Source organism: Rhea pennata, chromosome 3, assembly GCF_028389875.1.
Source record: "Rhea pennata isolate bPtePen1 chromosome 3, bPtePen1.pri, whole genome shotgun sequence".
NCBI classification, from domain to species: Eukaryota; Metazoa; Chordata; class Aves; order Rheiformes; family Rheidae; genus Rhea; species Rhea pennata.
Window position 1 is genome coordinate 60,356,811 of NC_084665.1, and position 72,089 is coordinate 60,428,899.

Sequence of the window (72,089 nt, forward strand, 5' to 3'; positions counted from 1 at the left end):
CACTGTGCAAATAGCTCACTTTCCATTGTTTTGATTTTTAGGGTCTGAGGAATGGGCTTCTTCGAAAAGACCAGAAGATCTTTATGATTTGAAAGTATAGTAAATCCATTCTTCTCCAATTACTCAGCAGGCACATTTCTCCTAACATTTCCACCTGCTATTTCATAACATGCTGGATAGATGTGAGGAGCATCTTTGTCTCTAACATAGTCTCTTAGCTCTGTGTTAATGTGCTCAGCAGCACACAGATTGTAGTTTCCCTAAACTTTTCAGGAAACTTCAAAGTCAAAAAGGTCAGGCAAAACTTATCTAGCACTGAATCTTGTAGGTTTGATCAGCATTTGTAGTAGAACTTTGTAGGAGACTGATCCCATGACCTTTCAGAAATCTATGAAATATTTTGAAACATCACTGGCATAATAACTCCATGCATAACATATGAACATAAAGTGAGAAAACCATGAATGCTTGTGTGAGCTAAAATCAGTTTTTCACAGCTCAGATAATCCATAAACCTTCCTCTTGAGTGTTTTAAGAACTTTCCACCTCTTCAGGAAAAATAAGTCTCAAAATGTAAGAAATTGAATTCCTTCTCTTTTTATCTTCCTATTTTTACACCTAAGTGCTCTGCCAAAACATTTTTGCACTAAGAGATACAATCCTGAACTCTCTCACAGTCTCTGCCCACATCATACCCCTGCCTACGCTTCCATCTCGTTTCTCTTCACAGTCAAGACAGTAGATCAAACGAGCAATCTCTTTATCTGAATTTGAGAAAATACCAGCTTTTTCACTGGACATCACTGAGGTATTTGTTTACGTGATTGTATATCCTATATATGCATTGTATGTGTTTTATCTACACTGCATGTCCTTCATGTATGCTTTTTGCCTTATCTCTGAAATCACCAGCGTTTTCATAGCAGAGTTCAGTGACTCAGAAATATGACCTCCTTCTTATACAGCCAGTCAACCACCATTCCTACTTGCCTCATAATTATTTGTGTCTCTATCACTCCTTTAAAATAAAAGAGAAAAAGTGAGAGAGAAGACAGATCAAAAAGGTAAACAGCATGAGCTAGCCCCTCTACATAAGGGCCACCAATCCCTTAACTCACAGGTATCTACTCAGAAGGTCTATTTGTGAAAAGTCGTCTTACCAGTTTCATTATAACCTTCAGAAGAGGGCAGCTGACATCTATTTCTTCATAAAAATAGAGGGAGATGTGCAGTTCTTCTCAATCTGTTTTCAAGTGAAGTAATCTTAATTAGTCCACGAAGATCTCCATTCCCATCCACAGCGGGATTCACACAGATTGCAGACCACTGAATACCCCCAGGATCTGAAGACCTCCAGAGCATAAGGGAGATGGGGTAGCAATGGGAAGAAGGAACAGAGTCAACACAGTTACTTCTGCTATGTGTCAGAATCATAGAATCAGTAAGGTTGGAAGGGACCTCCGGAGATCATCTAGTCCAACCACCCTGCTCACTCAAGCAGGGTCACCTAGCACATGGTAGACAGCATTGCATCCAGGTGGCCCTTGAATATCTCCAGAGAAGGAGACTCCACAACCTCTCTGGGCAACCTGGTCTAGGGCTCTGTCACTCTCACAGTAAAGAAGTTTTTCCTCATACTCAGGTGGAACCTCCTGTGTTTCAGTTTCTGCCCATTGCCTCTTGTCCTGTCACATGGGACAACTGAAAAGAGTTTGTCCCTGTCCCCCTGACACCCTCCCTTCAGGTACTTATACGTACTGGTAAGATCCCCTCTCATTCTTCCCCAGGCCAAAGAGGCCCAGCTCTCGCAGCCGTTCCTCATAGGGCAGATGCTCCTGCCCTCTGATCATCTTCGTCGCCCTGCGCTGGACTCTCTCCAGTAGCTCCTTGTCTCTCTTGTCCTGGGGAACCCAGAACTGGACACAATACTTGAGATGAGGCCTCACCAGGGCTGTGTAGAGGGGCAGGATCACCTCCCTCGATCTGCTGGCAACACTTCCTAATGCAGCCCAGGAGACCATTGGCCTTCTTGGCCACAAGGGCACATTGCTGGCTCATGGTCAACTTGTCATCCACCAGCACTCCCAGGTCCTTCTCTGCAGAGCTGCTCTCCAGCAGGTCAGCCCCCAGCTTGTACTGGTGCCTGGGGTTATTTTTCCCTAGGTGCAGGACTCTGCACTTGCCCTTGTTGAACCTCATGAGATTCCTCTCTGCCCAGCTCTCCAGCCTGTCCAGGTCTCTCTGAACTCAAGAAGCAGAATTCACGTGAGATTCAGAAAGCTAGAGAGAGCAAACAAACTTTATCACAGCCCTGCCCTGAGATGGTAACTGGAAATGAGCCAAAATGGAAGATTTAGCCCTGCGCGCAACCCCTCTGCTTTGCAGGATGTCTCTGGAAAAGGCCAAAGGATATTAACAGTATTCGTTAATCTTAAAACAATGAAGTGTTCTATAGCTATTACATTCTGCATTAAGCCTTAACCTCTTTAATCTTTCTCTCTTGTGCTTGCTCACTTTCCAGCTGTTTGTTGCATGTTATTAAGACTTCACTTAACTAAAGTTGTAAGCTCCTTGAGACAGAACCTGTCTGTTGGCTGCTGGCTTGCAGAAAATGATGAATGGTAGAGTAGTGATGCTCAGATACCATCCATAATCTTTAGACAATACTTGACAACAAAAGTTCAGACCAATCTCAGCAAAATTAAATGGCTGTTATTAATTTCACCTTAGAATGAACAGCGTGGGAGTAGTGGGAAGGGATAGGAATACTTCTTTTTTTAACAAAAATGAAAGAAATAAAGAAGGCATATCTGAAAAAAAAGAAAAAAAAGGCAAGCAAGAGTCAGACCAAGGATTATCTTGTCCTGACCTGATACATATATGTATATGTATATGTGTATGTGTATGCATATGTGTGTATATATGCATGTTTTGCATTCTTCTTTCATTTGTTTTAACAGTAACTCTCTATTCAGAACCAAAAATAGAAGTATAAGAATAGACACTTAATTTGATCTATTTCAGCATCAGACTTTTTCAGCATCAGATCAGGTTTTCTGCTGTAAGGAAAGCTGTTTGGTGCTTTTTAGACTCAAACAAAATGCAAAAGCTCCTTCCATATCTGAACTGAATGGAACAAGCCCTCTGCCTGGTTGTGCAAACATCAATTCCTATCTGACAGTCATTCCTTATTACATTGTGAGGTACCTCTGAACTGTTCCTTGGCTTCTGACAGAACTCATTTATAAAATAGTGCTACTAGGATTGATGTTTTAATTGTCTTGTTATGCCAGGCAACTTGTTGCATTGTGAATGATTTCCTGAATGTTTCTTCCCTATCCAGTCTCAGTTCTACAAATTTTAAAAGAATTTATAGAATATGGACCTATTCTGGGTAGTATTTAGTTGTCCCATCTCTCAGCAAGGGAACCATGAGTCTTAAAGCTCATGACTAAGTACATAACAGAGAAACAATTTCCCAGAGATTAAGAAACAGCAGAGCTGAAACCCTGGGCTAATTCAAAGCTTATGCTCTGGGGAGCCATTAAAGAGGTCCTAGTCAACAGCACCACAGATTGTAAAGCACAGTCTCCAAATGTATCCTCTTCTGGCCTACTGTGGCACTGCAGTCCCCTTTCAATACCAGCAGGACTCAGAGTATTTGAAATGAACCCTTGTATCCTGCGGCACATAGCAACTAAGATGTACCTCTTTATTGCATTGTAAGTGAAGTCCCCTTGTAGAGAAATATTGATTGAAGAAAAAACTCATAAAGATCAATGGCTTGTGTTCCAGCTGTGTTTTATGTTACAGTAACAGCTCTTTGGAGAGTTGGTGCTGAGTTAGTGCAGAGTAATATCAGTAACCCTCCTCCCCCCACACACACATGCACACCTCCTGCTCTTGGATCATCCCATCCCAAATTCTTCACCTTTCTCACCATTTGGACATTGACTGATGGGCAGAAACTAGCTACTGTGGTGTCAGGAGATAGTGTGAGAAAAAAGAGAATATGGAAAATAAATTTGCTCCAAAGAACAAATGCTCTAGGTCCAAGTACCAGAATGTGCTGAAAGAGGTAGTGGCAGTCTGTCACATGCCTTTCCACATCCAAAGTTCAGGGGTTAGTAGCTAAAATACCATTGGTTCATCTTTTCACAGTGGATGTACAGCTAGGGCAGGTGTCCGGCAGTAGTGGGAACCCAAAACTCCATTACCCTGAGCATGCCATACATGCTAAAAAGAGCATCTCCACTATACCTATGGCAGCTGTTTTAACAGTAGCAGGAATGTCCTCCATTATAAGCGTATTGGTACAGTTACTACAGCTAGTAATAAAACGTTTGCAAAGAGATTTAATTTGTATGTCCCACTATTACACATTGTCTGTAAAAAAAAAAGCACACAGCCTTTTCTACTCAGGGAACAATAGGATTTCTTTTCTTTCAGCAAGAAACAATTTTCTTTTCAAAATCTTAGTCTCTCTTCCCAAGCACCTCTGTCAGCCTTAGTCCCGGCTCATTCCCACCCCACCCTTTTATCTTTCTTTCAGGTCTTCTTTTCCATGCTGGCTCCTGTTCAGGCCAGTTTCAGCTGCCTCCAAATCATGCTAACCATCCTCAGCCACCTCTACTTGCTATCTATCGCTTGGCAAAAGCAGTCCCAATGGGAGCTCCCCACCACCGCCTTATCTGCTATGCAGTATCGGCATGCCATACATCTGCACTGCACTACTCCCATCAGCTTCTCTGATAGGTTAGCTATATTTTTGAGGATCATAAATTTCAAACCAAGGCACTTCATTTTCACAAACATTGTACATGCAACCTCACCACCTAATTTGGGTCTATAGACTCCACAAGGTGGCCAGGCGCAAAAGAGTTAAACCAAACCTCAATATACCTTGTGAAGCAAGCCTAAACCCCATAAAGGATCCTACAGTCTTAAATGAGTGACCCTCCAGAGCAAGGGTGATGGAAGGACTCTGGTCTGCTGTATTCATTCTGTAGAGATGATTATGGTTCTGGCACTAAATGCATTCACACAAAACACAATTTAAACACGTTTTTTAAAATGTATTAAGGATTTATAGACTATAGCTTGAGAGAGCCCCAGAACTGGGAAAAAGCAGGACTATCTTTATTGTAAAGACATTGCTACCTAGTAAGAAAATGCTTTTGTATTCATATAAAGTATTTATTAGGTGTGAGGTTTTATAAATTGTTTAGTCCTCTAGCCTTTAAAAAAAAATAAAACAGCTTACTTTGAATAGATTACCAAGTATCCTGTGGAATATTTCACATAAAAGGAAACAGAAGATGTATAAATGTAAACAGGCTAATTGTATGCAGATATAAATTATGCATGTTGGTCTTATGAAAAAGCATCCCTGATTTGCAGGGGTCTTACTCAGCAGCTTTGTGTCTTGTCTAAGGGGATATTTAGTTTGGCTGTGATGTGCAGAATTTAAAACAAAACTTTGAATTCTGCAGAAGAAAAATATAGCCCAACTGTGATAAGACCACACTATTGGGAGCAAGAAGTGTTTTTTATTTTATTTTATTTTATTTTATTTTATTTTATTGACTGTTCTGCTCATTAGCCCTGTTAACATGTGTGTATGCCTGTCCATGGATACTGTGCCAAGTAAAAGATTGTGTTAAGACTTAATGTTTGCAAAGGGATTAGGGTTATTTTGATGTTTCTTAACAGGGATATGTAAAATATTCTCAAAGTCACAAACCTTTTCATGGTTGAAGCATTTCTGATTAGTCCCAGACATAAGTGGCCTGGCCTGCAAAGGTGCTGAGCTGCTGCTTCTCCCACTAGCCACCCCAAGGACTGCATGGGGCTGGTGCCTGTGAGGAATCAGGCTAATGGGGACAAATTCTGTCAGTGGTTGAAACAGGTCCGTACCTAGACAAAACTGTGTCATTCTGTATCTTTCTTCCCTCGAGCCCTACAGGGTCCCAGTTCTCCAAGTTATGGTAGCAGTGTATTAGAAATAGGGCTGTGTGTAGGGCTGTGTATGTGAGTGTGTGTGTATATATACACATAAAATATATATGTGTGTATGGATCTCACCTATGCCCCTTATCTTTCCAGCATGGATTAGTGCAATGACGCTGAAAGTGAAGGCACAGGCAAGATGGTTCATGGAAATGAGTCTGCAGAAATGGAAAGTAACACACCTGAAGTGGAACCAAAGCTCAGGGAGTTCACTGCACTCAGGTCAGGGTGATCTGGTAATCTCCATCCTGGATTTCTAAAAGAACTGACACATGTAATCTAAAAGCCTGGAGTTATGATTTTTCATGAATCAATAGAGCCAGGGCTGATACTGTATGATTAGAAAACAGTTGAGTATGGACAGAAGAAACATAGTGATCCAGGCAAAGACAGCCCCATCCATTAGCCTGGTGCTGCTTGGGATATATCTACTAAATAAAATATATAAGGGTCCTTCAGTGTTAAGTGGCAGTACAAAAGCATGAGAACAAGGTCTGAACATAGGTAAAGAAATTCTTTCTTTTGGAAAAAATGTCACAAAGCAAAATGTACTCTTCATTACCACTTCTCACAAAATAGATGCACACTAAACAGTTCAGTAATAAAGCACCAGCAGCTTCTGACAGTGTGTGGTGGTACATGGCTCCATTAAGAGGAGCTACTCCACCTAGATATTGCAGCCATGCAGACATATGATGTTGCCATTTCAGAAAGCTGGAAAATGGAGAGAGCTATTTCCGACTCGTCTATTGCTTCTTCTGCTACACTGTGCGATGGGGTAAGCGGCACAGCTTGCATATTCACCTGCCATGATAAATTACATCAATTTTGGTCCCTGAAGACGCAACTACTGGTGCAGAGAGCTGCTAAACACTACCAGTTGCTTTATTACACTACAGCCTTAAGACAGCAAAAAGCCACACTGTGCAACTGAAACATAACCCTATAGCCTGGGGCAGACTGGACACAAATGTAAGAGGGAAAGTGAGATATTTCATTCACTCATACATTGTAAATATGTCCTCATCTTAATGCCTCCTTTTCTAAGGATCTGTACTGTATTAGCTCATATTAAAATAAGGCTTAAAGATAGCCGTTCCCATCTCTGATCATGTCAGTTTTTCTGTCTCCAGCAATGGCCAGTATCAGCTGCTTTAAGTGAGAATTAAACAAGCCTACAGCTCGCAGCTATTCAGTAACAGGCCCTTAGGGGAAGTTTCTTCCCAAGCCTCATTAAATTTTGGCTTCATTCTTAAATTCCTTCTAAACTTCTCAGATTATCTTCTGGCCTCCTTATCTGGTGTCTGCACTGTGGATTGTGCTTTCCAGCAAGGGTTTTCCTTGGCCAGTCCCAGCTCTTTTTACACCCACACTCACAGACAGCTCTGGAAGAGAGCAGGGGCTGTGCTTTTTGCTTGCTCAGACTGACTGGTGGGGACAGAGTCACCAAAATGCTGCTCCACTTTAAACACAAGCAAAAAATGATTTCCATTATCTATTTTCTACTGACTACTGTTGCCATTTTTCTTTTTCTTTGGATTGATATTTCTTCCTGTGCTCTTTTTCTTATTATGGGAGCATTTTCTATGCCCTTCTCAGACCCTATCTAAAGCACTCAGCTGTGCAACAAATAGAGTGAGTGCATGTCACCAAGTATCAGTTTACCATACATTTCACAGCAGAGTGCACCTGGGCATTCAAGAGACAGGAATGGCACTCACGTATAGGGTGGACCATAAATTGTTAGTGAATTAAGGCCCTAAGGGTTGCTTAAATATTGCAGCAATCATCTTGTCAGGCAAAGCCCCACATTCTACTAAGATTAATCTGACATTCATCAGGAATGGCACAATAGAAGGTTATTTAATTTGGATCACGCTGGATTGGAAAACTGGCAGGAGAACAGAAATGACCCAAATTGGAAACATTCTGCAGAGAGTGAGCCAGTCAAGAAAAGCATACAGAGAGGAAAAGAAGTGTGCATGTATTTACTGGAGACAGATTCATTAATTATAATATATACATACACCTATAAACAAAAATGTGTACACACAAACTTACGTAATGGTGGAACTTTAAAAAACATTCAGTACTGATCTAACTTCGCTCTGTGTCAACTATTTGGGATTCTACTTCTGACTTATACCAGAGTGGAGTTGGACTGATATAGAGTGCTTTTGAAACACTTTTCCCAACATGTTTTCTCCTCATTTTTTTCCTCCTTCTCTCACACTCCTGAAAAGAAAAACAACCTCAAACCCTTTACATATAACCTAGAGTAAACACTGACCATTAGGTGAATTACTCTCAACACAAAAGTGCTCTCCTGATAGCAGGTTCTTAATCATTGAACATGTAAGTAGTGCAAGAAATGTGCCATCTCCTCTTCTGGCAACTTCACTTTTAAATCCTTTATACAGCTTTCCTAACCATTACAGAGTTTTTCCATATTGCTGTAGTCTTCCTATATGTTCAAAACAATGACAAATCTGGTAATAGCTGGATGTACATTAATGTCCTTCAAGCCTGGGAAAATAAAAAATAAAAACACATTCCCCTGGATCCCTGCCCTTTTTTTACTGAATAAGTTACTTAGCTTATTAAACTTGTCAAATAGAAAACATAAATAAAATGATGGTTTATCTTACTGATTATTTAGCCACTGCGCACTGGCATGGGTAAGTGTATGATTGAGACATTCATCACTGCTCATGAGATGTCTGTACTCTGCTTTCACTTTTTGCTTTACCATTACCAGGAAATGCAATAAATGGACATCCCAAAGAAGCTGTAGTTCTTTACAGAAAGAAAATTGTAAATAAAATGTAAAATATTAATTGTGCAGCAGTCAAATACACATATTTACAAAGGGTTTCAAATTCCCTAACAGTTATCTCCTGTATTCGTAAGCTAGCAAACAGTGAAGATAAATTAAGGCTTTGAATATGAGTGCTGGGTACAATCAATGTGAGTCAGAGGCACATTACCAAACTGAAGAAATTTTTTCTGTGTGTTATGTCAGATCATGAATCAGATTTGTGTAAACTGAAATTCTTGAATACAAAACCATTTGATAATTCAAAACCAGCCACATCAGTATATAATTATGTTACATATCAAATAGAGATACAGTGGAGCAAGCTATCACATTGAGAGACCTTTGCTGCTTTCAGGACATCTACAGATCCAGGTTTATATGGCACATTACTGCCAATTCATCTCTACCCATCTGAGTAAATCGGCTGGCAGAGAGGGGTAGATTACCACTAATGGCTCTATTATGGAAAGAAGCTGCAACCATTAGCTATTTTACATACGGACAAAAGAGAATTTAATTGATGGCCCATCGCCCAGCAGACAGAGAGAAATTATGGTTTTCACCTTAATGCCAGGCATTAAAAATTCACAGGGCTGTGGAAGAAAAGAGACGTTCATCCAGTCTCACTCTGCTTATGGGGCATTTTAAGCAAAACCGAGGAGAGAAAAGCAGCACAAGGGTAGCTGTTCTGCTCTGAGAAAGCTTGAGTCCTCTGGGATAAAAATCACAAGTTGCAGCAGCTGTTAAAAAGCCAAGACCATGACCCTCTTTTGTCCCTTAACTACAATTTTCTTTTTCCCAAATAATATTCAAGCATTCAGCAAAACTTATCTTGTGGTGTTTATATTTGCAAATAAGGAAATAATAGGACATTTTCAGAGATACGGTACATCATATTAATTCTACAGTATATTTTAAGTGTTTAAATAGAAATGTTTATTGTTAAACTTATATCTTCAATTTATTTCATTTAATATACATGATACATTTGTGTGTTTTAGTGTGTCTTCAGTTAGTCATTTAGACAAGTGCATAAAACCATTATTACTACATGTTCCAGGTCCATACCAGCTTTATCTTCCATGATGTTCCCCTCAGAATATCAGTTTTATCTTATAACTCTCTCCCTGGAAGACCTGTATAGATTTTGCTATCTCCAGGTTGTCTCAGTTCTCACTTCATGACCTATGAAATGGTGAAACTTGAAGTTGCAGGGAACTCCAACCACTCTGTGAATTGTCTCAGATTTTGACCCTGGGGCATCTCTCCCACTTCTTACCTTTTATTAGTCCATTGGGGGAAATTTCCCTAAAGAGGTAAGGGCTGTCTGATCTGGTAATCCAGATCATTAATTGCTACGGCCTTGTAAGATTACCTACTACTCCCAGACTCCCAGGCTGAAAGGACCACAAGTTATTAATACATTTTGTGATTATTATGGTAGTGACTGAAGACTACCGCAGAATAGCAAACTATACACTCTGAAAGGTAGAGCGTATCCAGATGGAAAACAGAGTTGCTGAGTTGGAGAAAGGGACAAACATACAAGATGTGTGCAGCAGCAAGAAGTTTTTACATCCCAGGTTGATGTAAGAAGATAACGTTAATCTGTCATGTCTGTAATTTATATTTTATATGAGCAGAGAGGGAATTGTAAGAATATATGAGCCTTGTCTCTTTTATGCCCAGATAGCTAGAGTCAGGCTGGAATTCTCCAGCCAGGTTAGTCTGCATGCAAAAACCTCGTTGTCAGGCTAGAACAAAGAGCGGAGGGCTTTTGGAACTGGAGATGCAAGAATCAAAATGAGATTTAAAGTGATATGGGAAGACACTACTTGTTGTTGTAGAAATTGGACAAGATAAATAAGGAAGGGAAAGTGTCTATCTGCAATGCTGGATACAGTTCTGGATGGATTTTTTGAAACAAGCACAGCATGCATATGATAAGACACTAAAATATCCTTGGAGATATCCTTGGAAGGCCTGGGGGGAAGTCGTGGGTGAATTGAGAAGCAATTCAAAGTAACTTTAAAGGCACTGCTTGTGGACATTTCAGGAAAGTGAGGGGAAATAGCAGGGAAGAGAAAAGGAGGCTAGCAAAAAGCTTTTCCAATTTGTTCCCTGTTTTTGTTTGTTTGTTTGTTTGTTTGTTTGTTGTTTTTTCTTGTTTTGTACCTTTTGCCATGGTAGTGGGTTCTGGAAGCAGAGGTTGCATTTTCTAGTCTGGATTGAATTGCTTTTCCACAGCAGTAACAGTCCAAAAGCAAGCTGAAGGAGCTGCCAGCCAACACAGTACCCACCCCGTTCCTGGCTCCTCCAAGAGCTGGCATTACCTCTAGCACCATTTAGGTTGCAGTGCTGTCCCAGCATAGACTGTGGCAAAAACAGTGCCTGGAGTCTTTGTGGTGCTACTTGGGGGGGGCTCAGTGCCCTCCATGCTCCACTCTTCACACTAGTTTGCAAACAGATACTCCAGGGATAGGTTTATAGGATGTTTCTGCAGTGTCTGGTGCTATGAAACTTCCAGTGTCAGAAACCAAAGTTTCCTCAGTGGCTCTTAATCACTCTAATTCCTTGCTAGTGTGAAAGGAATTAGATCAAGGTGAAGATTTCACCAGAGAAGTAACAAAAGTTGTGTTTATTCCTTTTAACTACACAGATATTTCTAGCCTCGATTAGCTACAGTAGAGACTAAGATCATGGGTGATGTAGATATTTTGTTTGGTGGAACTGATCTTTCTACACAAGTTCATGTAGCACATTCAAACCAGGGAATAATAGGTGAGTAGACATTTCTACGACAGGATCAAACACCTATCAGTCATTTAGACTTTTGGTAAAGAGGGTCTTATCCACAGTGAATCCAGGAAGAAGTAGGTACAAAAATAAGGGGAATTTGTTATTTTCTAAAGAAGCAAGGGACAGATGAAAAGTGAATGTGTGTTCATTTTAAGAACACTGAAGTCTCTAGAGATTTTTAACATGCCTGCATCGGAAACAGGAAGGCTGGAGAGAACAGCCAGCAGTAACAAGGAGCAATAACCATGTGGTGTTCTCCTTCTCCTCTTTCTTTCTTCCCCCAGATGAGATGTCTGATCAAAGACTTTTGTAGAAATGCTAATGAAGCCACATTTTGTTATTTCCATGGAATCCAGCACCCAAGGGAGGGAGAGATCGGCAAGATGGGTAGGTCTGTGCATGCAAGATGATATAGAAGCAGCAGCTTGCTGTGAAGGAAGCACTGGGAGAGTCTCTGCCACAAGTCATAATGCAATATACCTTGTTTTTTTCAATCTCTCAAATTTTAAGCTTCAAGACTTTTGCTTTGCACATTTGGTCAAGGCAATATTCCTTCAGGAGCTAGAGATTTTCTATGATCCATAGACTTCTTATTTTTTAGGGATATGTGAAAGGATAGCCAAGAAAGGCCTACATCTGGTGAGTTTTGTTCACTGTGCAAGAAACTGATCTTCCCTGGAAATCACAGAATCACAGAATGGTCAAGGTCGGAAGGAACCTGTGGAGATCAGCTAGTCCAACCATCCTGCTCAAGCAGGGTCACCTACAGCACATTGCATAGTATCGCATCCAGGCGAGTTTGAATATCTCCAGAGAAGGAGGCTCCACAACCTCTCTGGGCAACCTGTTCCAGTGCTCCGTCACTCTCACGGTAAAGAAGTTTCAGGTGGAACCTTCTGTGTTTCAGTGTGTGCCCGTTTGTTTCTTGTCCTGCCACTTGGCACCACTGAAAAGAGTCCTTCCCCATCCTCGACACCCTCCCTTCAGGTACTTATGCACATTGGTAAGATCCCCCCTCAGTTTTCTCTTCTCGAGGCTAAACAGGTCCAGCTCTTGCAGCTGTTCCTCATAGGGCAGATGCTCCAGTCCTCTGATCATCTTCATATCCCTACACTAGACTCTTTCCAGTAGAGACCTTTATAAGATAAAGGTCAGGGACCTTTATAAGATAAGTAATAGGGAAGCAAACATGATACAGCTCAGTTTTGTTTTCTTTTGTAGGCCAATTCTGAAAGAACTTTAACTCAACCGTTTAATTAGAAATATTTCTTCTTTTTTTCCCCCTGCTCTTTCTCTTTGTACTTCTGCCTACTTTGAAAGTCTTAATTGTGCAGAGACAAGCTATCTCATTCAGCTGAGTCAGACACACCTCTAAAATCTGAGCTGGTCAAATCAGATGGGGAAAATGTAAACAGGCTCAATCATGCATGAAAACTTTCTCACAGAACGTAAATATGAAATATAATTTGAGAGTTCTAGAAGTGCAAAAACTTGTATAATTTGCATGGCAAAATCAGGGTTAATAAAAGAGGAGCCGAAGCAGAAAGATAGCTTCCATAGAAATGAGGAGCAGAGCGTGAAGGTTTTTTCATTGAACAAGGATTAATCAAGCATCTATGACAGTTTAAAAAGACATGGTATGCAAGGAAGTGTTAGTATCTTTTCATCTGTAAGGAAAAGATGATCCGCAAAATCACTAAGGCAGCTTCCCTGGCCCTGTGTGCACAGCTGCTGATGATTTCATAGGAAAACAAAAGCATGGCAGAAAAAGTAGGACCAACTTTTATAGATCTATATTTGGGATATGTTTTCCTTGGTCTTGGCTGTAAGAATCCAGTGGATGGCTATACTAGATTACCTTCTACCAGATTACTTTTTAACTGTACCCAGAACCTATAAAGCTGATTAGTGCAATGTAGTATTCAACTTTTAATGCTGGTCCTTGCTTAACAGAAAGCAAGCCTTCGCTAAATACAATTCATTCATTTTTTATGTTTCTTTTGGCTGTGGAACATGTGTAATTGTAATGAGAGTTAAGCCTGATAGCTGTAGTATTAAGTGGTATGGTGAAGTTCCAAAACTTTTTTTGTATGCAGCTAATATGCTTCCTATTTATATTAGCAGTCCTAAGCCTTCATTCCTGTAAGCATATGTTCTGTAATTTCTTTTTAATCAGCATTTGAGTTGCAAACAATCTGCCCAAATTATCAGTGACTATTCAGATATTGGGAGAGGATATAAAGATCTCTTTCACTTGTCCTCATTTTGTTTTGGGTACTTTCATCTTAAAGATGTAGGACAAATGCCTATGTCTTAACAAAAGCTCAATTTTTATACAACCTATGTTTAAAGACCATTGCAGCTTTTCATATATCTTTTCATTTTAAAAATAGGTAGGCAGGAAAACTTCTATGCTTTAGCATTAGGTTAGGAATTCTGGCATTAATTCTAGTTAAGTGTGACAAAACCTCAGACTAACAATGTGTTTTAACATTTTGTGAATGATCTACAAGAAACACCAGTAAACATGGCAGAATCTTCTTCACACTGAGAAAAAGGGTTTTTAATTATATATGTTTTGCTAAATATTATGGTGCGAGTTGATAACTGCAGTACTTCTGATTTTCAAGAGAAAAAGTAAACATGAGTAGGGAAATAGACACTTCCAAGATCTCCTCCCTGTGTCAAAGGGAGCAATATTAGATGAGCTTAAGGATAATTTGCTTCACTTTTACACAGATGCTAAGTAACTAATTGAAGGCTACAGCACAATGGTGCATGCTGATCATTAGAGAAATGAAGGGATTTTGAAACAAGCTATGACAATGAAAAGCTTCTTAACAACAACCAAAAAAGCCCAACTCTGGAGGCATCTGGACAAGGAATAATTCACAGCAAGTCCTAGGAGACTATGTGAACAAGAGACTGATGTCCGAGTGTTGTAGGATTGCATTCCCTTGCCTTCACATTTTTCTGTTGAAGCTCTTTTTCCAGTGTTGTACTCAGGAACTTACCCTTGCCTTTTTTGAAGAAACATACTCTTTTCATTTGAAGTGTGTTTATTTTTAACAAATTAATTCAATAGTCCTGACAAAATGGCATGCTTGCTAGGTTCCCCAGAGTTAAGCAGTCCGCATAAAGTAGTGTTGGAGACAAAGATTTTTACTTTTTTGAGATCCAGGCAAATTCGGGGTCCAGGTCTGTGAGAAGGAATTTGAGAGTTTGTACTATCACTGTCAGGATGTAGGGATAAATATACCCTGTGAGAAGTTCCCTGGTGTCCTTGGCAAAGGAGGCCTGTAGTTGTGGGAGAATCTGTGTTGTCAGGAGCTACATATTCTTGTGCAGATGGCCTAGTTAAAAACGAATACTTAAAAATAATGGTGGCAGATTGAATTTTCCTCCATCTCTCTTTCGGCCTTTTAGCACATCACTGACTTTTTAAAGGTGATCATTTTATAAGGGAGATTGATCCACTTCTGAAGTCAGATTTCTGCAAACAGAGATCATTGACAGTCAGCATATTTGTTTTCCAGAAGCCCCTAAGATGTACACAGCCATGGAACAAAAACTTTGAACTGCTGTAATTTCCTTCAGTGAAGGAGATCTAAGAAGTTAATCAGAAAGAAGTCTTTTGCATTATTTATAAATTGAAATTGCATCTCTGATTCCAGTTCTGAGGCAGTTGGCTCAGCCATGGTCAGTCCAGCATGTTGCAGCTGTGTGGAGGAAATGAAAGCATCCCCAAAGCAAAGCATGTGAAATGGTTGTGCAAGTTTCATCCTAACTCCCTGACTTCTTGACTCCTCAATACCAAAGGTAATTGATACGACCGGTGCTATAATATTTGCAAGTGAGCCATATCCCACAAAATGTTGGCAGGAATTTTTCTTTGAGAATGCCTTTTAGCATTGTATTCTCACAATAATCATGCACTGTTTGTTGAAAATGATTCTTCTTTTTACAGTTCATTAAACCAATGGGGCTATTGAATGAAAAGCCTTTAATCACTAGCTAGCTCTATGTACTTCAAAGAAACCTGTAATATACAATTTGAAAGCATATTATGCGATGTTGTATAATTCAGCACAGGACACACTTATGAAATTTTAATCTAAAATCAATATCGTCTTAAACAACCTTCATGCTGATATTTTTAAGTACTTTTCATTGCAGCTCTTGTTGTAACGCTTAAAAGATAGGACAAAATATTCATTTGATTTTGGAGGAAATATCATATGAATTTATCTTCTGTGGGAAGGAATAAACAATTGAATCAGAGGAGGAGTAAGCAACTGAACTATTTTACCTAAACAGCTGTAATCAACTGATATCACTAAAGATCAAGCTAAAATGCTAGAAAGAGAAAAAAGCATAGTCTCATGCTGGACAACAGTTACACAAAATATCTGTTAAACGTATGTAAGGATTCTTCAGTTTAACCTACATGACCTTGATATCAAGCCAGAAACAGTTGACCCTACTTCTCTGCCCTTAGTAGTGAAAAGATAAATAAACAGGAACACAGAACACTTCAGTCATTGTCATTTCACATACCTTAAAACATTTCCATTCTCCAAGAATATTGAAATTCTGATCCTACCACTACCTATCTGTGTACCACTAAAGGCTCATGTAGTTTTACGCATATCAGGAATGCTGCTCACGACTGTAAATTTTCACCTATGCTTAAACATGCAGAAAATTAGAAGTGAGTGATTTCAGAAGACAGCAGTAAGAGACTTGACATAATAAGCATATAATTGATAAGAGACAGCAGTAAGAGAAGTCCTTGTCCTATGTTTTTTGACTAAGAACATAGGTAATTTCAAGTCTTCTTGAGCGCAGCATTCACGGCCAAAGATAGAAAAGTTAACTCATACAAGTGAAATGGTGCATCTGTCTCTCTTACAGAAGGAATATAATATATTAGCTAACGTATTACTTGAGAATATTCTGCCTTTGACAAGGCAACTTTAAAACTTTTTGAGTTTCCTATTCCTTACAGTGATTTTATCAATAATTATTAGAGTTGTGGTCAGCGTCACGGAGTCTAATTGGATGCCTATAGCTAGTGGTGTCCCCCAGGGGTCAGTATTGAGTCCAGTCTTGTTCAGCTTACTCACGTTACTCAACGACCTGGATGAGGGGACAGAGTGCCTCCCCAGCAAGTTTGCTGATGATACCAAGCTGGGAGGAGTGGCTGATAGAGCTGAGGGCTGTGCTGCCATTCAGAGAGACCTGGACAGGCTGGAGAGTTGGGCAGAGAGGAACCTCATGAGATTCAACAAAAGCCAGTGCAGGGTCCTGCACCTAGGGTGGAATAACCCCATGCAACAGTACAGGCTGGGGGCTGACCTGCTAGAGAGCAGCCCTGCAGAGAAGGATCTGGGAGTGCTGCTGGATGACAAGTTGACCATGAGCCAGCAATGTGCCCAATGGTCTCCTGGGCTGCATTAGGAAGAGTGTTGCCAGCAGGGGGAGGGAGGTGATCCTGCCCCTCTACTCAGCCCTGGAGAGGCCTCATCTCAAGTACTGTGCCCAGTTCTGGGCTCCCCAGGACAAGAGAGACATGGAGCTACTGGAGAGAGTCCAGCGCAGGGCGACGAAGATGATCAGAGGGTTGCAGCACCTGCCCTATGAGGAACGGCTGCGAGAGCTGGGCCTCTTCAGCCTGGGGAAGGGAAGGCTGAGAGGGGATCTTATCAGTGCATATAAGTACCTGAAGGGAGGGTGTCAAGGGGACAAGGACAAACTCTTTTCAGTTGTCCCATGTGACAGGACAAGAGGCAATGGGCAGAAACTGAAGCACAGGAAGTTCGGCCTGAATATGAGGAAAAACGTCTTTACTGTGAGAGTGACAGAGCCCTAGACCAGGTTGCCCAGAGAGGTTGTGGAGTCTCCTTCTCTGGAGATCTTCAAGGCCCGACTGGATGTGTTCCTGTGCAACGAGCTGTAGGTGACCCTGCTTGAGCAGGGAGGTTGGACTAGCTGATCTCCAGAGGTCCCTTCCAACCTCGACTATTCTGTGATTCTGTGATTCTGAATATTTGTTATTTTACCCACCTATTTCTTTCACCTTTATTTTTATTGCTAGAATTCTAGAGCTGTAATCCACATTTCTTGCAACTTCTTTTTTCCCTCAGAAGACTCAAAAGCAGGAGAAGGATCAATGTTGTTATGTCAGCAAAAACTAAAAAGGAAATCAAAACTGGCTGATTGAAAGATTTCCACATATCTAATCATGTTGTCCAAAAGAGTTAATTTTCTTCAGCCTACTGAAAAAAAGTATCTTTTCCTTTGATGGCTGACACCTTTTGTAGAGAAAGCTTATCAATGTATATCAAATATTTGAATGTTTATTCTGTGCACAAATCCTAAAACATTTATACAGAACATATTTTATTTGTAAACTATGATACATTGAATGTTTCCCAGGTTAACCAATATCAGGTGAAGTCAAGCCAAAATATTTTCTGCCCACACTGATGAAATGGCAAAGGAATTTTGTTTCCCCTTCTTAAATTAAACACTCTGATTCAACAGCTCTACCTAAAAACCCTTGTGAGAAAACATTTCTTTGTTTAAGATTTAAAACCCACAGAGCTTTTAAGAGCAAATAAAGATTGTGCCAGATGCTGTACACATCACATATGCACTGTGCAGCACTGATTCCTGCTCAGCCATACCTCAGTACAAATAAATAGTATGTGTAGATGAAGCTTCCAAAGAGTTCTCCAGCAAAATCAGGAAACGCCTGATTTTATATTCCTGATATTCCTTATATTTCCTTATATTTAAGCATATCGCTTAAAAAAATAAACTCAGGCTCAGAAGGAGAACGTTTTCTAACCTTCTTCCTTTAGAAGAAGCAGAAGGGGCAAAAATCCAGTTTTCCATCCCACTGCAAGTCACCTTTAAAACTGCATGCTTTTCCACAACCTCAACTCCTGTTCATTTAATTAAGAATGACAGATGCTCAACATCTGGAGAAAATAAGGTCTGATTTAGTGGCCACATTGCACTTGTGGAAACTTCAGACTGCAGGTTTGGAGTTACAGAAAGCTTGAAGTAGATATCTAAGCCAGTTGAACTGCTGAAATGAATTATATGAAGTTATGCCTAAAGGAATAACACAATAAGAAGCTTTGATTTGCACTAAATGGCATATTTCCATAGTGGTATGCAACCAGTGAGTCTAGTCATTCCTCTGTATCAGCCTACTTTATTATCCTTCCTTTGTGTTATATTTGTTAATTTTACTACCTTTATGTTCCTAACTGACCTTTTACTATTACTCATTTGGTACATCTCACCGTGGTATTTTCTGCATAATTCAGTGGTTAAAAAAAAGAAAAATGTACAAAAATGTACATTTTGAAAGAGTATGTGAAATAAAGAAGCAGCATACTGACCATGTACGGGTTTATCTTCAGCTATACCAGACATTTGGTGCAAGCTCAGGAAACACTTAAGTGAGCTGGATCCAGTGAGGACTGTAACATAGCCATAAAAGCACTGCGGCTGCAGGCTTCCTTTGCCTTTATTTATTAAAATAACCTGCTATAGGCTATCCTAACACAAGCTTGCAACCCAGTCTTCTCTGGGGATGATTCGTAAAGCCTAGTATGGGCTCACATATAAATGAAGCAGAATGACTAATGTAATGTTTATGTGCCTGTATGGCATTTGGGAAAATCACAAACACTGAAGAGATCATAGATACTACAAATACTACAACATTGTTTAGGAACACAGCTCTGGACCTGAGGGGTAATGAACCAATTAAAAATTCGTTGCAGGCTGATTTAAAGCCAGAAATAAGGGTTTAGCTGCATTTTAAAGTCATCCCTATATTATCCATGGTGTCCCCTCCTTACTCACAGGAGTCTTCTCCTTCTAAGGTGATAGAAGCTGGTTGTAATGTGGGATCCTTCATTGTAAGGGCACTTCCAAATTCTCTGATATGGGAAGATTTTGTCAGTATATGTAACTGATGTACTTCACCATTTAACAGAACAGTAACCAAAGTGCCATGATGCCTTCAGCGGTTATTCTGCCTGGGAAATAAAAAGTATTAGTCATTCTAGCAAACTTGTTCACCAAATTAGCTGTAGATGTGTTTAGTTTTTATATAATAAAATATATTGAACAAATATTACAGACGACATTTAACCACAGGGCACTGTCTGCAGCAGGTCACTGACAATAGTTTATGTGTGACTTTCCAATGTCTAGTAATATAAGAATATGCATTTTAAAAAAGAGAGAACTAACTTTACTGAGAAAAAATTTTTTGCCTTGTATAAAACTAAATCAGAAACTAAGCCTTTTATGAAGATTATTCAAAATCCATTCCCTCCCCTAGACTTTTTTGTGTTACCGTAAAGTACTTTTTGTATATCTTGCTCCATCTTGATCTAGAAATGAGATTATGGAAGTAGCCATAATAGCTTCTAGTATTTCCCTGCTAAGTACTAGTCCAGGTTTCTGGATCATGGAGTATTTTTTTGAACCAGTTGTTCTACTGCACATATATATTTTCTTCTTTTCAGAGGGAATTCAGGACCACTGCCTGTTCCAGAAAAAGTGTTTCATATTCCCCCAACTGAATCAGGAGTACACAGATTGTGAGGAGAAGATATACCTCTATTGCTCTCAACATTATATCCACAGGTAGAACAGATTTTTCTATAAGCTGATATGAATATGGTCAGTTCAGAGGAAAATGAAATATTTCAACCTTTTTGGAATACTCTTGCTGCAAAATTGAAACAAGCAAAATTGGCATGGATATGTCTGTTGACAGGATGAAGACTGTGGATTTTAAATGAAACATCCTTCTACTGCTGGTATATTCTATATTATCTGAGATACAGGGAGTGAGTTTTCTGGGGAGCTGTCACAATCCCAAAATAGAATGAGCCCTAGGAGTACCATGGGGAAAAACTGGTATTTTATGCTTTCTGGGATTGGGCATTCTTCTTCATAAAGAAAGGAATTTATGTGTCTTATTTTACATTCTTCCCATTACTGACCAACTTGCAATATTTGTTTTCCCCAAACCAGAAGCTTTACAGTACAACCTCTATAAGTTCAAGGCAAAATACCCATTTTGATTTTACATATGGCTTACTATAGTTCTTATTAAGAAAACACTGAGATTTGGTTTCTTCAAATTTTTCAGATTCATTGAAGGAAAAACATTTTGTTACCAAAGTCTGAAATGCTCCTACCTCCAAAACAAAAAAGAGTAGTGACAATTTGTAAACAGCTAACCTAACAGACTCATTTTGCTGAACTAATTTATAACTTACTTGGTGGACTAAGCAAAACATGGAAAGACAGAAAAGAAAAATGACTCTTTTGGCAAAGCTTAAAATATGACAGGTGTGTCAAAAAGCTATAAAGCAAAGATTATTTATATAAGAAAGACGTGCAAGCAAAATTAGATGATTTAGAAATACTTAATAGAATCAGGAAGAAAAATAGAATGTGGGACAATTTTTATAGATAAAACTTTCAACACTACAAATGAGGAAGTTTGCAGAATTTTTGAATAAAGAAATCCTTTATGTCAATAACATTTTTCCAAGGAGGTTGCTATTTGAGCCTAATTCTCAAATTTCAGTTTTCTTCTTAGAGGGATAGTAAGTGCATTCCCTTTGTCCATTCCATGCCTCCTACTCAAGATCAGGTGTACTGATCCTGTACTGTCCATGATGCGTTATCTAACCCGCTCTTGGAAGCCACTCAAGGAAGGAAAACCCACATTCTCCCTAAGCAATCTATTCCTGAGTTTAACTGTGTTCATAACTAGTGTTTCCCCCCATGATGTGTCATTTCACTCTTCTTTGGTGCAACTTAATTTGGTGCAACTTAAATCCATTTCCCCTTGTCCTACCTATAGAGGATATGAACCAATGTTTTTTTCTATTCCTCCCTGAAATAAGCTTTTCTGCGTATGTGGAGACTTGCCTGATCTTCCAGGCTATGTTCAATGATAGACTTCATCACCAGATCACTTCCCCCCAACCTTTTTGTCATTGCCCAGAGATTTCAACAGATCTGTCATCGTTTCTATTTTGGACTTCAGAGTATGTATACATGACCATGACACCGTCAGATTTGTTAAAAAAAAAAAAAAAAAAAAAAAAAAAAAAAAAACTAAACCTGAACCAGAAAGGACTAGCACTTGATCATCCTAATAGAAATGGATGCAACTGTAATGGATGTAAATCATTGATGCTAGCCACATTTGGGGTGATATCAACATCACCCCAAAGTAAAAAGAGGTATCTGTCACAAACTCTGCTGCTTTGTCGGTGTCCAGCTCCCAGCTCCTGGGTACCACAATACCAGCCACTTTTATGCGACTCCCTTACATAACAAAGGCTGTTACTTTGATGTAATTTATACATTAACTGTTTTACATCCTCACAAAGTGCCCCAGGAGGTGGAAGTCATGCTGCCATACTACTTGGATCATTTTCTGACTCTATTTAATGTATTTCTTTCCAGCACTGTTGAACTGTGTTTAGACACCAGAATGGTGCTTGTTCCAGGGCAGCTTACTGTACAATTCAATTTTTTATACAGACAAAGCCCAGATCAGATAAATATTTAAGTAGAAATAGTTTAGCAAGGCTTCTTCCTTCATTATAATCACTTAGTAACAAGAGCTTTGCCTTTCTTCCCTCCTGCTTAGCTCACTAAATACATGCATTTCAGAGCACTGAATAGGTGCGAAATTTCTTTCTTCTCATTAACGATACCATACTAACATCTGTTATCTGTAAGCAGGTTCACATCCTTTCTGGTTTGTATGGCTACTCAGTAAAGCAATGTTCTTCCTTCAAAGAGCTTGCAGTTTACAGACGGTACCATGCTCTGTTTTAAGGCTCTGTTTGCACAGGACGGAACCCAGATGGGGGTCATTAAAGTCTAGTAGGATTGTGTCCATGTAAAGGGTGAACAAGAGAGACTCCCATCACACAGGCAGGCTTTTATTTAAAGAATTGATCAATTCAAAATATTTTTCTTGCAACTTTTCTTCACACAGACCCTTTACCTTTTAAAAAAGAGTATATGATATAAATTGAACATCTTCATTTCCACAATGAGGGTATTTCATTTTTAAAAATAAGATCATTTGTAAGAGAATCTTGTTCAGTCATTTATAAATAGTCACCTCTGTAAACCAAGAAATAACCTTGTTTAAAAAACTACCAATATTGTTGTTCTGCTGTCACCCGCTGGTAATTGAAAATGTGTTTCTGTCAGTTCCTCCTAAGACAGAATGTAATTCTTTCTAAGATCTTGATCTTAAATTGGCAAAAAAGTCAGTGATAAAGCAGCAAGAAGTTGCTACTTGTTCTTTGCACTGGTGATATTGCTACTGCCCTTTCTTATAATCTAAGACATTATTCTTACTGGATCCTGGAAGGCAGCAGCACAGTCCTATTTTTCCATTATCTTTTTCTCCTGAATTGTTATTGAACACTGCTTTGCACTGAAATGAGAGGACTTGCATTACCAAAATACAAATATATAATATATATTATATATATTATATATATTATATATATATAATATATATATATTTATATATATAGACTGGTTTTATTTATATATATATATATATATATATATATATATAATATTTTTATATGTATTATATTTATATTTATATGGGACCAAATCCTGAAGCCTTACTTCAGCTTTTAACTTTGCCACTACTCGTACTAATTCAGAAAGGATTTTACCTAACCAGATTAGACCAAGAATTAAGAACAGCCTTGTGAATGACCCAGGGCTTTATAGTGACTTTATAGAGAACCCTTTCCTCTTCCACTTGAACCACCAGCATCTAAACTACAGTTCTTGTGTTTCATAGAGTTAATCTGATTTTTCTTGTTTTGGTCTCACAGAGAATGTGAAATAAACTAATAAAAATATTCCTCAGAATGTCTGATTGATCTATTGTCCTGAGGAAAAAAAAGACCTGTAAAATGAGAACTAGAGACCAGTTGTGCCAGGGCTGAGAAATGCAGCTTTGTAACTTCAGGACTTGAGCTGCCTCATCCCTGACAAGTAAGAGGAAAGGTGGCATGGCCATCTGCTCTCAGCTGTATACATATATCTCTTGCGGACCAGTGTAAACTAATCGAATGAACAGAAAAGAAGATGGCTTATCCTCAAAATCCCACAGATCCCAAACAACCCCTTCCAAAAATAACCTTTCTTCCTCCCTGGTATAAATACGGATACCCTCCTCCAGGTGTCATTCCTTTTGAATTACAGATACTGTCTAATATGCAACCTTATAGTTCAGCTCAGTCGAAGCAAGAGAAGGGGAGCTAAGGGAAGGATCATAGCTAAGCAGCCTCAGTTACAGTGATGAACAGCACTAAAAAGACAGTGATGAACAGCTTTTTTTGCCGCACAGTTTGTGGTATGCTGCACATTAGTCAAGTTAAGATTTCATGGCTAATAACTTCATGGTCTAAGTCCTTTCTTTTGTTTCTATATGACCACCCCCCCCAATCTTCTCCCACTCTCTTTCACACTTCATACAGGCTTTTTAGTCTTTTTTTTCAGAATCCTTTAATCTTTGCTAAAATTTTTTCTTGATTGGTAGTGCGGGTTGGAGAATCACTCATAAAATACTTCAACTCTCTTGGAAAGCTTAGCATTTGAGAAATATGTGACACCAGCTGACTTGGAGGCTTGGTTTGCTATCTATCTGCAGAGAGTTTCTTGCAGACAATAAAAGTTTCTTCATATCACTGCCAGTATATCTCAGTTATGTGAAAAGGCTACCTGTAGGTCGAGGAGGTAATACAATTCATTCACTCTCACCCACTCCACCCTGGTCTTCCCTCTCTGGGGGTGTAAAGAGGCTAACTACAATCCGAAGGAAGATTTTTGATGTGGACACGTGTCTTTTTTGCTCTAGACTAGAACCATTGGTTCACATCCATTAGGCCACCAAAAGAAAGCAATCAAATGGCAATGATTTTCAATCACTACTGGTTCAGGGTTAGATTCAAACAAGTGACCTGGAGGTGAAATGTTCCACATCCCATTACTGATCCTCTAAATTATTCTTCTCCCACAGATGAGACTTGACACACATAAAAAAGTAGCTTGTGAGACACAGCAGTAGCAAGACTGAGACAGTAGTTCATAATAGATGTGGATTTTGTTAGCCCTTTATGCCTAGGCAATATTGTTATAGTACAATGATAAGACGGAATTATTGATTCTATCAAGTTACTTGTAACCAAGTAACCACACACAACATACCCAGTTTATGAATGAATTCAGCTGTTTTACAGTGTATGGCAATTTATTTCTCTTTATATGAAGAACTGACTTACAGGAACCTCTGTCTTTTGGAACTGTTTAAAAACAAAGAATATCTAACAAAATCCTCTTCCTCAACCCAAAATTTATTCCAGTTTTTTTCCCTCTTTATCCTCTTTCTCCAATAACTCATCAATAGCTGGAAGGATTTTTCAGAAAATTCACCTCTGGGGTGAGACCATATCCGGAGGGGAGAAAAAGTGCCATGTCTCATAGAGGATTTCACCGGGGAAAAAGAAAGGAAGAAAATGAAATTCCAAAATAAAATGTGATATAACAGGTACTTTGGAGACTGGATTTAGTAAAAGAGATAAGAAAAAGCTTTACTTAGACAGTTTCCTTTGCTCACTAGGCAGTTATCTGCCTCATTGGAGAGGAATATAAACATTGAATGTGAGATCTGAGGAAAAACAAACACGTCAAAGGACTTACATTGTTCTACCTCTTCCCTTTCTATCTGCCTTTCTGATGTCTGTCTACAGACATTTGATAGCTCCCTCCAGGGTGCACCCCTCCGAACTAGAAGCCTCGGCTCGTGCACACCCACGCACACACTAAAGATGCCACCAGTATACGATCATGGCAGACTGGTCCTGTTTTAAACAGCAGTCAATAACCGTGTATTTTTTCTGAACTTGAAATACTCTGAATCTTCGAAGGAGTGACTGGAGTAACTTTTTGCAGATATGGGTTTTTTATGCTTGCCTAATGTCCAAACAAAACTTTTACTAGTGCAGTTTTTTGGAGAGTTTTGTTTTTTTCTGGGGGCTGGATCACAGGGCAAAGAAATAAAGAACTGACAAGAAGGAATTTTCTCTATCATTCCTATCCCTAGCAAATAGCTCAGTGCAGAAAAAGAAGGCTCACAATGGATCTAGAGGAGCAGAAGGGCTCTCCTCTAAAAATCTGTGACAGTGACTGATGCAAAAGGATATAGGCAGAGAAGTGAGTGCTAGTAACACTTTTGAGGATCGGTTAAATGCTTGCCCTTTTACTATCACTTCAATTATGTCACCACTTTTACAGGACTTCGACAGGAGTTTTTTGAAGCACTTATAAAATCCAGCAGCTCCTCTTTGCAAAGGATGCATGAAAAATAGTGAATAGGCAAAAAAATAGCTTGCCTATTCCACATAAGAAAGACTGAGTCCTGGATTAAGTAACACCTTCCTTAACACAATGTAAGATTCACAGTGTTCTGAGAAACCAGTTGAGCTGTCAGAAATTACATCCAGACTGACTGTGAGGTACACTGGGACCTTGGTTATGGAATTAAGTCAGAGGGAGCAGATTTCTTCACAGTATTAACTATCCCATATATAACCTAAAGATTGTCCTCTAATACTTATCCAGGATAAAGTAAATCATCTGTCTTTCCACTGACTGCAGAAGGAACCCAGACAGTTAACTTGGAGTAGACAATCAATTTTTAGATAGCTTACATTAGGGGAGGTGAATCCGACCTGTAGTATTTTTCATATAACCAGTATCCTACTAAAACTAATTTCACAAAATTAAATTTAAAGAGCAGAGGAGGAGAATTTTGCCAATAAGGTTTGAAAATGGATGAATGCTTAGCAAGACAGAGACAAAAAGGGCTGTTCCTGCCTGAAGGTGACCCAAGGGAGAAGGCTTGCTTTCAACTGCAGCCAGATTGTATTCTGGGGGAGAAAAACGGGTTTTTAAAAATCTTATTCCATGTGTGACTGAACAGTAGAAAGTAAGTCAGGAAAAAAAAATAACCCTAACACTTGGACTGTGTTATTTGCAATATCATTATTTAAAAGCTAGCATAAATGCTGTGAGGTAGGGGAAGATGTTAACAGAGGATTTTAAGAGACAGAGTATTGCTGTGCTCTCCACCAGACTGAGCAAGGGACTGGGAGCCTCCTTTAAGTCCACTTCCAAAGATTCAGTACAACAGTTCTTGGGCAAAACTACAGTAAGGGTTTTTTTTCTCTCTCTCTCTCTCTCTCTCTTGTCTCTAAGCTAAGCTGAAGTCTGATGTGAACATCCTGGTGCTTGTCACTCAAGTGCTCCCCTTATTACTGTATCTTCTACCAGTACAGGATCTATGGTGTTATTCAGTATTGCTGCCTATCAAGAACAAAGTGAGGATGATGAAAGGATAGTAACAGAAAAAAGTGAAAGAAAATCACTATTTAATAAATTCAGTTACTCAGGGGATAAAAATACTTAAGTGTCCAGAAGGCAGCTATATTGTACCAACAGTTTAATTGGTCTCCATATCAGAAAATTGTCACTCATTCAGCAGAAAAGTGTTTACACAGCAGAAGAAGGACATGTCTGGGACTGATGCTATGGAGAAAGAAAGGTATGAGGAAGGTCCACAGAAAAGGAGGCTGCAAAAGAGAAAGCAGATTTAGCTTTTGCAAACCAGGAACTGGCTGCCAGCTGCAAAACACCTTTACTTTGCAATAGTCCTAAACAGTGATGGCGATCATCCTCTGGAGATGCAGGCTTCACTCGTGGCCACAAACAGGAGGGAAAATGCACAGATAATTATGGGGCCTGGTGTATCCAGAGCAGGTGACACTATTTAGCTGCTTTACTCCCAACTCTGTATTCCTGTTGGAGCATTGCAGTGTTTGACAGAGAGATTTTACCAATAACTTTAGAATAGCTTTAGATTTTCCCTCAGTATTGCAGAGTCTGATAGTGATCTTGGCATTTCTGTACCTGGAAAGGTTTTGTGACGGGGAAGATGACAAGTTTGACAACTTTCAGACTTCATTCAGTTAGAAGATTAAACAGATTAAACTATGTGCAAATCTGTCTGCATTGTGATTGAACTTGCCTCTGTGTGTATATTAGTGGCGTTCCTGCTCGTAGTCAGCTTCAAAACAGTTCATTCAAATTCTCTTGAGAAATCTGCTTGAGAAACACCACTGAAAACTGGGTGAAAATCCAAATACATGAAGCAAAAATCTAATTCACTCCATGAGGAGTAACTATTTGGCCAGCACTCTCCAATTTTGGCCAGTGTTGGCCACACCATTTCTCTCAGAGCCTAACAGCAAACTGGTGAAATACACAGAAAGGAGGAGATTAAAGTGTATGTTAGAGATATTAAACATCATGCCCTTGTCATTGACAACTTTAATTTTCATGTCTGTAAATTTTGTGATCTTATTCATGAGTTATTCACAGGAGTGTTGTGATCTTGTACCACGGTACAGATACAGGAATAAGAACTAATGCGTGGTTTTTTTCCAACCAACATATTATAGCTGAATACAAGTGAACATCAAAAAAGCACCCTATTAGAACATTAAATCACTTGCAAGTGTGACATGAAATGAGCAACTGGAGGCACAGTTTCATGTAATCATATGTGGGGGTATACTCTCTTAACCTTGTTGTTTGTCAGTGGAAGCTAAGGTCTGCTAAAATACAAGCAATGTGAGCAACTGAGGGGAATTTTTCAAGGCCAGCAGTTGAGATGTAATACAAGATCATATCTTTGCTTAATTCCTGGCTCACTGAGCTAGTAGAATATTTGCCAAGATCATCAAGTACCCAGAACTTAACAGCTTCGAAGTTCCTAAGTCCAACCTCTCTTCTTCCTCTGCCATGCTTCTTGCTGTGAAAAGAAAAATATTGGAAGGTTTTGAGAGGCTTCCCAGATTGACGTCTGCTGTTCGATACCCACCTAATGAGCTGCTTAACAACTGTTACCAAAATTAATGAGTCAAGTCACAGTTGTAATTACCATATTGCAGATCACAGTATTGTATTAGATTACCATGGACTTCTATTTAGGAATATTTACACCATGACGAGTGTTTAAACTGTACACCAATGTTTCAGCAGATTGCATGGCCTCATAGTCCATATTTATTAGGCTAGGCAGAAATTATAGGAGTCTTATCATGAATTCTTTGGTTTCAGTTTAGGGGGATCAATGAAGAGCCAGTCTTCCTGTAAGAATATCCAGATGCAGATAAACCTAGGAATGTTAAAAATAACATTAATCATGTATATAAGCAGGCACAGTGGAGGAACAAGGATCTGGTGATGAAAACAGTTATCTAAGCCTAGAAACAGGCACTGACATACATTCTCTCAAATTAACAGTTGATATATATCAGGAGACGTTAGTGCAACACAGTAATTTAACTCCTACTTTAAGCGAAAAGTGGAATGCCCAGAAAACAATGCTCCAGGATTTTAGGATTTCTGAGCTACTTGAGAAAGCATGCTTTCCTTATTTAGAGGTTTACTTTCCTCAGTGTAGAAAGAGGTAAGAAATTGAGTTCTGCACAAGATGTTCCTATGCCTTATCTTGAAAAGACTGTAATTTTACCTTCCTGCTAGTCTCCTCTCCCTGGAAATGAACAAATCTTCTCTGCTTCATGAAATCAGATGATATGGAAATACCAGGGTTTATCTGCATTTGGGTTCAGCTCCTTTTTGTTTATCACTAATAATGCTTCTCCTCTTCTCCTTCTCACTTTTCTTTACTTCTCCAAAGAGAGCCTGTTAGCACAGACAAATGAGGCAGGTCAATAATGTCCACCCAGACAGGATATATTGAGCCAATTCAAGGGTAGGTGGATAGCAGCTGCGGTCCTGCCTGTAAAAGAGCATAGCACTTGCCTCTGTGCAGTGAGTCATCATCAGACCCTTTTATTTACACTTTCATATAAGTGCTGGCAAACACTGATTTATGTGCTGAAAGACAGGAAATGGGTATGGGCATGTTAAAGAGAGAAACACACACACATGCATGAAGAGACCAAATGACCTGTCTTTAGTTCGTCCAGAAGAATATTAAGCCATGAAGGCCTAAAACAGATTGACCTTTTATTAGTTTTGAATTGAGGGTAGATTTCCCCTTTAAAGGCTCAATTATACTGCAGGGCTTGTTGCTTTTTATGATTTCAGAAGATGTCATGGTAACTTGGGCAATGAATCCTAGCCTAGGCTGCTTCAAGTGCTGAATTTCAAGCTCTAAACTGAAGTTTGTAATTTTAATCAATCTGGTGTCTGCAAAATTACTCTATTATATTTACTCTTAAGGAAAATTTATGGCAAACGAGTTGTAAGGACAGATATGTGACAGCATGGTTCAGCCTTATGCCTGGTTTTACCCATTGGAGACAATGAAGTTTTTCTGAGAGGAATTTGATTCCTTGCCTTTTTGGAGAGCTTGATAGATTAATAATATCTGAAGTTCAGCTATAAAGAGCTGCTCTTCTGTCAAATTCACTTCAATCAAGCATTCTTGAGTGGGATATCATCTCTGATTTTTCCAGGAGAGATTTAATTATTTGGACAACTAGAGAGAGACTTTTATTCATTTTCTCCATACCTGAAGAATTGCTTGTTTTAGTTGCCAAGTGCTTTCATAATTAATTCACCTGCTCAGGAAAGAAGAGCCTTGGTGTTAAAGATCATTCACAGTGCAGTTACTCAATTCTGAAACAAATACTTTAACATTAGGCACTGCCATAGTGAAGTGATAGCATGCATGGTGAGTTTGGTGTTTATAGCTATTTTTGTATTTTTAAAATATAGAAAAGTCTAAGTAAGCATTATGTATTCAAGTCTGCATTTTAAACCATGCCTCTCAGGTAATAAGCTTTTCCTAACTGAGAAGCTTTCAGCACACTGATTAATAACCAGACTCTTGGATTGCTGGCTGGAAGAAATCAGATTTATTTCAAAGTATGATTTAGTACATCCCTATGAATGGATGGATGGGCAGGCAGACAGATAGACAGAAGAAATAAAGAAAGGAAGAAAGGAAGGAAGGAAGAGAGGAAGGGAGGAAGGAAGGAAGGAAAGAAGCAAGTAAGTACATGTAAACCACTAGCCAATGTGTTATACTCCTGCTCCCCGGCCATCCCTACACAGAAGATAGGATCGTTATCATTTTCATATTAAGATCTTAATCTATTGATTGAGGCAGAGAAAGAGCTTGTGTTTTCCTGCGTGAAAGTAGCCATATGATGATATTTAAGATGCTGGAGTGGTAGAAGCTCTAAAAATTCATTGTCTATATGCATTCCACCAGGGTACCTCTCTTTCTCTGATTTCGAATAGGTTAAAAAAAATCACCTTTTTTTTCCTCTTATTTAGGAAGAAAAATTTAGCAATTACCTGACCAGTCATTCTGTGTCACTGAGTACAAGCAAATCTGGCATGTGAATCCTTATCCTTAATTTTATTTTTAGGCACCTAATTTGTTTTCCCATTTGATGATATCTTCAGCTGAAATCGTAGGCTGCTGATCTCTTGTTTTTTTCTCCTGCAGAGAATGTAATTGGACACTCTTAACCATGGCACAACTGTTCTAAATGACACAGAAAGTAAACGAAGGCTGCTAGATTAGAGAGAAGTCTCTCAATAGATTTGTGATTAACTTGCAACTATAATAAGAAATTACATGAAAATAAAAATGAGTAGGAAAGGTTAACCAGCTAAGACAGGAAATTATTTCAACAGCAGGGGGAAAAAAATAGAGACAAAGATAGTCTCTTTATAGATACACTTCTGACATCAGCTGGTTCTCAAGAGCAATAAACCAGAGCGAAGAAATAGCCTGTAGGGCTAATGGATACGGTTCAGATTAGACACCACAATTTAAGTCCTACTTCTCATTGCCAGTCTTCTGCATAACTCTGAGCAAATGAAATGCCTCAGTTTCCCTTCCTTCCTCTTTGTTTAGCCTATAAATCCATTAAGTGCTTGCATAATGCATAATGTCAAGTTCTCCAGGCTGGAAACTATAGATATAACTGGACAAAGAATTTTCCATTCCATTCCATTCCAAGTTTTCCATTCTCACACATCTCAGTCATGTGCTCCCTTTGCCAGTGATTGATTACTCAGTATGGCAAAATAGCTCAAAGATGAAGTCTGTGTCTAGTGGTTACGAACTGAATTCTTAAACTGTGATTCTTAAACTAAAAGTAAAGAAGAACATATGCCCACAAATAGTTCAGAGTAAATCAAAGTTTCAGTAAGGAACTCCCACGTGAAAAAGGAGGCCAGATGAGAAGTGAAACAAATAATATTTTTATTTGCAGAATTAATAAACCAAAACTCTTTTTTGGGTAGATTTTCCATTATTCTAGTAAAAGGTGAGATTATAGCTCTTTCCACGGGTAAGGACAGAAAAGGAGTCTCTGGCAATTTTCTCAAAAATGATTAAGAACAAGCTAATTTTTTCACCTCTAGTTACCTGTTAAATTTACTTGAAAGTAGTCAATAGCTTCAAAAGTTATCAAAAACAACCTCCTGTAAGATAATGCACTCAGCCAGTGTGCTTGTTTAAGGCTTGTTTTCTTGGGAAATCATGTCTTTTTTAAAAAAATACTCATTATTTTCATTAACTTAGCTTGCACAGTTTGTAGCATGCACTCCCAAATGAGCCAGTCAGCACAATACATGGCCAATTCCTGCTTCAATTTATTTTAAGACTCTGGACATTCCTCTTTTATAGAGAGGCAGTAGGTCAAAGTTATACCTACTGTAGCACTACTAAAAGGAAAGGAATTGCTCCAGAGACATCTTTGTCTTATAAGCCATCTCTTATGCTTGTCCGTGTTTGGGTCAGCTGTCTTCTTTGTTCTGAGTGGGTTTGATTTCATAAAGCTTCTCGGGGTGCTCTTTTTTATTAGTTCAATTATTTTTTTTCTTATAGTGTTCTCTTATCATAACATTGGCAGCACAGTATTCTCTTTGCCTGGGTTGAATATAACCACAGTCAATAACATGAATCCAAAATAAATGGTCAGCGCCCTGTAATACAGCAAGTATTAAGTTTACGTGTTCTATTTCAGCCAGTTACATTAAGTCAGACAACTACTTTTTACCCCTCACAGTGCCTGTGAACTCAAAGAGGTCGCAAAGGGGTAACAAAACAGTATTTGGCCTGCACTGTTTCACTGGTTTACATTAATGAGTACAATCATGTTGGGCTGCAGCCTGCAGGCATGTTGCTATTGTACCCAGTTCTCCATAGTTAAAAATAAATAAATATTTAGAACAAGAATAAGCTATCTTGTGTGAGCTAAAAAATAGAAAGCTAAAGCAAAAGTAATCCTCAAGGACATAGCTACTGTCTGGGAAAAATAGGTCTGCAATGCTTGTAAGTTTTTTCCTCGATTTTATACACTTCAGTTCTTACCTCAAGTCAGAGATCAATATAAGCATCACTTTGTTTAGGGAAAATAGATTTCTATTATTTGCATTAGAGCAGATTGACACCAGCTTTCCCTCATGCATTGCAGAGAAGAAGGACCATAACATAGGGGTTGGATATAGGTGGTGACAAACCAGTGCTCCTTGAATTTCCCCAGATTACCATGGAGGTTTTCTTGCATAGATGCCATTCCGACCCACTATTTCTTCTGCTCCATGCATGTGGTCATTCTTGTGAAAAATCAGAAATCCTTTGCTAAAAAAATTCTCTTGTAACGTTCGGGTCTGTTATTAGAGTAGATGTCTTTTAGCCTGGGCTCAGACAAGAGATCCTGTGTGGAAAAGATCTGAAGACTGAACTCCTCACCCTTGCATAGACGCTGTGGTCATGCTAGGGTCAATATAACTCTCACTCTACTAAACCAAAGGGTTGGCAATCTAAGACATGAGAACTTTGGACTATGGGCCAACCTGAGGGTTCTCCTTGGGTAGTAATTCAAAACTGAGTGGTCATTTACTGATGTTACTCAATTGCTCATCCTCTTATTCACCTCACAGCTTGAAAATGAGCTCCCTATTTAGACATTTTTTGGTAATACTCCGTGACTTACTTCTTTCCTCATCTCAGTTTTTCTCTTTTTTTCTTGTTGAGGTGTTCTTGACTTTAAGAGCAAACCCTAAAATAGGGCATTTCAATTTCTCTTCCCTTCTAATCATTCAAATTGTGATCACCTTAGCAGATGAGGCAACGATGCCAAATAAAGCAGAATCATCACTGGGCTTGAAAGCAGGTGCTATAAATAGCTTTTTCCAATGAGGCAGAGCTTACCTGTATCATTTTTTAAGTCTGTCTGCACAATCAGGCAGAGCTTGCCTAGTTAGACACTAGTCATTTCTGGCTACCAGTGCAGCCAGAAACATGGCAGAAATGTGGTAAGAAGCCAAAGAAACAAGCTTCTGGAGGATCTCGATGTATCATAGGCTATAGCATCTTCAAGTTTGTTTTTGGATTCAGGCTGTTATTGTCCATACAACTCACCTGCTATAGCAGCCTTCAACCTCCAGAACTGTCTAGCAAACATTTTCTGTTAGTATGCAAGGTATGCAAGAGAGATAATACAAGTAGAGAGAAACTCAAGTAAAGCCACATTAAATTAAAGCAACAGGCAAGCATACTGTGCACTTGTATCAATGTATGTTAGGAATGAAGAGTGTCCCCATTAGGAAACTGGGTCCTTCCATAGAAGTCTGGATCTTTATAACAGTTTATAACAGTTATAAAACAGACATCAGATGAATGGAGAACTAGAAAAATTCAGCTAAACATCAGGATTTTAAAGTGGTACAAAATGGACATTCTGTAGAAACAAAAGTAGATAGAAAGCCCAGATTTTACTATTACAAGCTGAATTACTCCCATTGGACTGAGTAGGACTAACACATTCATGCAGGCAAGAATATAATCCTTTGAAGCATCTCAAAGTTTCCAGAGTTTTTTCAGTCCTTCCGTCATCTTGCTGCTGTCCACAGGCATCCCTTGCTAGTAGACTTCTCAAATGTTGCTCCTCAGAGACACTTGCCTGGCTGTTGGCTAGAGCATCTCTGTATTGCTAATGAGCAGACTTCCTTCCACAGACGGTGCAGTACTCTCATCTGATCCTGTTTCCTACCATCTGTCCATTCAATCATATCCTGCTTTGAACTTTTGCCCTCTTTAACTCTCCATGCAGGCTTACAATCCTTAGACATAAAAATACATAGATATACTTATGTTTATCTACCATAGCCAGAGCAGCCTCGGGGATAGTGATTTAATGGCTCCTGTTCTGAGGATAAAGTTGTTTATAAATATGGATGTAACTGGACATATCGGTGGGAGGCAACTACGTATTATCCCCAGGTGTCTCTCTAGGAGATCTAATTCATTTAGTAAAGCATCCCTTTAAATGCATACACACACACACACACACACACACAACTGCAATTTAGGTGGCCTCAAAACAAATCTTTTCCATTGACATGAACAAAAAAGTTGTTAGGATGGCATAAAAATGATAGATCCTGATTCATTTAGTTTGTGCTTTTACGCTCCTCCCATATGAATGTGAATTAACACAAGGGGAGGACTGTTTTCTCTCCCAAGCCTGTTCCTGAAATGGGAGATCTACATCTTCAGAGAAAGTTGGCCAGTCTTCCCCTTCATTCAGGTCTCAGAGGTTTGCCTGCAGGACATGGTGCAATGGGACACCCTGGAGGTTTAGCTAGGCAGACCATCAAGTCCAGTGTACAAATACAACAATAAAAGAGCACTGTTTCTCACATAGATAGATTCCTTCTTTTTTTCCCCCCTGAAACTGCAGTTAATATCTTCTGCTGATACTGCAGCATTCCTCTAGGCTGTATGTCAGAACTGGGATCACTTCTTTGCTTTTAATCCACAAAGTTCACACTGCCTGTTCCGCAGGGGTCCAGTTAAGCTGTAGGCAGCAGGAATCACTGCAGAATGCACACCTTAGCCTGCAACTCTCCCTTAAGTAGGCTATTTTGGTGGTGTGCTAAAGGGTTTTCCATCCTGGTGTATGGTTTCAGTTCCTCATTGTGCAGTCAGATTAAAACAACACTATAAAAACTGTATCTCAGAGATAACCAATGGGTAAGATACCAAGTAATGACATAACCTTTCAAATGATCTAAATAACTGATCAAGCACCAGAGGAATAACCTTTTAAAATCATTAGATTTTGTAAGCAGATGTACAAATAATTAACTTTAAATTATGCAGCCAGAGAATAATGTAGATTGCGAATTTCAAAGTCAGAATAGCTGTAATTACAAAGGGAAGAGAATGTTGCTTAGAGAAGGCAAACATCTTCTACTGATTTTTAAGTAAACTAGTCAGAGAAGGCCAGCATGTTCTATTTTCTGTAACGTTGGGGAACTGAAAAACAGCAGGACCAGTACTCTAACTTTCTTTGTCCTTTCTGGAAATGCTCCTCCTCTGAGCTTCTGAATCACTGGCTTTATTTCTATTTATACGATAGTAGTTCCCAAGACAATGCAAGACAGTTTTCAGGCACTGGAAGTCAAGTCCCAGTCATCTCAGCTTTTTATTTGCATTTACAAAGGGCAATGTTAGAATATTCCTAGAGACAAAGAGGAAATTTGACGAGAATTCACACTATTTTCTTTTGCAAAGGGCAGCAGGCACATATAGACACAAACAAAAAGAGGCAAACTGCAAGAAGATTTCTCCAGTCAAAAGAGGATGCTAACACTTGTTTATGAGATAAAGGAGGTGGCAGGAACCACATCCTTTATGTAAAGCATTGGTACATGGGCAAGACATTGCTGAAGAAAGTATTTATTTCTGGTAGGGAGATCCATAGGGGATACGGTCAAAGACAGATGAAGAGAGAAAGAGCATGAAAAAGGACACAATGGGGAAGCTGAATGAGTAAAAAACTTGCAATAGTGTGAGGATGACTCAACAGCAGTAGTTGGGAAAAACAGACTCCCTCCAAAGTGCTCTTACCAGTAGAGATGCAAACCGCAAAATATTTCTGTGTTTCAGCTACTGAAGTGTTTCTGTTCCATGGATAAAAGTTTGCTCACTTCTTTGTCTCGTCTGGTTTGCAGTATGAAAAGGATGGAAGCTTCATATGAGGTTTCAGATTCTTCCATACTACTAAAAGGCAATTTAAGACTTTCCAAAAATGAATAGAAAGGCTGAAGTATTCTTCACTTTTTTTCCTGTCAATTGCCCTGGTACCTAAATCATCTTCTAGGCTCTGTGCCCAAAATCTTTATGTGGTGCTATAGAAAAGCAGAGCAATCGTTCTTCACCTGTAAGTGAAAAATAGTGTTAGTATAATGAGAACAACCCCTCTAGGATCTACTGTACTCCAAGGACTTCATCGGGTGTGGCAACTTGTTCCATTATGACCAGTCTCTGTATTGTTACAATATGCTGACACGTCCCCAAGATTTAAATCTGCTGTAAAGCCAAAACAAGGTAGATACAGAGAGTTAGTCTTAGCTGATATCAAAAATGTTTCTGCATTTAAAATATTTCTTGCAGTATGTCACTACCTATTTTGGTATATATTTACATGGAGATATTGACCTGTTCTCAACTTTCAGAAAAAGTCTTAAAAAGGATTGTAGCTAAATACAAGCTTTCTGGCTGACCCAAATCCTGAATGCAATGCTTGAGACCTGGCCCTCCTTTGGTAGCTAGATCAAGACTCACTTGCAGGGTCCTGGCTTTCCAGAGCACCCCTTGTGGATGGACTCAGACCCTGAACCCGAGTAGTTTCTCCTGATCATACTCTTACCTACATGAAGTCAACTTTGAAAACCAAACTTCCATGCACAAATAGCTCTACTTATCCTTCTGCCTACTTTGCCCAACAATGTAAATAAAACAGACTCTCATAAGTTTTCTAGGGTTATGCTCATTCTGTTTGGCCAGCTTTTCTCCCCCAAAGTAGTCACAGGCAATGTGCCACAGGTCTTCTAAGTACTGTGTACTGTTCCCCCTTGATACTCTCTGTACCCAAGGCCAACATCTGCAGTGAGAGGAAGTTCTGCTAAACAGTATATTTTATAGCACCTTAATCCACACACTATAATAATCCTGTCAACATTTTTTTTTTTTTTTTTTTTAATAAGGGACAATTGAATTTGTTTTTGCCTGTTTTAAAAGATTATTAGGAAGGCTTACCTGCAATTTTTTGGGGAGATTAAACAGAGGGAGAGGTGGATGCTTATCACCTGCCACTTGGAGAGGCTCAATGTACAATATGATGTAAAGTTTGCATATAAGCTTGTAAGGCTTGATTACCTGCCAACACAGTGCTTGAGCTCAATTACTCAAAATCACGCCCACACAGACTAGCCATACTTGATTCTGGCAAGTAAATTTTTCCAGCTAGAAAGGGAAGCAGCACTTGCTAGACAAGATATGAGTAAAAAAAAGTCATCTCTGAAAGGGAAGCAACAGAAAGGAACTGTGGGGTGATGTTAAGAACTAATATTTTCCGAGAAATTGGTCTCAAGGCTGTGTCTGAAAGTTCATACCTTAGTTCATTGAACAAGAAGCTACTTAAAAATAAACCAAGATGGAGAACATAAGCAAACCTGATGATTGCCTGTGGTTCTCCTCAGGCTGCTTGTTTGATATCTGGATTTCATCAGCATTTCTGAAGATAGGAAAACAGCAATAATGATTTCTTGGTGCCTTGGTTATTTCCAGATGTTGTGATACTGCATGAATTTTTCCTTCTTCACCTGCATTTCAGGTAAAACCTAAACTACAAGCCCAAATTACCATGGAGTTACTGATCTCTAAGAAATTGCATTAACTGATACCCGTGCAGCAGCTTCTCCTGAGTCACTCTTCTGCCTAATATTTTCTCTTGATTCACTTATTATGTAGACAACTCAACATTATGTGCTCACAACTGTTTCTAGAAAGACTCCCTCAGATTGCGATAATGAAAAAAGCTAGTCAGATGGTTTACGAATGCACTGTTATTTATTACTTGCAAATAACAAAAACTGTAGGTTCATCACATCTGTATTTGTTAGCACTTATCTACCTCTCAGGTTCCTTGTTAAACAAAAACATACACTTCCAAGCTGAACTCCATAGTCTTATATAAGTAACTTCTGAGAATTAGAATTGAAGTACCAGAATGAAATATGTATTAACCAAGGCTTAGTGTGCTATGGTGACAAAGTGCTGTTTAGAAAGAAATGATTGATGATGAGAACAGTCTTTCACTGCAAAGTTGTTCTGCAATACAAAAGCACAGCTAAAGTAAACATGGCAGGAAACACAGGAACATCCAGTTCAGAAAACAGAGGCAGGAGCTCAGTGTCAACACTGAATAAGCAGGTGATATTCACTAGTTGCTCCACTAGTGAATTTCTCCAGAAATATCTCTCTAGAGAAAACAATCTCATCTAAAAATAAGTACAAAATAAAAATATTTTGCTTAAGTATTAGGGAGACAGAAATAGGTCTGTATCAAGTCCTCTGACTCTCACAGAGAAGAGCCTGCAATTGAATTTATCTCCATGAAACTGATATTGCTGAATCTGTTACTATTTCATTAACGCTTGGAAGTCTGATTAGGGCTTTATTTAGCAGATATTAGGTGTTTAGATCAAAAACGATCATCTCTTACATTTTTCTTGAAAGATGTAACATCTGGAAATGATTGGAATATGAGACCTTCATTATTCCACAGAAAGAACAGCCAAAATGGCAGTATTTTACAGTAAGCAATGGAGAAAATCTTTTAGCAATGTATTAAATTGTCCCTTTTACTCAATTTGAAAGTGAATAGTTGAAATAGAGTATTTCTGTAACGGCTGACCACTTCCATCAAAAAAGTACACTCCAAAATCAAAGATAGTTATATTAGAAGTCACTGTTTCAAAGAAAAATTAAAATTTCATTATAGTTTATGAAAGATGGTGAGTAAAACCAATTCTGTGTGTAACACTTTTGACCTTCTCTTTCAATCTTCTTTATTTTCTTTGTCTGTACCCCCCTTTTTCGTTCCACACTTACTCGCAATAAGTGGGTCATAAATTAGTGCAGATTAATGTGTAATAAGATTGGATTCTGTTCACGACTGCTACTAAAGCTGGCTAGACCTTGGGGAAAAGGGTGCATCAGTGCAACATATATGTTTTATTTACATTTCTAAAAGAAGTGAGAGTCAAATTAAGGTGGTAAAATACACCAAGAATTTGGTTGTGGAGCCTTTACAATGAGTTCAACTTTGATGACATATGAGTCTCTTGAGTCAATTTTAAGACCACACAGTCCCACTTCCTATATCTTCATGAGCTGCGTTCTAGTGGGCTGAACAACATGGTGATTTTTTCCACTTCTCACATTTCTAGATGAACCTTTTCTTCGATCAAAGATGATGAAGTGAAATGAAATTATGAAAGGCAGAAAACATAGAGTCTAAAGTGTGACCTAGGAATCTTAATTTTCCTCAATCACTGCTGTAACGGAATGTAAGTTTGCAGCAGCAGGAGTGAAATTATAGTACAAATTACCATGCTATGCCAGATAAATTATTCTCTGCAGCATGGTTATTAAGTGATAGATAAATAACTAACACCATAGGACTGATTGACAAAATATAAGTGACCTGGAGCTAAGCAGGGCACCATGGAAATAGCATTGCAGAGCCGCTAACATTTTAACACAGAAATGAGATTTACCAGAGCAGAAAAGTCTTAAAATAGTATATGACTAAGACAGCTACAAGTTAAATAGGTACTAAAAGCTTTTCAGATGAGAACTCCTAGCCTCATGACTTGCCTCATGTAAACTTTTCTTAAACAAATGTGATACTGAGCCCCGGTGCACATTCTATGTCTTTAGAGGACATGAAACTGAGCTTTAGACTCCTGCTAAGTGAGGATGACAGGATTTTTCCCTTCAAATGGATGCTAATAAATGCCTATCTTCTTTAACAATAGCTTCAAAGAGAATGCGGGCAATGGGCCTAGAGGTTATTCAGTGACACAACCTCCTCAAGGTTTAGAAGCAGAGCTAATAGGGAGGAGGGAAATGCTTCAGACTACTGCCAGTATGAACGCAAGAAGTCACTGGAGTATATGGATTCTCTGGAGAATTCTCTTCTGTTATTTCAACAGCTGGGATCTGCTCCCTTTAAGACATTTCTGTGCAAAAGGCTTTTGTAGCAGAACAACTTATGTCCTATTATTTGTGATTTCTCAAATGTTTTCTATCAGAACTTGTGATGTGATTATGCAAAAGTTGATGCCTGACTTGGAAGAAAACAGTTTTGCTCAGATCATCTCTAGGAAAGAGGAAAATTCCCACACAAGGGAACGCAAGGCCTTGGAATAGAATTTTAGACAAAAAAGGCTGGGTCAACAGCAAGGAGAAGAATATCAGCTTTTTAGAAACTGTATATCTGTCTTATATTGGGCAAAAAATACTGATTGGGAAAGAGATACCATACCTCCTCTGCCAGGGGAAAAGTCATGATGGGCAGAATCATGAAGTACACTGGACTAGGAAAAACATTTCATAAGATGCAAGGAAAAGCATACATGTTCTTAATCTAGATTTTATATTTTTTGTGCTGATTTGAAGAGTTAGTGCCGAAAACTTTGCATCAGGCACTTCAGCCATCATGTACTACAGAAGAAGAAAGCTGTTTATCAAGTTCCTACAAAGCCAGGGTATGCAAAAGTGGATTACTGTGGTGCCAGTGGCGACCTCTCACAAAGGATCTGATACCCAGATAGATGCTCCAAAAAGCAGTCTGGCCTCTAGCCACATGAAGAAGCATGACTAGCAGGTATCTCTAATAGGTGGGGAAATGAGACAATATTTTGATATTTCTCTTTATTCCAGTGACACACTTATAGTCTGAAAATCTTAAAACATTTCATAAATTATCATTGACATGTTTAAAATGGCAGGAAGACATTGTGTGTGTGTGTGTGTGTGTGTGTGTGTGTGTGTGCGCGCATGCGCGTGAGTGTGCGCGCACACTTATCAGATAGAAAGAATGTATACAGGTAGAGGGAAGTTACACAAAGGCTGAATAATGATTACCTAAGTCAAGTGGATATTTAAAATTGAATTAAGTCTGTCTAATTAAGTGTCCACATAATTTAACAGAGAACTCCAGCAGAAATAAGGGGCTCATACCATAGACTAATAATGAGTATCTCGCTAGAGAAGGCTCTTGTGTGATATCTTGCACACAGTTATGGCCTCCAGTGTTTCAACAATTCAGAACAAGCTAAGAGAGAAAGGCAGAAAACAATGCAGGCAGCTAAAAAGATCCCTGAAATAAAATGAATGTTCTGGATGTAGGCAAGTAATCAGAGCAACCAGCAGCGGTCAGGCTGAAGACCAGATTTTGTTTTGCTGCATCCAGTAGGAACCTGGCCTCAGGTTAAGAGTTTAATTTCCACCTGAGGCTTCAGTGGCATGAAGGCAGTAGGAAACACTAAGCAGAAGTCCTTAGGTGGAATTTAAGGAATGTGAACTTAATGCCTAACTGACTTTGAGAACCTGGGCCCCAAATGCTTTAACACGGGTCATTCGCAAAATAACTTGTATTATATGGAAACCATGTAGCAGAAGGGCTGTGAGCGTAACTGGCAAGTTTTTAGCTCAGTATGTCCACAAGGAATCAAGAAAGTTAATCTCAATCTCTTCATATCACTGACTTTAGTTACATTGAGTAACATTCGGAGTCCAATACATTTAAAAGCATCAAAAATCAGTTTTGGTTTTGACAGCTATCTTCCCCCAGTCTTATGTTATTTAGTCTGTTTCTCTTTTGAGTCACTAAGAAACACCAGTATTCACTGAAGGGATCATCACTTTTTTTTTTCTTCAGTGAGTCTGACTGGAAACCAAAGGGATGAATCCAGCACAGGCATGCAGAAGCCCCAGCGGTCACGTAGAGAAGGTCCATTGTGCCCATCCCTACCAGCCCAGCTGCCTGGAGTTTGTGAGTGGAAGAAGCCACAAAAATAGAAGCAGCACAACTGACTTACTGTCTCCTTAACACAGAACAAAATGCTGGCAGGTGACAGTAAACAGAAAGGGATTGAAGAAGATGGCTCTCTAGAGAAAGGCCCTTGTCAGAACTTTTAGAACACAAGAAAAAGAAAGGCAGATTTTTGTTTTCTTGTTTCCAAGTCAATTTTGAAAGTGAGCGTAGCTCTGTAGGGAAGAAGATTGTTCCCTGGGGGAATTAGGGAAGTTGTAGAGGTTCAAACAGAATGAAGAAGAGGGGAAAAATCAATTTTTTTTTTCCTAGAGGATTGCTTTCAGCAATTGGTGCTCTCTAAAATCAAGGCAGAAATTAAAAGAAAAAATCTAAATACTTAAATATTGTGAACAATTACAAAGCTTTAATCATTTACCAGTGAGACTTCTGGGTCCCAGGAAAATGTAGAGTTAGGAGTCATTGAGTGTTTAGGACTAAACTTGTTGCCTAAAATTTTAGGGCAAGTCTGGGGCAGATGTAAGAATAGAAGTTCCTTCAGCGGATGCTCTTTCTTTCTTTCCTTGGCGCCTGTCCGTTCATCCATCCATCAGTTTGCTTATTTTTTCTCTGAACATTTCTTATGCCAACAAAAAGAATACCACATGGTCATGTAATCAGCTGGTATGCTAATATGTGCATATGCTCTCTAGCATAAAAGGACTAATTTAAGGTTGGATAGCATTTCCTGACCTTTGGAATGGAAGACGCTTTTCTCCTAGCTAGTGAGACCCAGATATAAATAATACAGTTAGATATTAAAACTCAGCCATTTAATACTTTCCCCTTAGACCTATTTCAGTAGCTACATTTTCTTGCAGCAGCAGTCCAGGTATTCTCCTTTTCCCTGTATAACACTGCAAAGTACAGAGCTTACAGCTCTGCCCTTAATTGGTAGTGGCATGTTGAGAAAAGCTGATGGTTCTGTAAAGTCTTGCATGCATAAGAAGATCACTGCTGTCTTTAGTGTTCAGGTTTCCTGAAATGGCAGCTCTTTGCCTTCCATTCTCCCCCTTCTCCTTTCTTCATTCACCCTCCCCAAATAAAATCTTCACAGGAAAAAAAAATCAACTAGGAGCAGGTGGTTTTAAGCAAAGCAAATTATGTTTTCTGCTTCACTGGACTGTCTCCTGTCCTGCAGTATGGGAGAGCATACTATGGCTTCTTGCACCACAGTAATCATGTCCCCCACAGGCACATCCTTGGGAAGTCTGGGAAGGGTAGCCCATGCTGCCCTCTCACTAATGGCACAAGAGACTGTCACAGTGAGGAGAGGAAGGAAGGAAAATGAAAAATTTAGGATGGCTGCTCTAATCTGAGGCAGGGAAGTTACCCTATATGACTGCAGGATGTGCACAGTGGCTCAATCTCTACTTAAGAGGATGATTTCTGAGTTTGGGAAGAGTAGAAATATTAGTTCCTCATAAAAATGGTTCAGAACAGCAGCAGAGAGCTGAGCTCTTACATTCAGCAGTAATTTCAGGACAGGATACAGCATTAAGGGGAAATCTAAGGTGAATGCAACAAATTAGCAGCTGGCCTCATTTTGAAAGTTTATAGTGTGTTTTCACTTACATGAGGTAAAATCAGTTACTTGTCTAAAAATCAACAGGAAGTCTGCAGTTGTGAAAAAATCTGAAGCCACATCATCCTATTCTCCAAAATATTTGGTACATGGAGTCTTCCCTCTGAACTGCTCAAAATGATTTACAAATGCTGTTTCTCATAGCCCATCCACTGATTCTGTAATAATATTACCCAGCCAAGCACACATTTCCCATTCAACTAACTACTTCAGCTTTCCTACTTGCTTATCAGAAAAACACTCTGTGCTTGTGCTTGCTGATGCTTGCAGAAGAATTTCACCATCCTTATTTGATTCCTGTGAATGGGTGGAGACTATGCAACCTTTTCTTTTCTGACAGGTGCTAGGAATTGCCTTTGGGGATGAACCTAAGCACAATGGGGATAAGTAGGTTCTTACTCAAGGTTCATGCTTTTGCTCTCGTCCCTGGTCCCAAAGCTCCATCCAGCATCTGTCCAATCCCCCACTAAATACTCTTAAGTTTTCCACTCCCTGTAAATGTTACAGAATAAGCATAACCAAGTCCAAATATTTCTTCTGTGTATATCACAAATCTGGGTAGCATTCAAGCTACTTCCTTGAACAGGAGTATGAGATTTTCTTTGGGCCACTATCTTAAATAGATGATGAACTTAGAGATTGTTTCCAATAGAAGACCTCTCCTGTATTACCAAAGACTTCAAGAAACATCTTCTTCCAGACAAAAGCATGGAGGAAGCATAGATATTTCTAGAAACTGGCCCCATTTACTGGCTGTTGCCCTCCACTTTAAATCTGAACCTGATACTAGCAGTTTCTGAGGGCTGGATATTGTGGCCAAAGGCACAGAAACTTGGAGGATTCAGGATGTAACTATGTCCAGATCCTAATCTAGAAATGGGTCAGCTCCAAGCCCTGAGGAAACATGCACACCCTGTGTCTTCCAACTGAAAGCTGTACAACTCCAGGGCTTGACATCTGTGTTGAGGCTTCTCTCCCCAAAACCCATTTGCTTCAGAAGGTGGGATGTTGGAGGGAGGGATAGGAGCCATAAGAAACAAATGACTATCTGCAAGAGGCAGCAATTGGACTCAGCATGTTCTGCTAATACACACCTGATAAAAAGCATTTTTTTCCCTCCTCACTGCAAGCAACCAGTTTTATTAACATTGAATGATAATGCAGAATGACTGTAGGGGGAAAATGTTTAAAATAATAAAAAGAAACCCTGCAGGTGAGCAAGATTGATTTTAATAAATGCTACAAAAGAAATATATCTCTGGGACATTTTATCCCCCCCCCCCCTTTGGAGTGTAAGATGTGTGGAGTCTGGTGTTGTCAGTCTTACCAGCAGGAGGCCCATGACAGGTTGAACAGTGTGGCTGACAGCATTGAGTCAAATCTCAATGAGAAGTAATGCAGTGCAGAATGGCCAATATTACAGATTATTTGGGGGAGATGGGATGCACCAAGGTTATTCAGATATTACATAGAGCAAAAATAACCCCCCAAAACCATCAACTCACAAACAAATCAGAATGACAGCTCTACCAAAAAAAAAAAAAAAAAAAAAAACCAGCAAGAACAGAACTCCATCAGGTTCAGATCATACAGAATTACAAAGAAAAATGTAAAAATATCACTAGCAACAGACAAGTATTAAATCTCACACTCCTTGAAGGAGGCAGATAGAGTTGCAAAAGCTCAAATTTATATAAAAGCACAAATTCTGGTACCTTAAGATTACATCCATACTGAAAGTGATGGATGCAGTTCAACATGACCCCTTCTTGCTATTGCACTCTTCAGTGATCATGTAGTTCCCATTCATGTGTTTAACTCTCCAAGACTTAACAGGTAATGGCAATGTCACTCCTACAGCAATTACTCAAAAATCAGCTACGTGGATGTATAGCACATTAGATTTTCATATTATGTGATATTTTTGCTCATATTGTGAAAAATCAGCTTAAATTTTAAGGTTGTTTCTCTGCAACATGTTGTACTAAGTTTTTTTTTTTTTCTCCCACTTGTCTTCAGAAGCCATCTCCTCATGCCACTCACTCTTCAGGATGGCAGTGAACAGCCTGCTGAGCTACAAAGTCCTGTTATTTAGAAGAATTCTTGTTGGAGTTTTTATCAGTGTTCTGCAGCAGTTCTTATCTGGTATGCTTCTTGTTAGGAGAAGAGAGCTTGAAGGCCTTCCGAACTTTGCATCTTGCAGCTTTTGCCTGCCTTCTTAGGCTTTAATGATCTTTTAGACTATTACACATTGTCTGTATGAACTAGGTGGTTTATCACAATCCCTGTCACATAAGAACAAGTCTGGGAAGCTTCTGTCCTCAAAAGAGATTATGTGGGAAAAGGATTCTTTATCGCTTCCTGTGAATATCGAATTTTGGACAAACCATCATGATGTGCCAGTATGGAATCCTATTCCAAATGAAAGCTTCATTGTATCTAATCAGTTTGGTAAGTTGGCCATTTGGATAAAGGGACCTCATGGGCAGAGCTAGGGAAGAAGTTTTTAGGGAATTGTGAATTCATTTACTACAAAAAAGAAAAAAAAAAAGCAGAGTGTGACAGAGGGAGACAGAGAAGAAGCAGTAGCAGATTTGGGGCAGAGGAGGAAGATCAAACCTATTTGCAAATGTGGATCGCATTTGGTGATTAGTCTCAGCCAAGAAAAATGATAGTTTTTTTTTTTTTTTTTTTTTTTTTTTGGTAAGCTTTCAAATCAAAACTGGCTTTCTGTTCTGAAATAAGATTTTTCTTTGGAAAAATGTATTTAAATAAAAAGAGAATGAAAAAGGTCTAGCTTCAAATAACAAATGAGAACACTTGGTGTCAGGCTGAATGCAGTTTTTCAGTTCAGCATCACCCTCCCCCCACCCCAATTACTTTAAATGTCACAGATACAATGTTCTGTTTTATTTTAACTCACATTTCTTCTGTTCAATTGGATAAATACATAAATAAATAAATAAATAGAGCTATTATTCACCAAGATCTGCTTAAGGGAGCTAAAGCTGATTCTGACAGGATTGTTTCAAATATATACCAAACACTGTGGCTGAGTGCACTTTCAAGTAATCTAGGGGTGAATTTACCCAGGGAAGAGGGGGAAAGTCAAGTGGAAGAGAAAGAGGAGGGGGAAGTTGTATTTCCTGGTCTTGCCTCCCATTGTAGCTGCACGAGGCAGTTAATCCACTGCCCCATGGCAGAGCATGTTCACAGACCTGACTTTGTGAGCTCCCATGTGACTCACCCATAAGATGTCAATAATGTTGGCAGTATAGTGAAAGCAGCATTAACACTACTAGTTTATAGTTTTCCCTCTCAGCAGTAACTTTGAATTTATCAGAACAGGCTGTTCTACATATACGGCTGACATTGCAATTTATTGTATCCCACACATTATACCCAAGCATATGTCCCTATGTGAGATGCTGTTTTACTCATTCATGCGCAGATGATTTCTTGCGCTCAAAGTATTTAATCTAATGGGCAGTTTTAGTATACACAACTACAGGCACTAAGATTAGGGATTTAAAATACTAGACCAATATATTTCATAAATGAAAATCTCTTTGGCACCCACAGTTATAATATAGTATTTGGGTTTTCTGACCTTGAGTACAATTTCTATACACTCATAAAAAATTGATAGCACTCCTCATTATCCATTCCCCTCTCCTCAGCCTGCCTGCACGCCTCTCCCACATCACAGCCACCACCTCCGATTCCCCAGTTCTGCACATCAGTCTTATGGTCACCTCTGGAGGTCTCCAGGGGCAACTCTTTCAGCCTCTGCAAGGAGGCTGCTGTGCTATGCAATCCTCAGGAGTGTATCAGGACGTGTGCTCTTCACTCTCAGTCAAGAAATCGACATGCACTTATTCCCAAACATGAGAGCAGCTGATGCAGAGAAAGCTTTCCAAAGCTACATGTGTCTTTAAGTCCAGTGTTGCACAGCACTAGGTTTCTCAGAAGCTTGTTTCTCTGAGGTGTCAGTCAAACTGCAGCTCAGGTCCTAGCCATTCAGTTGTTTGGTCATCAGCACAAAAGTTCATTCCTAGTATTTTGGGTTTTTTATTATTCCTATTTTTTAAAAGGCTTATCCATTCTGTGATTGAATTAATAAGAGAAAAAGCTTTAATGGGGAATAATGTGTATCTAATTATTAATGTACTATAGAACTTAGCTTTTATATTGCAATTTATATTGCAATTACCTTCTTTGTGATATAAAGCAGAACAATACAGAGGAAGAACTTCTTTATTAATGCCTAATAGCATGGTAATTTAAAATATTCGAGTTTCTTTAATAAGGTGCTGTATGAAATGTTACCTAATTTGACAAGATTAATTATACAATTAATTTGAGACTGCTCTCAATTAAATTAGTAAAAATTCTTAAGAATACAGGAACCTAACACGAAGTGAGATACCTATTAAACAGGATATTAATTAGACAGAGATGAAATAATGCATGCTTTGTTAATATAAAGGGCATTGAGAAGTTGGTAAAGATGTATTATTTCATTACTTTAATAAAATAAAGACAGTCCAGGCACAAAACAATTTCAGAGAATCCTTCAGAACATTGTGTAATAGAACTCAGCATTAGTTCTGGTGCAAGTACTAAAGGGGCCTGATTCTCACCTCAAGCCAGATATACTCCAAGCCTTTAAACCCTGCAGAACTACTCCAGTTTTACTCCAGGGTAAAATCACATATAGGCCCATTGAAGCAGTGAGAGCAGATGTTGGTCAGTCCTGGATGAGAAAATATGCTACATCAACATTTGTATAACAGCACAGAAGAGAATTTAGGCACCACAGCATCGGAATTTCATAAAATGAGATGGTGGAGTTCGGTATCCTGAGATAAGGGAACAAAGCAAATAGCAGGATCACAGCCTTGACCTCCAGAAAAGTAGACTTTGGCCAGTTCAGGGACCTTCTTAGAATGATCCCTTGGGATACAGCCCTGGAATGAAAAGAGGTCCAGGATAGCTGGCTGATTTTCAAGGATCACATCTTCCAAGCTTAAGAATGATCCTTCCCACCTGCCAAGCCAAGATGACAGGAGGCCTGCATAGATGAACAAGGAGCTCCTGACAAAACTCAAACATAAAAAGGTAAAATGCAAGAAATGGAAGTGGGGTCAGGTCACCCAGGAAGAATATAGAGACACAGTTTGAGCGTGCAGGTTTGGGGTTAGGAAAGCTGAAGCCCACTAAAGAGTTGAATCTGGCAAGGCACATGAAGGGCAACGAGAAAAGTTTGTACAGGTGGGAAGACAGAAAGCTTGTCCATATTCAGATGCAATGGCAGGCTACACTCTGGAGGCAGAACACAGTTTCCATCTTAAGTTAGATGCAAGAGTGGGTGTTAACCTTCCGAAAGCGTGCAGTACTTTCCTTCCCTCAGTTCTGAGATGACACATACAGTATATCTCAGATGTCTGGTTTCACAAATTCTTACTGAGCCAGAGATCCTGTGTAGCAATGTTTCTACAGCAATACGTGTGAGCCTAATTTATCATGTGATCTGGAAAGCAAAATCTTACATCAGCTGAGGATTCTTCCCATTTCCCATACGTATTTTGACTCTAACTTCCTATCTTCTTATCAGTAGCTGGGATAAGCTATTCCCCTCACATGGATTGTCCTTTTAACCCAGACAGTGAAAAGATTCACACAAAGATGGGCCAGTTCATTTTTTCCAGTTTGAGAAGCACATCTTTTAAACTCCATAAACATCTGTAAATTTTAAAAAGGAATCTGCTCTAGGTCATCCAAATAGCTAGATAAACAATCTCCATTGTATCAATTTCAACAAAGCTCTTTTGACGCAGAGAGGATCTGCTAGACACTACTTTTTTCAAGAAAATTGACTTCATATGACATGCCTGAGATCAGAGGAGGAATCTGAAAACATAGTTAAACTCAGGCCTCCTGAGTACTAGGCTTTCACTCACTGCTAAAGAGTCATTCTTCTGCTAGCCACCAGTTCACTTTTCCACAGTGCCTAGCTTTTAAGAACAACAGAGTTTCTGGCAAAATAATTTTACAACACTATATTTCGTTAAGTAGTATGAATAATAATACATATAGCCCTACTCTTTACCCATCAACAGTAGGATTTCTCTTAGTAAACCTCGGACTTCCACAGTGTGGGCATCTACCTCCAACCTAGGCAGCCTGGGTTCTCTTTGTAGCCAGTGAAGAAAAGTAGACTCTTTTAGGTGTTAGTCATTTGATATGTGCTTTAGGAGGTCATGTTTCATATTCTGGAAGCATCTTTATCTGTACAGAAAGAGAGCCTAGCATGACTAGCTCATATGAATTCCATTCCCAGGATCTCAAATAAAATACCTTGCTAGTTCATTTAATCTGGGAAATATACCATATCCCTGATATGACCATTGAGATTAAAACCTGCAATTTGAAATGTCAAATATTTGGAAGTGATCCATGGAGTGAGCTTCAGTCTTCAGGCAAACTACAAGAATTGAGATAGTCCTCAGATAAACTGCAAAAGCAAATAAAGTCTAAATAAACATTCCAAGAACAGGAAGAATATTAGTTAATAGATAGCTTCCTCCTCTGAATTCATGCCTTTGTTCTATTTCAAGCCCAATCATAAAATGCTAGTTTAGACATCTGATAAAATGCAAATTTAGATATCAAAATTCAACCAAAACAGTATTAGTTTGTACTAATGGTTTTATTAGTATGTTATATATATATATTAGAACATATTATTGTCATAGCTGCTATGACAAACTAATCATCATTGCTTTGAAGATATCTTAAATAGCTGCTATATAGGCACTGAACTGTGTTAATTTAACTATATAAACTAGACTTAGACTGCACCACACAATTAGACAAATTTAAAGCCTCAAGGTTAAGTAGATTTGAAATTCTCAAGGTCTCAAGCTTACCTCCAATTTTTCATTTGTAGTAATGTGAGTTTAAAGTGTCTTCTTTGAAGCACTTTTAATTAGTAGCAACATCTAAAGTTTTGCAGTCTTAGAATGAAACAACCACTCTCTCTGCTAGGTTGTCCAAACAGCCCTTATGACAAGAGCTCAGCTTAACATGTGTTCAAACTATTGCATTCCAATCTTAAAGGAGATTTTATTTTTGAAAGTGAGAGTTGTTCTGCTTCTTAGCAAAGCGGTTTACTGCTGCCTGCTTTGCTGTAATGGTCTGATAGCTATTCTATCAATACAGCTTCAGCCTTTCTAATATGACACCTAGCAAAGAAGATATGAGAAAAGCAGACATTTCTTTGCATAACATGCCAGCAATTCCCAGTCCTGTTAGAGTCTGCTGAGTGTCCAGTTATAAATGTCAGCTGAGTATGGTGCTCCTGAAAAGTATCTTCAAAAGTGTAAAAGGTATTTCTGCAAAGCTCCATCTCTTTGATCTGACTGCAAGAAACCTTGAATAGATGATTGGCGAGAGCATGCTAGAGGCAAGCATTCAAACCAATTGTTCTGCTGGGTCACAACAAAGAGCAGGAGAGATGACGCATTCAAAGGGTCCATTCTGAAACTGAATGGCTCTATTTTTCAACATTTCAGCAAGAGAGGGGCGTACCCAAGTTTTTCTAGCCAATTTTCCTTAAGTAGTTATATCAACAGAACACAACAAAAGTATAGTCAAAAAAAGAATGCATTTATTAGAGTGCACAACTTTAAGGGACTTGTACTCCTTGTTTACCTTAATCTTATTCTGTAGGCCAAAGTCTTTGGTTAAATTTGATCAGTTTGTTGTACTCTGATTTAAACGGCCACACCAGTGAACATCAAAAATCTACCTGCCAATGACAGTTGCAGGCTCTGCTTACTCTGCTCTTACATGAAACATAGCTAGATCTTTCTGCTCATGAAGGCAAAGAGAAGGTCAAGCAGAGACCTGCAATGCCTAGACCTATACCAGCCAAACAACAAATGAACTCATGAGTTTGCCTTAATGTCATCAGTCAGAGATAGGGGCAGGTCTGAACTAAATGGAAACTTTCCATCAGCAACTGAATTACAGGAATGGGGAGCATACTTTGAAACAGCCCATTCAAATGGCAGAGCTCTCTGAATGCTGCTGGCACATCATTGTCTTTCACTTTTCACACAGTACCTTTTCCTTCTCATGCAAGCCCTGCTTCTTCTCCTTCCGTTCAGTAAAGATCAAGTGGCCACAGCTGCATCCCAGAATCTGTGATCTACCTATTCCTGCCTTTTTACAGTTGATTCTTGACCTTATTTGGCCCAAACAGCTATCATTTTCAAGAAAAGCATGGAAAGAACCTGACTGTACAGCAAATACCACTTGATAGCTCATCTTCCTACTATGACATGTATTAAGTGCAGGCCAATTAAGTGCTGGCCAAAATCTTGCAGCAAATTGTTTTATAAATATCCTGTACTGGTTCATTTCAAAAACAGGATTTGTATGAAGGAAAAACTTCCACTTGGGAATGTGTTGCTGGCCAGTCTAATGCAACATGCCCCTCAATATGAAGTATGTGCTGGCCTCCGAAGGCAGCACTTTGGGACTGACTGTCAAAACAATGCTGCCCTACTCAAGATAAAAAGCACTAAAGCCATCCCTTGGCTGTTCCTGAATTACATTCAAGCTAGGACTTTTCTTTTAATGAAGCTTGCTCATCAAGGTTATCAAGTCAGGTAGTCAATAGCACTGAACCCTTTTATCAGCTCCTCTTGATAATTATAAATTATTTGCCATTAGACAGTATGCTAATTCTTAGACTCCTACAAAGAGCTTAATCAATTGAGTGCATTTTATTATTTTCTAGTCTAAACATCATGGATTCATCATATAAAGTATCCAATAACACTAAATTATTCTAAATAGTTAAACTGATATTAAACCAATCAGAAATGTTATTTGAATTTATTAGGTTTCCTGCCTTATTTAGCCAGTGCAATTGAGAACAACGGAAACAAAACGCACACAGACAGGAGTTAAGTGTAAACTGAGTTAGGAAGGAAGCTCTGAAGTTACTGCATAGAAAAGATGAAACAGAAAATGGGTGACTAATTTTCAAGAGACAGAGGGCAGGAAAGGTATAGAAGACAGTATCTCCTCTCCTCTATCTACCTCCTACTTGAGTATTTTCTTCTGCCCGTAGTAACCCCCATTTAAATTACCTCTGTCTTAAGAGTGCTTCGTACGACCAGCACTGTATAAAGCCTTTGTGTAGCTCCTCACTGGAGCCACAAATGTGAACAGATAATAGGTGTATTGTGAAACACAAATGAGAACATTTTGCACAACCCTGACTTTCCCGTGAAACCCTGGCATCACAGTAAAAGAAGCATCATGTTGAATTCCTTCTGGAGTCCTCATTATCCTGCTGCAAAAATTCTACTGTCTTTAAAAAGAAAAAACAGCCTCCACACATCTAGAAGAGGACATTTGTTTCAATAGCAGTCAGTAGAGTATAATACTTCACCTTTCTCTTTTCACCTGCTTTAGCACAGTCTCTGAAGCAGCGAGCATTTTGGCATGAGTAGATAGGGCCTTAAAAAAAGAAGGTCCCACACAGGAAAAGATTCATTCTGGGCTACCAGAGCCAGCTGCTCCTCCAGGAAAGCATGTCCTTTAATTTAAAATTAGGCTACATTTAGCAGCTGTATGGGTAATTTAAGATTGCGTTTGCTTTTAAGTGAGTTGCAACATGTTCTTTTAACTGGGTAATGGATCAGGCTATGGAGTGTTCCGCTGCTGAGACATGGCTCTAAATAACACTGAAAGAACTGCCCTATTGGGTCAGACAACAGGTTCGTTTAACTTAATATCCTCTTCAGCATGCGCCTGAAGCAGCTGTCTGGTTGAAGAATATATATATATATATAAAAAAAAAAAAAAAAAAAAAAAAAAAGACTGATTCTCTCCTCTGTGTATTGTGTGTATTGTCCCAGGTTCTGGCAATCAGCAGCCTAAAAGCATTGCTGAAATTAACTATCTAAATAGACTCTGGCACATAGACTCAGGATCTAGAAACCTTTTCCAAAGTTGTTCTCACCTGTAAGGGACCTCAAATAACAGACTAACTCCTTCATCCTCATAGCTAACTGACAGAAAGTGGAGAGAAAATAAAATGCTGCTGCTAATCCCACCATTCAACATTTAGCAGAGGCTATCCTGCAGAGAAGGAAGTGGTAAAAGCAGCTGAATTTAATTGTATAGATAATAATGGGAAATGCTCATAATTCACTAGAAATAGTTACAGAAAATATAGCAAATGCTTCAATTTTTGACTGTTACTTGAAACACAGAATCACAGAATGGTTGAGGTTGGAAGAGACCTCTGGAGATCACCTAGTCCAACCCCCCTGCTCAACCAGGGTCACCTAGAGCATGTTAGACACAGAAAATCTCTGCATGTTCTATGGTTTTATAACAAAGAATTGTTTTCTCAATAAATGCATATGACCCTTTAATTTCTTTCTGGTTTGCATGTATGTGTACATGTTTATACCTTAAAAACTTTATACTTAATTCTATTTGAATATGGACTGAAGTTACTGAAGAACACTTTTTGCAATATTGACAAAGTATTAAGCATGGATGGTCCCAGATTTTCTCAGAAATTCCTGTCTAAAGCCATTTGGGTTAGCTTTCTCTGCTTGTGAAGTGTAAACAGCACTGTAAGAATCGATCCTGCACACCCTTGTCACAGAGCTAGTTGAACAATCCTTGTTGGCCACAGTTAGCTTAAGAGGAGTTTCTACAGCTTCTATTCTGACAGACATAACACAGCCAGCCAAAGGCTCCCTACTCAGACTCTAATGCGCCATAGCATTGCTGTTATTTTTATTTACTTAGAGAATGCCAAGCTTGACACAATACTAAACAAAACAGTCATGGTTCTGCCCCAAGTAGTTGCTATACTCTCAGGTCTAACGTCTCCTGTGCACAATATGATTAAATCTCTATAGCTCCTTTTAACTTTCTGTTTCTACTTTAAAAGGTGAGAAATTCCTGCAGAAACATCTGTGATGATATGAGACTTTGTTCTACAGCTGTCTTGTTGCTGTCCTTCTGTTGGCATAAGCTTGTTGAATGTTTCTTATCCAGTGCACTGCAAAAGTCAGCTGTAAAACCATCCCTGGGAAGCTGTTCAGACACTAACAGCAAAAGTAACATATAGGCTGAAATTTTTACACTTTATCTAGCTCAATTGATTTCTACACAGCATATGAAAAACTGACATTAACCTGGGAGATGTGCACTGTCTTTTCCTGAATCAACATATTTTGAGTCTCAGATCGTTATAATTTCCAGCAAATGAATTCCACACTTAGGCTACAAAAAAAGGAAACACTTTAAAAGTCAAGTTTGCTTTTAGGAGACTTAGGTTGACTTTTAGATTGGCTTTTGAGGGCTTTTTCCGGTTATCAAGAAGTAATACAAATTAGGAGTAGCCTCAGAGAGCTGAAGCAGATATCTCCTGGCTGCCAGCCAGAGAAGAGAGACATACCCCTAAACCCCATCATATGGGTGTGGACGAAGAAAGGAAGATAGTGATGGGGAGAAGATCCAAGTGCTGTGAGTCCCCTAAATTCTCCCTATCTCTCTGTATCTAACAGGGACTCGGAAATAATCTGTAGCATTATTCTGGGAAAATGTGTGTTTTCAGTGCCAAGAAAGGGAAATGTGAGTCAAAGGCTAAGGGCAAGAAAGATGAAGTTCTTTTCTCCATAAATCTGCACCCTCTGCAATCTCCAGAGGGGAACTGACCTGTAGACAGAGTGCAGCTGGGAGCAGGCAGAGTGCAAAATATCACAAAATGAATGCATTACATAGCACATAAGCTTCACCACTTAGCATGTCATCATTCCCTTTCAAAGAGAGTAGTTAAATATATGAAGAATGATAGCTTTTCTTTAGATATATTTTGGCTATGGACAATTAAAATTAATGATAGGTTTTAATGTTTTAAAAGCAGTATGTAAGAGATAGACCACAGCTAAATATTAAAATCTATGCTGAAGTTGCTGAAGATAGGAGAGTGAGTGTGTGATACTTGTAAGATTTCATTAAAATGTTGCAGAAAACCCTTGAGGAGGAGGGCCTCTAGCTGTGGCATCCTTCTCTACAGACAACTGATGAGTTTTCTCAAGCAGCAGGAGCATTACTTACTCAGAGGCATGATGGATAGGCATAGGGCTGTAATGAAGTTTTGGTTAACTCAACAGGATGGGCAAAGCGTCAAGAGAACCCTCTTGATGATAGATTTTCCTTTCACAAGTCAACTTCTTGATGGATGTCAAGTACCATGTGAAATACTATGGAGAATAATGGCATTCCTACTAGTGATGATAACTCTTGAAAGTTTTTTCCAAATAGTAAAGGTAAAATGCTGTAGATTTGAAGGAAGACAGGTCTTTTTCTATATTTTTTCTTGGAAGTCTTATTAATAACAATAATGACAATATTACCTTGGACATCAGCTCCTCCCTTGTTCATGCGGAGTAATGTGAACAGTGCTTCCTTATGGCTATGGCTATCTAATCTGTTGTGCAGAGAAAAAGGAGACCCATAGCTTAAGAAAAGTAAATAGGAATTATCCTCTAGCTCTGGGAAAAAATGTCACTTGTGGATGGAACACCCTGTTTCAGTCTGGGTCTATCCCTCTGAATGCGGTTTGTATTATGAACAAAATAGTATAGATCTGTTACGCTCACCACCTCCTCACCCAGGGTACCCAGAACTGGATACTCATTAATGTCCTCATTTTAGAGAGACAGAAAAAGCAATGAATACAGGAAGTGTAGGACAGCAGATTCCATAACTTTTGGCTCTTTGTTCTATGTTTATACTAGCAGGCCAAGACACTGCTTTTTACATAGAATTGCAATTTTTCTTTTTTTCTGGTTGTTCAGGATTTGGAGAATGCTGCTTTAGGCAGTCAATAGCAATTATACTTGGTGAAAAGAACATACAATACAAATTAGAGCAATATAGATTTTCCCCCCTGTTACTTTAATGTTTAGTTACCCTGCTAGATTTAAACGGAGTACATAATGTTTAATAAATTGCTTTCACTAAAACCCATTAACTGACACTTAGAAATAGCATTTTAATCCAAAGGAGTGCAGCAAAACATTACTGCAATTAATAGGTACGTTGAAGCAGTGAAAAATCCACTCTAAAACAAAGTGTATTCATGGTAGCAGGTTGTTTATGTCTGATACTTGAAAGAATCTTCAAAACTGTGGGCAAGATCCTTAGCTGGAGTAAAATATGGTAACCCACCAACTCCAGTAGATGCCATGGGATTACTCCTATTTACATTCAATTAGGATTTGGCCCAGTGATTTAAACCCGTCTTTCCTTACCCTGGCAAAACTGACACACAACAAGGAAGAGGCCGGTGGCAAAGCCATTATGGGTCACTGTGCCAGCTGTTTGCAGAGAACTAAGAGCTGGACCATGGCTTGTGTTCATGCTCACTCCCAGCCTTTCTCCTCATCCTCCCTTCTACTAGTCTTCCCAGCCAGGACAGAGCCTTCTTGCTGCTTGTTTCTTCCCTCTCTCTCAGTCTAGTCAGCAGCAAGAGTGATAGCACCACATGTCCTCTGTGGAGGCCAGACACTCAACTGAAGGCTTTTTGAAGCAGAACAGAGAGGAGGTGGATCCTACCAAGCAGGCTCGTGTGAAAGGAAATGCCTGCGGAGGAGCTACTCTACCACTCCTATGGACTAAAGAAACTGAGATTGCCATGACAAACTCAGAACCAAATCAAATTCGTGTCTGTTTGACTTGTTTCTTCCTGGTAAACTCCTGATAAACTTCCTGGCCACCGAACTTGGTTTTAATTTTGTAAAGAAGCGATGAATCAAAATTCTTTTCCTAGTGTGACAGTTACAAATCAACTTTTCTGTAGTTTTACATAGGGCAAAACTATTCCTTTTGCCAACAGTTGTGCATCATGCTTGGTTTCTAATATATTTGCGAGGAGAAGGGATAAAGCTTTCCATAAAGCTAAAACCTACATGCCTGAGCAGTAGTGTAGTTTCTTTTGACCCACACCCTCACAACTACCCTCATCCAGCAGCTCTTTCTGCTCTGGCACATGCCATTTCCTCTGCTACCAGAAATAGTCTCTTAAGCCAGAGCTCAGCAACTCAGTGGCTGTCCAGTACCTTTGTCCTTCTCATTTCCTGAGCTTTTACCCTGTTTGCCAAAAACACAGATTCTACTTGGCAAACCTCTTCAGATACAGTGGTTTTACTCTTATCTTGCGGCAAGCCTGAACTGTTCACAGGAGCTCAATCCATTGTTCCTTCTTCTTACTTGTTTTCCTTACTCTTCTATTGATTTAATACAATTCAGTTTGGTGTGTATTATTCAGATTTATCACAAAGCAACCCTATATTCATCCATATATCCTTCTTTGGCTATAGCTGAGGAAACGCCTTTGTTTAAACAGCAACATGAAGACATTTTGTAATCTTTCATTTCTGTGCTGAAAGTACATTCAGTGCCAGTGCCCATAATTTGAGAGAACTTTTCTGCTGAGAGGATCTGTTGTTAAAATAGTGTCTGAATATCACTTGCCAAGATATCTAGATAAGGACATTTTATATTTTTAAATAAAAATACAAAAGTCAGGTTTTATGCCAGAAATTCTCATCTCAAATGTAAACTCTATAGTTTAGTGGAAGCACTTTCTATAGGATTTTGTGATGGTATTAGTGAAGACATTATTTTTCAATGTAAAGTTCTGTGCATCATTCCATTTCTCTTGAGGCAATTTTTAATGAATGTGCTTAAAATACTAACAAAATATTATGCAATTAGGAAGCAGAAGAACAATAATACTGTAGATTTTATTAATGCACAAAATACTTTTTAATTCTTATCCTGTAAACTGGTATCAGCCATAAAATGCTCATTCTTGGGATAATTTATGAGTCTCCAAAATGCTGTGGGAAGACTTTGTGGTGCTATAACCGTATTAATGAGTGATGATGATTCTGTTTGTGCATGAGCTCATATCAAAGTCTGTACTTCTGAAAAAGCCCACCAAAGTCTGCACTTATAAAAAAGCCCACCAAATCAACAAGGATTTATCCAATTACTGTGATGATCAACTTTATAATTTTCTGGTGGAGAATAAGCCTCTCTCTGCTCGGACAGCATAGCTCAAAAGTTAAGAACAGATTCTCCTCAATGTCTAGTTATATCCGGCCATCACAATGTCTGCTGAAGGATTTTAGATCAGCTATGCTTGGACAATTTTTATGAACTAACTGTAAAGCATGGTGAAGATACTTACCCAAAACAACAGTTCTTATACCCACAGAGAGCAGACCAGCTCTACTAAAAGTTTATCCTTCCTCAAAGAATCAAGCCTCGTCTTCTCAGTAATTTCACATTTGTACCGTTAGCCATTTAATTTAAAGCATGGAACTTTATATAGCAACTAATCTCTGTGTGGCCTGGCAGAGTTGGTTGATTGTCACACATAATTGGTTGATCTGGACAGAATTCAAGCTAGTGGCCTTTTGTATCCAAGATAATCTCTCTTCAGAATATACTGTGCACTCTTTTAAAGGTAGCATGGAAAGACCATCATCATTAGCAATTTTGCTGAAAAGCAATATTTAATAACTGACTAACGGGCCATTACTTGAATTGCCTACCTCTGTCGTTTTAACGCAGTTAAAATAGGAATCCCTTCTTAGCCTTTCCAAGCATAAGAGCTTTGTAATCAACAGTTTGTTTAAATTTGGGGGCATGTAGGTATCATGAAATGTCTGCTTTCAAATAAGGAAAATGTTTAATTAGTGTCACTAAGCTTCTTGTATAAACAAAAGGTTCTCCCCAGCTATATCTGTACTAGACAGAACCACTTTCAATCCAGACAGACTGGTGCTAACAGCAAATGGCACATGCTCATCCAACTTGCAGCATTCAAGACATACACAGTAGCTTTGGGCAAATACTGTATTTGATGACTTGCCTTATTTATGCTCACACATTTCTCATGAACAGATAATGTAAAACTTGATGTCTGTCCAAAAGAGTGTTCAAACCCTTTTTCTTTTGTTCTGGTATTGTACCGCAGCTAACACTGCAGGGCCCAGTCCCTAATTAGGGCTCCTAGTCACAGCAGTACTTTTGTAACAACAACAGCAACAGTAACACCATTATTCTTGCACTTACTCATTTTTAAATGCCTAGAAATAACTCTTGATCTGTGTATTGTTTGCCAACATTTCATATTAGGTTAGTTTTATCCAGCGTAACAGCTATAGGACTTACATGTAGAGTAAGGGGATAAAAAAATACAGTGCCAACTTTTGGTGTGAAGAATGCATTTTTATAACATGGGAACACATCTTTATCTTCATAAATCTATAAGTCTCCAATGAACTATTTCATATGACACCAGCTGAAGATCCATCCTAGAACCATTTACTTAAATTTTACTGAGGTCTGAAAAAAATTTACTGAGGCCTCTAATTTTTATTAAGATTAGCTAGGTAATTTTATTGAGATGTATTAACAGGGACAGTGAATCAGTGCCAGTCCTGCCGGGGCAGTCAGATCCTTCATGCTGCCTTCAGAGCTGCAAACTGCAGTTGTGCATGACACACAATTGCAAAGAGATCTACAGAGTGATCAAAAACATGTTTTCCCTCAAAAATGCAGAAGGTCCTCATGCCTTGGACTTCTAGAAGGACAAGGCCTCCAGTCTGAAGCCCATCATTGAGGGCAGCAAACAGAGAGGGAGGGAAAGCCTGCCCATGCTAAGAGCAGTAATTGCTGTTTGCATTCTGTCCAAGGTTTCTACAGCTTAGTTTTGGAGGCGAGGGGGGAGTAGCAGAAAAGGATCATTAATCCTCAACTCCTAATCAGTGTCTACACTGACTTTCAGTAGGTATAATTTACTTGGTCAGGTCAATGTTGTTATCTGTGTATAATTTTGGAACTATTCTCATCAATTACAGAAGTATGCATTTCATATGCCTCACCTTTGTTAAACATGTCATCGATCTAAAGTCAATAGTCCATCATTTAATATTTTCTATGTATTATAGATTATTGATTTCAAAGAACAAGAACTCCATCTTGTGCACTTTACTCATATCCACAAGGAGCTGACATCAAAAGCATGTATTCCAAATGCTCAGCAAAGCAGGTTCCTTAAGAAGGTAGTTTAACTACAGCGTCTACAGACCCACAGGTGCTGGCTGACATTCAGTCAAATTGCAGTTAGCTATTAGGCCATTCTTCAGTTTTACTGAGCTCATTTCAAACCAAGTTACATAGAGTGCAAGATACACAGAGTAACTGACAATAATACCAGCTCCTACAGCATTGGTCCTACTTCTGCAATGCTACATTATGAAGGGACTGTCAAAGCTCCTCCTGGCTGTGGTGCATTCACCCGCAAGCTCTACAACACAGAAGATGAATAGAAAACTTTTCCAAAGCATAGGCAAAACCAGTCTCCCCTGACGGGAGAGAGATACAGTGGAAGTGGCAGAGCTGGGACTCACGGAAAAAGCCTGGAAAAGTCAGGCTGGCTATTCCTGCTACAGTGGCATGCGAGGACATTCTGTGTTCCTGGATGCCCAGGGTCTCGGTGGCAGCCAGCCGCCACCAGCCCCATGTCCTTAAGGACAGCAGTAGCTGGCCTAGTCATCACTGATTGTGGTGTGGGAGAAGCAGGTAGGAGGGCCAAGTTGCATTTGGCTGCCGGCAGTGGCTGCCCATGCTGGATAACACTGCGCTGCCAACCTTGGAGCCAGCCAGGGAGTGTGAGAATGGCTAGAAAGGAGACAATCTCCATCCTAGCTGTACACAATTGGGGCTGACTGTGAGGGCTGAAGGATGCAGAGTCAGGTGAAGGGGGCAGAGCTCCCTTTGTAAGACTGGTCTCTCACACCAGAGTCCCTGCATTTGCTCTGCTGCATGCTTCTGGAAGGACAACAGAAGCTGGAGTGGTGAAGGAGGCAGCCTTCCTCCACAGGCTGGTCCTCACTGGAGACCAAGCTGCATGGTATGTCATGAGGGATGAAACGTTTCAAGACGAGGCAGATACCTACCTAGATTTGCATTTTTTTTAACACTGTCAGTACAACGTCAGCAACTGTCTGGCCTAGACTAGCCTTCCATAATTGCCTCACAGACACCACAGCAGAGAGGTGTCTTGAGGAGGGGTTTGAAGGAGCAAAGTACTGCTACAGGTGGGCTCAGGGGTGGTTTTTGATGGCTTTGAACTGAGCCTGTGCTCTTTTCATTTGCTACTGTGGGCTTTTGATAATGTGATACAGCTGATGTCTGTGATCCAAAATGGAATAATAATTGGTTCCAAATATCACATTCTCGTTTCCTTTTCGATGTTTTGGGTTGACATGAAAGAACAGCTCCTGCAGATCATCTTGACCACCTGGCAGATTGTGAAAGGTTGACCCATTTGACTCTGCAAAAGTGGAAAGAAGTGAAAAACCCAGGAAAATGTAATGCTTGGGCAAATCAAATGAAAGAGGACCAGGTTTGTCACACAGTATATGTTTTTAAAGCTTTTCACTGGCCTTTGCTTATAAGGTTTCTCTGTCAGCCATATATCAGGAGTAAAAAATACAGCATATGAAAAAATGAGCTAAAGCTGTTGACAGCGTTGAACATTTTTAAAGAAGAAAAGATAGGAAAGACAAAATTTTGTGGAAAGACACTGCAATAGTCTGTTCATACATTCTTGCTAATTGCTTGTAAATTCCTCACTGGCAGTGGCAAAGTAGCTTGGTAGCAACAATGAAGCTATTGAACCAGGTCAATAGAGAGGATAGAATGTGAGAAGTCTTCTTACTACATAAAACCAAGAGTTGTCTCTGGATCCAAACAAACAGGTTTGTTTCTACATAAGCATCTTCTTTTCCTGTGATATATAAGTTCAAGTGCCTTCATATCACCATCCCCTCTGTACTGAGGACTTGAAGGAAATAAATGAGAACTTCAAAAGGAGAGAGAAAAATTTTCTGAAGAAAGTGGGACACGTACAGCTTCCCGCAACAGTGGCCCTGGACTCAAAAGGAAAAGTCCTGGGATGCTCAGATCTTCCCATGATACTCTTCCACAGTGCCCAACTAGTCACCAGTGCTCTCCTATTTAAAAGAGATTTTCTTCCACTTCATTGGCAATTAAATGTTCAGCAGAACAGTGGAGTTTAAATCTGTTTTCCTATGTCTCATATAACTGCAGTAGCCACTGCACTATAAAGTTAGTTGCTTGGCATGCTTGAGTATTTAACATTTTATGCAAGGTAGAACCATTTCAACAGCTAAGATTAATATATCCTCAGCTAAGAATCACTAAGAGTTCTGTCCTTCTGGCATTCACATGATGTGAAAAAGTGAGATTCAAGTCTGTCTCTGCTCTGAAGGCTGGGAACAAATAGATGTTCTATCTGAAAACGGATGGAAGGAGGAGAACACAGACGACACCAAGTGAACTGTGCAAAAGCTCACTCAGAGTGGTAATTCTCATCCACTCCCCAAATCAAAACCACATCCTGAACCAGAACCTTTGAGGAAGCAAAAGAGGATTTAACCAGGAGAGTGCCAAAATCCATCCAGATGTGTAACAGTAAGGTATCCCATCAGACAGAGTAGCATTGTGAGCTGTAAAATTAGGCCTCTCTGCGAACACTCTTTCCTGTCACCTCCCAGAAGTTTCTCCTAGGCTTAAAATACACATATAATTGCAAGATCTTGATTTCTTTTTTTCCTTTCAGTCACTGAATTCCTGATGACTTTCTTCTCTGTCTTTTGAGGTCTCTCTTTCTGACTTCATCAGTTTGTACACTACAATATTTACACCATTCCACTCCTTAAGAACAAATGCCCCACTGCGGTAGCCAGGATAAGCTCTCCTTCTCCAGGCAGAGGGTGCCAATAACCCCCTTTTCAGGGTTGCCTACAGAAACTGGCAGCAGAGGAACACATATGAGAAAATACTGTGGCTCTGAAGTTGAGAGTTCACCAGCTACCCTATGCAACAAATGTCAGACTACATCTCCCAGTTACATTCTTCAGTGCTATGCCAAAAAAATAAAAAAAAAAAAAAAAAAGACAGAAAAAAAAAAAAGAAAAAGTGATCTCCAGTCAGTTTGATTGCCCTTTGTTGTGACTTAAGGACAAATGTTTGTCTTTTAGTAGAAAAATGTGCTGACAGGGGCAAAGCTCATCTACCTGCAATTTCACTTTAGCACAAGCAGTCAAACAAAACTGATCAGAACTTGGAGGTTTTAACCTATCAGAATTTCTGATATTCTAGAGTTCATTTTCATTCCAAATTCAAATGGAAAAAAAGGCTTCTTCTGATAGAAAATTAAAAGAAAAATAAGAACGATCATTTCAGGTAAATCACAACCATTCCATTTTATTAAAATGAAAATACTATGTCCCAATTTTGATCCTTACAATTCCACATTATGGAAACATTAAAGAAAGATGAAATGACAAAGCTGGCTTGCTCTATTATAAATTATATATTGAAATAAATTAGATAAATTTCACAAACCAGTTAAGTGCTTTGTTCCCACACAGTAAAAATCTGATGCTTGAACCTTACAGACTTCTTTCAATAAATTTCTTTAAATGAAAAATTTGTTTATAATTGATGTTTTCTCCGTGGAAAATTTAGATTTTTATGAAACAGCATTTTGTAACTGAAAAAGATAGCTATTGGAAGAACTTTGCCAATTTTGAACACCTTCAGGATTAATCCTGGGGTTAAAATCAGCAAGTATTACCCAAAACCCCAGTGAATCAATGGGCAGAGGGGGTGCACATCACCTGGTGACTGCACTTTTACCAATGGTGCACAACCCTGCTGAAAACCAGGTCACTCCAGTGATTAAACTCATTTACAATACTTCGAACAGGAGAGTTGTTCTGAAAGGATCACAGCAATATTGACTAAAAAGTCAATGAGATGCTGGGGAAATTAACGTTGCACACTTGATACACTTAGAAATGCCATTAGCTGGAAACTCAGCTAATCCTACATAATGGGGACATGGAGACAGTGTGAATTAGGAGCAAAGAAGACACTCAACAAGATGGACAAGTAATTCCAATTGCCGCTGGGTTTGTGTAATGCACAGACTCTGAGGGAGTGTGACTATGCGCCCCAAAACTACAACATGATTTCTGTGGGTGTTACAAATTGCACAATTGGAGCACTCAGTATTTAAAAGGAAGTGATCGGAGGGATCATTGATTGCTCTCAGGTTTACTTGGCAATGTTGTTTTCTCCCTTTTCTGACCTTTTGATATATTTCTTAGCAGATGCGTGCCTGGATAACATCCCCTTATCTGGTAGATTAAGAAACCTTATAAAAACAAGTCTAGGAATAAAAAGACTCTCCTCATTTCTCTTATTTTTTATTTTTTTTAACTGGAAATCTTTCTTGGGATAAGCTATTTCATAGCTGTCTGCTATCTTTTAGTTTATCAGGATATGCCTGGGACCTAATTTATCAACAGATCAGAAAAACAATACAATATTAATCCCTTCTCTTTCAAAGGGACTACTTCCAAGCTAAATAAAAATTATTTCACTCCTTTTACACATGGTTCAGTGAAGGAGGCAAAGCCTGATATACCAATAATGCCCCAGATCTAACTGTTGGTGTATGAAGAAGGATACTGCCTCTACAAAATGACTGCATGCACATGAGACGATTTTTCTGTAGTGCTTTCATGTAGGGAGTTTAGGCCAAGGTGGATCCACCTTAGTTTATTTATAGGTCAGCCATCAATATTTTGTCTTTAGAGCACTCCTCTAACCTTGTCCATTTTCCAGCCTTCTCTTTTTCCTCTGCAGCACAATTATGAGTGTGACAGAGCAGTCAACAGGCTGAGCTTCTGTGATTTTTTTCCAAGCCTCTCAGCTCTCTCTTTTCCTGACATTCCTAGCATGAATAGGTGCACAAAGATAATTACTCTAATCCATCTAGCAAAACACCCAACTTATATATTTGAAGCTAATTAGACAAACTTCAAAATGGGTCATTTTTCAGCTCCCTCAGCCTCCCCCTGCTTATGAGCATTACCCCTGAGGGGACTCTTTCTCAATCAGGTAGACATTTCTGAGAATGAGATCTAATGAATCCTTTTACCTCTTGAACTGAAAACCTCTTTTCATTGAGACTTAAGCAACTGAGGACAAATTCAGGCCTGGTAGAAGTAGGAGCTCTCCCAAGGTAACTGTGCTGCTTCTTCCTGCCTAAATTAGGTTTGACCCAATCTATTGACAGAAGGCCAAAAGTTTTGGCCCATTCTCTAGATCCCGGGACTGGACTGGAATTACATGAGTAGCTGGGCTTTCCCCAGATTTTTCAAAATGTTTCAGCCTGATGCTGTCAAAGTAAAATTTTTTGCTCTTTCAATATTAAATAGTATTTTCTGTTTTAAAAAAATATGGATATGGTTATAGATATAGATACATAGATTTTTTTCCCCTGTTCCAGTTTTGGAGGTTAGCCACAGTTATTTCTCCATTTCCAAACAGAGTCACATTCCTGTAAGTGCTTGTGAAGTATCCGGTAAGACATAATTCTGACCTTCACAGAACATGCCACTTAACTTAGAGAAAAGCAACAAAAGGTAGCAGGGGAAATAGGAGTTAACATAGATTGAACAAATTCAAACAACTACTCAGTGACAGATCTAGGATTCAGTCAAAACACCTAAATGACTCAGAGTCATACTTCTTCTTTTTCATCAGGAGCATTACAGCAGAATACCCCTCTAGGTTCTTGGGCTTTTGGCAAAGAAAAAAGTGTCCTCAACATACTGCCTTTTTGGTATCACTAGAAAACTAAGAAAGACTTTTGGAGGGACAGAGAAAAGGACAAAACAAGCACAAATGCAGAGCATTATTCCTAGTAAATACAACTGCAGGGAGGAGTATGCAGTCACAAATATCTGCTACAGCATATTTCTTAGTTTGGGGGCCTCTGCCAGCTTAAAAGAAAGGACAGTGAGATCACCCTCCAAAAGACTTTTGTATGTCTATTTAGAGCTACGCATATTCTGAAGCATTAAAAATGACCCCAATCAAGAAGAATCTTATTTTATTAGTTAAGATATGGAATGTGATATATTTGGGGTCAACAATATTCAACTTTAAGATATCCAGTACGGACTTGATTTCTTCTGGGACCTTCCTACAGCTCTGAAGAAGAGCAGACAAGATGTGGCATTTGAACTATACCATGACGAGCTCTGACACGCAGGACTGCAACACAGTGGCCACTGAGCAAGCTTCAGAGGAGCCAGCCTTGCTGCTGCTGCTGCTGCTGCTGTGAGTGCACAGAAAAGTATTTGCCATAAACTGGAGTATGTGAAGTTAAAAGAAAAAAAAAAACCCACACCAAACCAGCAAAATTAGCAAATGCTTTTTATTCTGTCTCACTCCACACAAAAAGCAAAGCTTGCACTCACTCTGTCTGCAACCCATTGAAGTCCAGTTGTTCCCAAAGACAAGAACACAGAAGAGCTTCAGAGAGTGCTTTCTCTTCTCATTCCCTGTTCTGCTGCTATAATTTCAGAGGTGGAAACAAATGAAAAATACTTTTCCATTGTAACACAAGGTCTCTTCTTCTGTTGCCTGGCACCAGTGTAATACCTTGTTATTTTCTGTTCCTTTTGCTTCCACAATGAGCTCTGATGGGTCTCCCTAATGATAACAAACCATCACTGCAGTAATATTGATACCTGTTGTAATCACTGGCATTCTGGCTTTTCAATTTTCACTATTTGCCTTGGATCAAGTAGCTCTGTGCTAATGCAACAGAAGGTCACCAGATGAAGGGGCTGATAACAGAGAGGGACTGTTCTACTTAACATGCATGGAGGATTATGCTTTTCAGTCGTCCTCAAGCTAATCTTTCAAGTTGTCCTTTTTTGACTTTCTCAGTTTAATCAGTTTAATCTCATCTTCCCTCTTTTCTGATTACAAGGATTTTCTGTAGAAACCTTGCCTTCACAATAAGGACCACGTGGCAATTTATTCTCATATTGATTTCAACATCTCTTTTCCTCTACAAGGGCTCAGATACAAGTGGGGAGGGTGGGAGTCAGAGAGGAAGCAGAGGGTCCCTCTAGTGCTTCCTGCATAGTAAATCATCGCATTTGTGCTATTTGGGAATCTGAATATTCCTTTAATATACTTGAAAACTGAAATGGCAGCCAGATTGGAAATACTCAATTGTGATTAAAAGTTAGCAGATGCAGTAAGAGCAATAAAGCATAATCACAAGACAGACTAAATCTGGGGCATTGGTAATCAAAGTGTTCAGGCCACATTTTCCAAGTGGCTCTTTGATGGTTGTTATCATAGCTGCTCACACAGCAGCATGTAGCATTTGTGCCCTACCAATCGGGAAACCAAATACAATTCCCAGTAAGCAGGGTAGTGTGACCAGTTTGCACAGACAGGTTTGTGCATGCGCAGATTTGACTGGCAAAGGTAAATACCATTCTTTTCAATGTTTTTGCATATCACACCAGGACAGGTGGAGCTCCCATAATTATTATTTCCATAAAGGAGGGATGATGACTGCTCAGCACTGGCTTGTAACTATGTGTTTTTACATTTGCAATGGGTAGTAAGATGAGCGAAAAGAAAGCAGCCAGCAATATGCTTTCCCACTGTACATGCTACCCAGCTACCCTGAGTCAGGATGCTCAAGCAGATATAAAGTACAGAACAGACAGAAAAGAGCTCCACTCCAAGAATGAGTTGACTCTATACAAAGAAGGAGTAAGAGATCCAAATGACAGTTGCCACCTTACTTTTGCACCAAGCAAATAAGGAAAGAATTCTCCCAGTCTCCAACATATTTAGTTGCTTCTACTTTTCTCACTACTTCCTCATAACATCTTCACAGACTTCCATCTCACAGACATCTGCAGTATTTATCGTTGTTCCCCTCTCCTCAAGACACACATACTTTCTGGCTTCCAAGCAAGAGAACAGCAGTGATAGATCTGCTGGAATGGGCTGATATGCCTGTTTAGCCTTGTAAGCATGCTCTATTTTTCCTACATGTAATGAAGGATTTTGCTTTCTCTTCAGGGTTCCTGGAGATAATGATATACCATAGCCAGCGGAGGTGAACATCTGTTTTAAGAACTGTGAACTTACAGAGACCATTTGTCTATCTGATCTTCTTTTCTTGTTTTTCAGTGTGCCCTATCCATTTCTCTTTTAATTAAATAGATGTGAAATCACTAAACCACTGGGTCGAAGAAACAATTAAACAACAACTGAAATAAAAAAGGGAGAGGGAGGATACTCTTTTCTATTTTTCTTCTAAGTTGATTCTACTAGGTAGAAATTGCCCTCCTTTTGAGCGTGCAATTTCTTTTCCTTTCACAGAAGGAAGACTTGGATTCATTGGGGCGTACCTACCTAATGACAATATGGTGGAGTTAAACCAAGAGAGCAATACATCCCATTAATCTGCTCATGCTTAATTGGTAAGTACAGTACGAGGCTGGCATTTCAAATGCAGACTGTAAATGTACTTGAATTGGTTAATGTTTAATTGATACAACTGGCACACACACGCATGTATCATAAAAAAGAGGAAAAGAGAAAGAGGACGTTATTACTAGTCATCTTTTCCTTTTTATTATTGGTATTAGTTACAGGCAAAAAGGAGCATGTCATCAAACTCTGCACGTGCTACCTTAGGAGGAAAGCCTGTCCCTCAGTCCATCTTACTGCCTGGAGTTAGCAACCAGGGAGCCACGGGAAGGTGGCAGGGCAGGGAATGACTTCTGCAGTCTGGCAGCTTACCTCACTGTCTCCCTTGCTCCCAAACAAATCGACACTAGTGGAACGTCTACCTGGAACTATAACAGGGAAAGAGAGAAAGACTCTGCTACACTTTTTTTCTTTTTTTTCATTAGCAGTATTCAACTTAAAACAATACTGGAGGAATTGAGATGGCTTTTGCAGAAAGTTAAAAATTACCCTTTCATAAAACAGGGCTCACCTTCCCCTACAGGCATGAGAAAAGGAAGACTGATAGAATCCAGAAAGTTGTTTGGCAGCTCGAGAGATCCTGGTATAACCAGAATATTTCTTACATGAAATGATCCCCCACAAAACCCACTTTGTTAAAAAGTGAAGATTCCCACACTGTTAACATAACTATCACAAAAGCAAAGAGAAAAGGTAAGCTCCTCTGCCTTGTGTCCTACCTCACTCTGCCATAATCACACTATATCATCTGTACACCAAACTGTTAACTTTATCCTTTCAGAATCTCTTTACTAAGTTATCCTCTGTAAATATGACAGGTAGTTCTTGAGCCTCTGAGCCTCCTCACTGAATTATTTCTCCCACCTCAACACTATTCATTGCGTAGACACTGCAGTCACAATCTGTGAAATGAATAGTACTTGTTAGAGTTTATATAAATAATCTTACTACATTAATATAGCAGAAATTCCCCCAGTTGAAAAATCTTTGGAAAGTAGAACCTCCTTGGAAAAGGATTCCAGTGAAAAAAATAGAATTAAGCAAAGGGAGAAAGCAAGACAGTCATACAATTCCTTGTGTTTGCACATTCCTTGTTTTTTCATTCACTGTGTTTGATGTGACAAAAGTGTGGCAATTTTCACTTTTCTATAGTCACAGTGGAGCTGGTTAATCCCTCATCTGGAAAGAACTAGAATTCTGGATGTGTCTTCCAGCACTAGAGTAGGGTAACTCTACAGATTCCTGGAACACAGGAAAGTGAAAGAGGATTTCAACCACAATGTCCAGATTCTTGCTTGCAGCTCCTCTGTCCTGGTCCATGGGTGAAATCTCTGCAGCCTTGGACAGCATGCACCGGAGATCAGGCTAACTGTGGCACACTCTATATCTCATACTCTGCATGTTGATACCACTAGCAAATAGGCAGTAAGACTTCAAGGGCTGCAGACCCCATGCTGCACTGTGGCATAGCATGTTGGTTTCTCCTGTGAAGGATCTCAGTTGATTTGTTGCATTAACCACAGCAATGCTGCAAGGTATATTGGAGTGCATGGTGGGAGCTTGGGCTGGCTGGCCCATCCACAGTCATTTCCTAGCCACTCAACTGACAGGCAGGACAGGCACGTGCCTCCCAAAAGGAGGAATGACAGCCCTGAGCCATGTCCATTTGTTCTTCCAGCCCTTTCTGCTGTGCCAGGGAGCTCCCCCAAAGCCTGTGTACAGCCTAAGGACAAACAGATTTGCACTCAAAGACCATGTTTTGAATCTGGAGCTCAGAATTTACAGTGAAGCTCACTGGAACACAACAGGAACGTTCACAGAATCACAGAATGGTTGAGGCTGGAATGGACCTCTGGAGATCATCTAGTCCAACCCCCATGCTCATCAGGGTCACCTAGAGCGTGTTAGACAGGATTGCATCCATATGGGTTTTGAATATCTCCAGAGAAGGAGACTCCACAACCTTTCTGGGCAACCTGGGCAACATTTGGGATGTATAAATGATAGTTTTGAAAAAAAGACAGGAAGAGAGAAAAAGCTAAGTGCAGCCATAGCACAAACAACCCACTCCTATATCTAGACCATTGCTATTGTATTCTCAACTGTTTAGCACATATCCTCTCATATTTAGCACATCAGAGCACTGAGATTTGCACCTATACATATTTCCGATTATATCTTTGTCTTTTCAAATGAAATATTCCCCTGTACTGAGCTGGAAGGGTCAAGA